The 72,089-nt window shown below is 37.0% G+C and overlaps 1 long non-coding RNA gene across 1 annotated transcript; it reads right to left on the bottom strand.

The window, feature by feature from the left end:
* Window positions 1–35,211: 35,211 nt before the first annotated feature.
* Window positions 35,212–58,715, bottom strand: LOC116556938. Its single transcript, XR_004271267.1, has 4 exons — window positions 58,582–58,715; window positions 47,694–47,698; window positions 40,982–40,987; window positions 35,212–35,222 (listed from the first exon to the last, which is right to left on the bottom strand). It is a non-coding gene; the product is annotated as an uncharacterized LOC116556938 (long non-coding RNA).
* Window positions 58,716–72,089: the final 13,374 nt, after the last annotated feature.

Below are 72,089 nucleotides of genomic sequence, written 5' to 3'. Positions count from 1 at the left end.
AACTGGACCCCTTCCTGACACCTTACACTAAAATTAACTCCAGATGGATTAAAGACTTAAACATAAGACCTAACACCATAAAAACCCTAGAAGAAAATCTAGGCAAAACCATTCAGGACATAGGTGTAGGCAAGGACTTCATGACCAAAACACCAAAAGCATTGACAACAAAAGCCAAAATAGACAAATGGGACCTAATCAAACTCCACAGCTTCTGCACAGAAAAAGAAACAGTCATTAGAGTGAATTGGCAACCAACAGAACGGGAAAAAATTTTTGCAGTTTACCCATCTGACAAAGGGCTGATATCCAGAATTTACAAAGAACTAAAACAGATTTACAAGAAAAAAACTAACAAGCCCATTCAAAAGTGGGCAAAGGATATGAACAGACACTTTACAAAAGAAGATGTACATGAGGCCAACAAACATATGAAAAAATGCTCATCATCACTGGTCATCAGAGAAATGCAAATCAAAACAACAGTGAGATACCATCTCACGCCAGTTAGAATGGCGATCATTAAAAAAACTGGAGACAACAGATGCTGGAGAGGATGTGGAGAAATAGGAACACGTTTACACTGTTGGTGGGGGTGTAAATTAGTTCAACCATTGTGGAAGACAGTGTGGCAATTCCTCAATGACCTAGAAATAGAAATTCCATTTGACCCAGCAATCCCGTTACTGGGTATATATCCAAAGGATTACAAATCATTCTACTATAAGGACACGTGCACACAAATGTTCATTGCAGCACTGTTTACAATAGCAAAGACCTGGAACCAACCCAAATGCCCATCGACGATAGACTGGATAGGGAAAATGTGGCATATATACACCATGGAATATTATGCAGCCATCAAAAACGATGAGTTTGTGTCCTTTGTAGGGATATGGATGAACCTGGAAACCATCATTCTCAGCAAACTGACAGAAGAGCAGAAGATCAAACACCGCATGTTCTCACTCATAGGTTGGTGTTGAACAATGAGAACACATGGACACAGGGAGGGGAGCACTACACACTGGGGTCAGTTCGGGGGAAATAGGGGAGGGACGGTGGGGGTGGGGAGCTGTGGAGAGATAGCAAGGGGAGAAATGCCAGATGTAGGTGATGGGGAGGAAGGCAGCAAATCACCCTGCCAAGTGTGTACCTATGCAACAATTTTGCATGTTCTTCACATGTACCCCAAAACCTAAAATGCAATAAAATAAATAAATGGGGAAAAAAATCTGATGGATGGTTTAAGATGAGTCTAAATAAAGCACCTCAGTAAATGGGATAGAAAGGAAGTAACTTTTTATAGGGTTATAAAAGGAGGTTGGGATGTGAAGGAGCTTGTTGGGCAGAGAACCAAGTTTATAATAATCTAGGAGAAAAAACCAGTAAGTAACCATTCAATTGTATAACAAAGCTCTGCCCTGTTTGAGATGGCTAACATTTAGGTTTAAACACTGGCAGAGGCACAGGATGAGGCTAAAATGTTGACTGGGACTGGGTTTTGAAGGGCAGTGCAATTAATGCTGCTGAGTCTGGCCTTCTTCTTGTATGTAACAACAGAGCAATAAAAATTTCTGGAGAGGAAAAAAAAAGATTTATTGAAATGAAGAAAACAGCCCAATTTCTATGGAATTTTTACTATTAAAAAATTGTCAAAAAAAAAAAAGATACAAATGGAGTGGGTTATGAGCCTCTGCAGGTGTTAGGGAATGATAAAGTGTCTCTTCAATAACCATGTATTTTTGAAACATGAAGTGTATTGAATAAACTCTAACTAACTTCCATCACTGCGGCATAAAACTATAGGAACTCAAAACACCACCATGTTATGGTTGAATTTCTAAGGTATTCTCTCCAACTTGCTTAATATTACTATTTTCTCTTACCAAGAGTTTTTAATTTTTCATTTTGTCTCTGGTTTAACCTTAAAAGTGAGAGAAATAAAACTGTAGTTAGGGAGGCAAAAAAAAAAAAAAAAAAAGAAAAGTTTCCGTCTATTTGTACCTACCTTGTTCCAAGTTTTTTTTTTGTTTTGTTTTGTTTTGTTTTTTTTTTTTTTTTTTGAGATGGATTCTAGCTCTGCCACGTAAGCTGGAGTGCAGTGGTGAGATCTCTGCTCACTGCAATCTCCCCCTCCTGAGTTCAAGCAATTCTCTTGCCTCAGCTTCCCTGAATAGCTGGGATTACAGGTACACACCACCATGTCCAGATAATTTTTGTATTTAGTAGACACGAGGTTTCACCATGTTGGTCAGGCTGGTCTTAAAGTCTTGACCTTGTGATCTGCCCATCTCGGCCTCCCAAAATGCTGGGATTACAGGTGTGAGCCACTGCACCTGGCTGGATTTCTCTTTTTATTATTTATGGTGATATGTAGAGATTTTCAAAGTGCAGTTCAATTAATTTTGACAAATACACATACCCATGTAACCCACAAAGCTATTAAGATACAGAATATTCACTCCAGAAGTTTTCTTGACCCCCAACAAAGTCAATCTCTACCATGCCACTTAGACCTTACCCCTACCTGTGCAGGCACATTCAGTATTATTACTTTGCTCTTCTTCACACTGAGCAGGATCTCATGTTTATTCATTCTTCTGTTGGTGGGTATTTGGATTGTTTCTAGCTTGGGGATTTTATGAATAGAACTGCTGTGAACATTTTGTACAAGTGTTTTTAGACATTTTTCCATTTCTATTGGACAACTGGGAGTAGGAGGGTTGGATCAGAGTGGGGGGGTGGGAGTTTAATTTTATAAAACATTTCCAGAGATTTTTAAAAGTGGTTTATACCATTTTATATTCCTGTTAGCAATGCATGAGAGTTCTGATTACTTCACATCCTCATCAACTCTTGGGATTGTCAGTCTTTTTAGTTTTATACCACTCTATGGGCTACCTCATTTGTATATCCCTGATTACTAATGATGGTGAGCTCTTTTTCATGTGCTTACTGTTCATCCTTTATGAAGGGTCTATTCAAATTTTTTGACTTAAAAAATGTTTTTTAATCTTTTTTTCTTTTTCTTATTACTGCATTTTAGGAGTGCATTATATTGCCTAGACACAGGTTCTTAGCAAGATATAAATAGTGCAATTATTTCTTCCCAGTATGTAGCTTGCCTATTTATTTCAATATTAATAAGAAGTTTAAAGTTTTTATAAACTCTATTTTTAATTATTTGGTTTTGTTGAGACTTGTTTTGTGACCAATCTTATGACTACTTAATGTGCACTTAAGGAGAATGTATATTCTGCTGTTGAGGTTTAGTGTTCCATGAATGTCCATCATACCAAACCAGTTGATAGTTGTTCATCTTCTCTAGACTTTGATTTTGCTTTTTGGTTGGCTTACTTATTGTATTTTTTTAATTGACTTTTTAAAATTTTTTATATTTTTTTAAATATATATTTTATTGCACTTTAGGTTCTGGGGTACATATGAAGAACATGCAGGATTGTTGCATAGGTACATACATAGCAAGCAAATACCCCATGTTCTCACTTATAGGTGGGTGTTGAACAGTGAGAACACATGGACACAGGGAGGGGAACATCACACACTGAGGTCTGTTGTGGGGGACTAGGGGAGGGACAGTGGAGGGTAGGGATTTGGGGAGGGATAACACGTGGAGAAATGCCAGATATAGGTGATGGGGATGGAGGCATCAAACCACTTATTGCATTAATAATGGAATGGTGACTAAAATCTTTATATGTATAAATTTGCCTATTTCTCTTTTTAGTTCCGTAAACTGTTGCTTTATATATTTTGAACATTGTTATTTGGTTCATTTCTTATTTAGGACTGTGCTATGGTCTAAATGTTTATGTTTTCCCAAAATTTGTATGTTTTAAGCCTACTCATCAAGGTGATGGTTTTAGAAAGTGGGGCTTCTGGGAGGTAATTAGTGTCTTTATAAAAGAAGCCCCAGAGAGCTGCCTTGTCTCTTCTACCATGTGTGAACACAGTGAAAAGTCACCATCTCTGAACCAGAAAGCAGGTCCTTGCCAGGCACCAAGTCTACCAGTGCCTTGATCATGGATAACGTCTCAGCTTCCAGAAGGATGAGAAATAAATAAGCTACCACATCTATCATATTTTCTTATAACAGTCTGCATGACAAAGAGAGGTTGTTATGTTTTCTTAATAAATTAACCACTTATAAGCAGAAAATGTCCCCTTTCTAATAATCCTTTTCTTGAAATCTATTTGCCTGATATTAATATATTTGCTCCACTTTTCTTATGATTCATACTTCCAAAGCATATATTTTAATTTTAATTAACTGTGTCTTTATATTTTAAGTAAAAGAAACATATTACTTTAACCAAGTTTGTTATTGATTCTGTTGTTTTTCTCATCTCTATTTCATTTACTTATTCTTTACTGTTATTTTCATTCCATTTGCTTTGGGATTCATTTTCCCTTTGTTTCAGGTTTCTTAAGGTGGAAGTTTAGGTTACTGACAAGACTTTTTCAATGTAGACATTTACAGATATATTTCTCTCAGAGCACTTCTTTTGTTGCTTCTCATAGGTTTGAGTGTGTTGTATTTTTATTTTGTTTACCTCAAAATATTATCTATTTCCCTTGTGGTTTCTTCTTTTCCCATTGGTTAACAGTGTATTGTTTAATTTCCACATATTTTTGAAATGTTAAATTTTCTTCTGTTTTGATTTCTAATTTTATTCCATTATTATTGGAAAATATACACTGTATTATTATTATTTTTTTAATTTATTGAGCTTGTTTTGTGGCCTAACGTGGTATTTTTGAAGAATGCTCTATATATAACTGAGAAAAATGTATATTCCACTGTTATTGGATGGAATGTTCTATAGATGTCTTTTCGGTCTATTTCCTTTATAGTGTTGTTCAAATCACCTACTTTTCTGATCTAATGTCTAATTGTTATCCATTATTGAAAATGGCCTCGTTAACTGTCTCTTGTTCTAGAACTCTCCATATGCATAGTATGGTATGTTTGATTGTGTGCTATAGGTCTCTTAAATGCTGTTTTTTTTTTGTTTTTGTTTTTGTTTTCATTTTTAACCTGTCCTGCAACTAGATAATCTCAACAGATTTATCTTCCAGTTCACTGATTCTTTTTATGCCTCTTCAAATATGCTTAGATATTCTAGTGAAATTATTAGGTTTTTTTTTAGTGTACTTTTGAACTATGATTTCCTTTTAGTTCTATTTTTATAATGTCTTTATTTTTATTAATATTATCTATTTGGTAAGACATTCTTCTCATATTTCATTAGTTCAATAGCATTGCTATAATCAAATACCTGACACTGAGTAATTTATAAACACAAATTTACTTCTTATCATTCTGGAGGCTGAGAAATCTAAAATCAAACTGCCAAAAGAATTTGTGTCTTGTGAGGGCAGCTCTCCGCTTCCAAGATGGTGCCTTGTTGTTGCATCCTTAGGAGGAGATTAAAAACTGTGCCCTCGTATGGCAATATGGATGGAAGGGCAAGAGAGCACTCCCTTCAACCTCCAGCCCTTCTAGAAGGTGGTAATCCCAACTCATGATGATGGAGCACTCATGACTTAATCACTTCCCAAAGGTCTTACCTCTTAAGATCACCGCAATGAAGATTAAGTTTCAGCATGGATTTTAGAGGGGACACACATTTAAACCATAGCAGTTCCACTTAGTCCTTTCAGAATGTTTAAAATAACTGATTTAAAGCCTCTTCCAAATAAGTTCAATGTTTGCTTTTCCTCAGTGACAGTTTCAATTGATTGCTTTTTTTCCTGTGTATGGGCCATACTTTTTGTTTCTTTGTATGCCTCATAAGTTTTTGTTAAAGCCTTGACGTTTTTAATATTACGACAACTCAGGAAGTCAGATTCTCTCCCCTCCCCAGAGTTTGCTATGGCAGCTTGTTGTAGTTATTTTTGCTTAGAGACTTTTCTATACGAATTTTATAAGTATGTATCCTTTGTTGATGTGGTCTTTGAAGTCTCTGTCATGTTAGCTTTGTGGTTAAATAAAGCTTGGACAGAGATTTCCTGGGACCAAGTGCCTGGAACCAAAATATCTCCCAGTGTTTGCAAAAGGGCTCTGTGAATATGTTGGACATGCCTTCACTACTTAGCCAGGTAGTTTATAGCTCTGTCTTAGCTTTCACTTTCTGCTTCTGAAGATCCAGAATTTCAAGCAGTGGTGAAAGTATAGAAACTTCTCAGGTCTTTCCTGAACTTGCACAGAGCCCTGCTCATGGTCTTCTAGTTTCTCAGCAGTATATTGGAGATTTTCAAAGCGTTACTCACAAAGCATCTTATTTCTACTCTCTCTTCCCAAGCTTTGATTAGCCTATTTGTTTACACTCCATTTGGCTCACAACTTCCCCAGAGTTGTTTACTGCCAGAGAAAATGTGAGGGGCCAGGAAGAAAACACCTATGGAGGATCCGTGAGTTGAATATCCAAACAAAAACTCAAGGGGACCCCTATGTATATTTCTGGAGTTGCTTCTTTATGTAACCATCTCCCCTCTGAGACTTTGGCTCACAAATTATACCTCCAAAACTTTATTTCTTTCCTTCCTCTAGTGATAATGCTGTTTTCTTTTTAGGATCTGCTCCTCTGTACTGCAGTTTGGAAAATGTTCCTAGTCAGAAATCCAGTGCAAATATGAAACTCACTTCCCTGTTTTGTCAGGTGCCCACTGAGACAATCAGTTGTTTTCTTTATTTTATCCACTTTTATAATTGTTTTGCCTCTACAAGAGAAGCCAGGCTAAGGAGAGCCTACATACAGAAGAGGGTATAACTGGAAAAATTGAAGAAATAGTCATAACCCTTAAGGAAATGTCAAAAAAGGAAAAATAAAAATATTCTTGGAAATAGTGAAACAAACATTTTAAGTCTCAAAGTTTATATCTTTCAAATACTAAATTCCTATGTAATTTTTACATAAGTGTTAATGTTTCTATTTACTTTTGCTTGAATTAGACTATCAAGTTATGAAATTATACAAAAACAATCTTTTAAAATAAAAATTTTTAACTTTTAAGTTCAGAGGTACATGTGCAGATTTGTTATATAGTTCAGCTTGTGTCATAAGGGTTTGTTGTACAGATTACTTCATTGTCCAAGTATTAGGCCTAGTATCCATTAGTTATTTTTCCTGATCTTCTCCCTTCTCCCGCTCCTCACCCTCTGATAGACCCCAGTGTCTCTTGTTCCCTTTTATATTTTCATTTTTCTCATCATTTAGTTCCCCTTTATAAGTGAGAATATGTGGTATTGGTTTTCTGTTCCTGTGTTAGTTTGCTAAGGATAGTAGCCTCCAGCTTCATCCATATCCCTGCAAAGGACGTGGTCTCATTCTTTTTTATGGCCGCACAGTATTCCATGGTATGTATGTACTACATTTTCCTTATCCATGCTGTCATTGATGGACATTTAGGTTGATTCCATGTCTTTGCTATTGTGAATAGTACTGCAATAAACATAATGTTCATTGCATATCATAATCATATATGATAGAATAATTTATATTCCTTTGAGTATGTACCCAGTAATGAAATTTCTGGGTTGAATGGCAGTTCTGATTTTAGGTCTTCGAGGAATTGCTACACTGTTTTCCACAATGAATGCACTAATTTACACTCCACCAACAGTGTATAAGCACTCCTTTTTCTCTGCAACCTGGCCAGCACCTGTTATTTTTTGACTTTTTTATAACAGCCATTCTGATTGGTGTGGAGAATTACTGTATTCCTGTATAGTAATAATGTTTTTTATTTGAAGCCCAATATCAAATTCTATATTCTCTGGTAACATTACTCTAAATTTCTTTTGTAATATTATTCATTTACCCCATCTCAGCCTTAGATTTGGGATAAAATTCACCCCCTTTAAATTGACCTCTCAAGTCAGCTTTATGATTGAACTCTGATGAGCTAAAGCCAGTTTGAACATACCATCACCTCAATGCAATGATCCAATCAGAAATAGACACATGGCCCAGGACAGTCAGAGCAAACAATATTTTTTACTGTTAATGTATGAAAACACTTTATTTCTTTTTGTTGAATTTGCTGATGTAAGGACATGAATCTTGGAATTTTTAGTTTTGATGCTGCCACTTTTGCAAACATGAGGAATAATCAACACACAGAGGAGTACCCAGTTGAAAAACCTATTAAGATACAGAATCAAAGCCCTGATGATACTGTGGAGCTATGAATCAAACAGCTCCTGAGTCTAGTTCAGCCTCTGAAATTTTTTTTTGAGCCAACATATTTCCCTTATGTAAAACCCAATTGTATTTGGATTTTCTTTCACTTTCAACCAAAATCTCCCAAATTTCTACCGTTATAAGTTTCTATGTTTGAAAAAAACCTCTATCATCAGGATAATTTTTTGGCAAGTTTTCACCTAATGGAAGCATCTCCCATGATATGGAAGCCTTAATTCAACTTCACAGAGCTAACCTATAGCCCAGTGTACATTATTCTCAGAATTATCACAATCCCTCTTCAAGACAAATTCATCAGGACTGTCACACAGAAAGACAGGATCTTGGACCAAGGCCAGCTCTTTCACATTCTTATCAAGCCCTGTAGTGACAGATTAATAATGACATAAACCTGAATATTAAGACACCATGGCAGAAGATCTTAAAAAATCACTCTGGCAATTTACGTTATTTGTATTTACTTTTGTTCTTTAGTAACAGAAGAATATCATTATTTTAAAAAATTTAAATGATACACATGTATAAAACAAAAAGTGAGAGTCATCTTTTATCAAGTAATTGTATTCAGCATCTTACCTTATCAACTTGCAGAGTTATGGATCTTCATAAAAACATATATACTTCTTGTAACAGGCTGCTTCTGAAATAGCCACCAATGCTCCTCATCTCCTGGTAGTCACATTCTCCCCCTGCCTGCAGGCTGGACTGAATACCTTGCTTCTAAAGAATAGAGTGTGGCAGAAATGCTGGGGATGCCTCTTCTGAGATTAGATTGTGAAAAGATCATAGCTTCCTTCTTGAGTGCAGTCTCATTCTCTCCTGGACCACTTGCTCTGGGGGGAACCAGCTGCAGGCTATGAGGCGGCCCTGTGGAAGGAGCTATGAGTGAGTCTCGAGCAGATCATCTGAGGCCAGCCAACAGCCAAGTGAGGGAGGTATGGTCATGGATCCTCCCCAAGTCAAATGTGAAATAGCTGCAACTCTGCCAACACTTTTATTACATTAGGAGGGACCCTGAGCCAAATCCACTAAGCTAAACTGCTCCCATATTCCTGACCTGGAGTCTGATCAGGATAAAAAACACTTGTTTTAAGCTGTTACATTTCCAAATAATTTGTTATGTACCAATAGATATCTGATATACTTTCTTAACATGCAGTTCTAATGTGGATATCTTCATATTTGGGTATTTGTTTTGATTAAAATATACTCTTCCATTTGCACCTTCCAAGTATGAATCCTACTTCTCCAAATCTTGATTCCAACACACTAAAATCTTGAGTTTTTGCTTCTTTGAATTAAAATATAAATTGTTCCTATTTATTGCCAAAATTTGCACTGTATATAAACTTCTAAGATTATATGTATTGTTTATGATCCTTTTCTTTATATTTGCTCTTAAAATTACACTATTTAAAATTTGTATTACGTCATACGTTTTACTACCTGAAAATATGGTCTTGCTTCTTATATATGGGCTTGTTTGGGCCAATGATATATGGATGAATTTAATGAACACATTTAAATACATCTAAGCAAATGCTTTAAAAGGCATCACAAGTTTCTTCCAGCACTCTTCTGCCAAACAATGTAATGTCCCAGATAGGAACTGCCCCTCTGCCTGGGTGCCAGAATAAGATGTTAAGTGGATCAGTGCTGCCACAGAGATGTAGCCATTCTTGTATTGCGGATTTTTTTATAGCACAAAATTCTTAAGTATAGCTGACCCGTGGACAATGAAGGAGTTAGGAGAACTGTACCTCCATGCAGTTCAAAATCCATTTATAACTTTTGACTCCCAAAAAACTTAACCTGAGAGGCAATATAGCAGCAGGCTGTATTACTAATAGCCGACTGTTGACTAGAACCCTTATTGAGAACATGAATAGTCAATTAACACATATTTTGTATGTTAATGTATTATACTCTATATTCTTACAATAAAGTAACCTAGAGAAAATAAAATGTTATTAAGGAAATCATAAGGAAGAGAAAATATATTTACTATTCATTAAGTGGAAGTATATTATAAAGGTCTTCTTCTTCTCATTGAGTAGGCCAAACAGGAGGAGGAGGAAGAATGGTTGGTCTTGCTGTCTCAGGTGTAGTAAAATATGGGGAAAAGTCTTCATGTAAGTGGACCTAGGCAGTTCATACCCATATTGTTTAAGGGTCAACTATATTAATAATCTGAATTCAGAAATATTAAAAAAGAATAAGTTATCATGGCCAAGTTAAGCTTATATGCATGGTTGGTTGAACATTCAAAAAAATCAATGTAATTTACTACATTAACAGATAATAGGATAATAAATGGACAAACATTATGTAATAAAATTTAACATCCATGCATGATTTTTTAAAAAAACTCTTTTCAAATATTCAAAAATCATGAAAAACAAATTTCTGGTAAATTATAAGATAGTTTTCATTAAAGCCAAGAAGAACGTGATTATCAAGATAGTCATAAAACTTACCAATAGGTTTTTAAAGTAAAAATTTTAGAGGGGGATGTATTAGATTTGCTGCAATAACAAATGAGCCCCAAAATCCCAAGGGCTTATGAGCACAGACCATGTCTTTTACTGCCAGTGTTTTTACTGAGGCTTTTGGAAAGTTTTTTTTGATAGCCTAGAGGCCATGTTCTAAATTCTGAATTTACAACTATATTCTAAAGGGTTGAGCTTTCAGAAATCTGGCTTTCAGATAAGTGTTGAGTCACAGAACTGTTTTACTGCCTAGGTATTTACCTAGGTGTATGCTTTATAATTATTCTCTAATTTTAATATACTATATACAATTTCTTTATTATACTATATGCAATTTATTATTATTATGCTAAATTTTAACTTTTAAAAAAATCAAAAAATGAGAATGAATAAGTTTACCTAGGATTTTAGAGTATCTAAGAAAAGAGGTCTTGGAGATGAATCTTATGAACTCTAATTAATATTTGAAGGTTGGCAGAAAATAAAATCTTGACAAAGCTAAAAAGAAGGAATTTTGGAAATCTAGGAGAGTGATGTATCACGGAGGTGAAAAAAAAAAGTGCTGCAATAAGGAGATATTGATCAACTTCTTCCAAAGTTAGGGAGAAGTTGTGAAAGATAACAACTTTTTATTTGAGCTCTAAAAGGAGGCTAGCAATGTTCTATTCCAATTATTCATTTTACAGATGATATTTCACAAAGGTCTAGAGAGTGGGACAGGACTTGTTCATGTCATGGAAAGGTAATCTGGGAGCCTAGAACTTTGAAGTCTTACATCAATGCTGCCTTACGTCTCTTCACTAAAGGGTACACTTGTGTGCCTCTTAGTTCAACTTCCTAGTCAGAAACTTAGAAGCAGGAGAGGTTTTGGTTTTGGGGTTTATTTTTGCCAGAGGGAGTGAGGTTGTTATATTTTGAGTTTACACATGTTTTCCATGTTATCTCTCATACTAGCTTCAGAATACCAACATTTAAAGTGTCAGTTTTATTTAAAGACAATATAATTTTCTAGCCTCTGCCTCTTATGCTTTGGAAACTATGTAATCTCCTAATTATTTCCTTAAGTTGGATGGCTGTACATTCAGAAAAACCCACATTCAATTGCTAAGGACAAAGCCTCAAACATATTAAATAATATAAAAATCTAATCTAAAAAAGATTTTTTTCTCTTTCTCTTCTGCATTTCAGTTTTCTATGTACCATTTTCTGCCTATTTAAATGTGTTCTAATTCCTGGTGTCCTTTTTGGATTATTTCTTCCATTGCAGTCTACTCATGATTCTTTCATCCTCTCTCCTAATATAAAGAGCAAAAATATCATACATTAACAAAATATAATTTGTCCACCAGCATTTCCCTCTGCTTCTAATATAACATTAGTTCTGTGACTCACCACTTATCTGAGAGCCAGGCATCTGCAAGTTTGATCCTTCAGAATACAGTTGTACATTCAGAATTTAGAACAAGACCTCTAGGCTATCAAAAGACCTTTCCAAAAACCTCAAGCTCTTTACTTCCCAGAGGAGCCACATGATTTACATTATTAATCATATAACACACAAAGCTCAAGAAAGCTTGTTACAGTGTTTACCTGATCTGAGAAAATTGGACATAGGAAATTCAAATGGAAGTAGAAGATGGTTCTGTCGATACAGACTTGTGTCATTTGTTTAGAAAGTGACATTTTATAGCAAAGGAAGAGATAGAAGAACCACACAAACTGCAGCATGCTACCAGCTCAGCAATGCAGGGCCATAAATGTAAGTCAAATGGAAAAGGTCAAATTCTGTGGTAACTGTTTAGAAATGCAGGAAAGTGTATAATACATTTCAGAAAGATTCCCTTCAAAATATTTTTTAGTGTTTATTTGCTTTTTAGCTTGAGTGCTTAAAAGATAAGTCTAGGTTTTATTAAGAACTCATCAGTACTCACCACTGTTATAATGAGGCATTACTGTCCACAGAAAATATCAATAGCCCCCAGGTTTTCATCAGTTTGATCAGCAGCATTTTTTTCTGATTATTTTTGTCTTATTTTCAAATGGGATATTGAATAACTACCTCTGTCTCTCGCCCAAACAAATACTAATATATCTAGTGTTTTTTCTTGTCCATACCTGTAAATCTGCTTATGTTCAGCACCATCTTGCATGAAATATGCACTATGAAAAGTAAAGTAATTTACTGAGTATATATCTGAATAGATGATAGGCCTGATATGGATAACAATTTGAGATGGTCCCTGATTTTTTTATATATAGAGTCAATATCTTTAATTACATTTTCAAAGTGGTAAAACTTGTTCTGATGTAAAATAATGTTAAAAATATTAAATAGAAAAAAATCTATGATCTCACCACTTTAAATAATACAATTTTGATTTTTTTATTTCTTTTGTCTTTTTCCATCTGTGTACATATGTCCTATAATTTCAATATAAATTGTAGCATAGCCACAATTTATACTGCAATATATGCTAATAAATATTGCTTCCATATTTTATAAGATTATTTTATTGTGATTAAATACACATAACACAAAATTTAAATTCTTATTTTAAAGTGTAAAATTTATAATATTTTTAAATATTCATTTTTAAAACTTTATAATTGTGCATCCAATAAATTTAATGCTACTTACTTACTATTGCATGATTGTTAGGTATTTAGGCCATTTTCATTTTTTTTTTTCAAAGCCTACATAACACGATGATGAGCAACTTTGTGTACATATTTGTAATGTTTTCTTCAAAATCACTTAAGGTAATTTCCCACAAATGAATCACTAATTTCAATTTGCCATGTCAATGGCAATTTATGGGCTTAACAATTTCAAAGCTAACTTTTTTTTCCCCCCATTTATTTATTTTATTGCATTTTAGGTTTGGGGGTACATGTGAAGAACATGCAAGTTTGTTGCCTAGGTACACACGTGGCAGTGTGATTTGCTGCCTTCCTCCCCATCACCTACATCTGGCATCTCTCCCCTTGCTATCTCTCCCCAGATCCCCATCCCCCACCGTCCCTCCCCTATTTCCGCCCAACTGACTCCAGTGTGTAGTGCTCCCCTCCCTGTGTCCATGTGTTCTCATTGTTCAACACCCTCCTATCAGTGAGAACATGCGGTGTTTGATCTTCTGCTCTTCTGTCAGTTTGCTGAGAATGATGGTTTCCAGATTCATCCATGTCCCTACAAAGGACCCAAACTCATCGTTTTTGATGGCTGCATAATATTCCATGCTGTACTTTTCCAGATCCAAGATGGCCGTTTAGGAACAGCTCAGGATTGCAGCTCCCCGTGAAAGCGCAGAGGGTGAGTGGACACTGCATTTTTATTGCCCACAGACTAGGAAATTCCCAGACAGAGGAGCTCCACGGTCGCCAGTGCGGCTGTTTCAGCCAGCGCGGCTGTGCCGGCCGGCGCTGTTGCTTTGCCCCGCACGGCTGCTTTATCAGCGCCCCAGAGCAGCTGTTCTCCGTACAAAATGCACTGGTCCAGGTGCCCTTTTGGCTGGTGATTGGAGCCATGGGAAGTCGCCCATTCGTCTGTTTAAAAAGGGGACTGAGCAGGGAACCAGGACAGTAGATTCCAGGACAAAAAAAAAAAAAAAAAAAAAAAAGCACCGCAAACCTCAGTGCTGCTGTTTAAGCCAGTGCAGTGAGTGGCTGCAGGGGAAAACAAACAGACCTCAGCGCCTCTTCAACAGGCGACTAGAACACCAACTTAAAAAAGGAGCTGAGGCAGGGAGCCAGGCTATCAGGCTCGGCTGGTCCCACCCCCACAAAAGAACAGCAACCAGAAACTCTGGATTGAGACTTTCACAGCAAGTGCAGCTGAACCCGGGACGGTCCAGCTCTCTGGGGGAGGGGCATCCGCCATTACCGAGGCAGCGCGCCAGGACGGAGGTAGTCGGCCAATGCTAAGGCAGCCCGCCATTGCCAAGGCAACCCACCACAGCAGAGAGACTCCATCTCAACAGAGGCAGGCCACCATCGCCAAAGCAGTTCTAACTACACCCATATAAACAGGACTGCAGAGAAGTTCACTCGGCAGTGGGGCAGAGCCCATAGCAGCTCAGCAAAGCCTCTATAGGCAGACAGTGACTAGGCTGCCTCCTTGCTGGGCAGGGCAGCTCTGAAGGAAAAAAAAAAAAGAAGGCGGCAGCATAACGGAAACTCATAAATAAAGCCCTAAATCCCTGGGACAGAGCACCTGGGAACAAAAAGCAATTTATGAGTTCTGCTGCAGCAGACCTAAAAGTACCTGCCCAGCAGCTCTGAATGAACAACAACAGAGCTCACAGCTCACTATTTGAGCTCTTATAAAGAGACCGCCGTCTCAAGCAGCTCCCTGACCACTATATATCCAAAGATACACCTCATAAAGGAGAGATCAGACTGACACTAGGCGGGTATCTTTGTGGGACAAAGATAGCAGAAGAAGAAAACTGGTAACAACACTTACTGTTCAGCAGCTGCTGCAGGTGAACCACAGGCAAGCAAGGCCTGGAGTGAACCTCAGCAGACCTACAGCAGAGGGGCCAGACTGTCAGAAGGAAAACCAAGAAACAGAAATAACCTCATCATCAACAAACAGAACATCAATCTGAAAGATTTGAGACCCAATCTGAAAGCCAGCAACTACAAAGTCGACAGGTGGATAAATCCTTAAAGATGGGAAGAAAGCAGGACAAAAAGGATGAAAACACCCGAAACCAGAACACCTCTCCTCCTACAAGGGATCACAACTCCTCACTAGCAAGGGAACAAGGTTGGAGGGAGAACGAATGTGATGAAATGACAGAATCAGACTTCGGAAGGTGGGTAGTAAGAAACTTCTGTGAACTTAAAGAACATGTTTTAACCAAATGCAAAGAAACTAAGAACGTTGAAAAAAGATTTGACGAAACGCTAACGAGAAAGGACAAATTAGAAAGGGATATAAGTGAATTGAGGGAGCTAAAAAACGCAACACGAGAACTTCGTGAAGCATGCACAAGTATCAACAGCTGAATTGACCAAGCAGAAGAAAAGATATCAGAGGTCGAATATCAACTCAATGAAATAAAATGGGAAGGCAAGACTGGAGAAAAAAGGGTAAAAAGGAATGAACAAAGTCTCCAAGAAATGTGGGACTATGTGAAAAGACCTAATCTATGTTTGATAGGCATACCTGAATGCGACAAAGAGAATGAATCCAAGCTGGAAAATACTCTTCAGGATATTATCCAGGAAAACTTCCCCAACCTAGCAAGGCAGGCAAACATTCAAGTCCAGGAAATACAGAGAACACCACAAAGATATTCGTCAAGAAGAGCAACCCCAAGGCACATAATCGTCAGATTCACCAGGGGTGAAATGAAGGAGAAAATACTAAGGGCAGCCAGAGAGAAAGGACGGGTTACCCATAAAGGGAAGCCCATCAGACTCACAGCAGATCTCTCAGCAGAAACCCTACAAGCCAGAAGAGAGTGGGGGCCAATATTCAACATCCTTAAAGAAAAGAACTTTCAACCCAGAATCTCCTATCCAGCCAAACTAAGCTTCATAAGTGAAGGAAAAATAACATCCTTTGTGAACATGCAAGTACTCAGAGATTTCATCACCACCAGGCCAGCTCTACCAGAGCTCCTGAAAGAGGCTCTACACATATAAAGGAACAACAAGTACCAGCTCAACTAAAGGGCAAAACACCCAGCTAGCACCAAAATGGCAGTATCAAATTTGCACATAACAATATTAACCCTAAATGTAAATGGACTAAATGCCCCAATCAAAAGACACAGACTGGCAAACTGGATAAAAAGCCAAAACCCATAGGTGTGCTGTATCCAGGAAACCCATCTCACATGCAAGGATACATAAAGGCTCAAAATAAAGGGATGGAGGAAGATTTACCATGCAAATGGAGAGCAAAAAAAAGCAGGACTTGCAATTCTCATCTCTGATAAATTACACTTTAAAGCAACAAAGTCATAAGAGACAAAGAGGGACATTACATAATGGTAAAAGGATCAATGCATCAAGAAGAGCTAACGATCTTAAATATATACGCACCCAATACAGGAGCACCCAGATACATAAGGCAAGTTCTTAATGACTTACAAAGAGACTTAGACTCCCACAAAATAATAGTGGGAGACTTTAACACCCCATTGTCAACATTAGACAGATCAACCAGACAGAAAATTAACAAGGATATCCAAGACTTGAACTCAGACCTAGACCAAGCAAACCTAATAGACATTTACAGAAATCTCCACCCCAAATCCACAGAATATACATTCTTCTCAGCACCACATCACACCTACTCTAAAATTGACCACATAATTGGGAGTAAATCACTCCTCAGCAAATGCAAAAGAACGGAAATCGTAACAAACCGTCTCTCAGACCACAGTGCAATCAAGTTAGAACTCAGAATTCAAAAACTAACCCAGAACCGCACAGCTTCATGGAAACTGAACAACTTGCTCTTGAATTTGACTGGATAAACAATGAAATGAAGACAGAAATAAAGATGTTCTTCGAAACCAACGAGAATGAAGACACAACATACCAGAATCTCTGGGATACATTTAAAGCAGTCTCTAGAGGAAAATATATAGCAATAAGTGCCCACATGAGAAGCAAGGAGAGATCCAAAATTGACACCCTATCATCAAAACTGAAAGAGCTAGAGGAGCAAGATCAAAAAACCTCAAAGTCTAGCAGAAGACAAGAAATAGCTAAGATCAGAGCAGAACTGAAGGAGATAGAGACACAAAAACCCTTCAAAAAATCAATAAATCCAGGAGCTGGTATTTTGAAAAGATGAACAAAATAGACAGAGCACTAGCCAGATTAATAAAAAGGAAAAGAGAGAATAACCAAATTGATGCAATAAAAAGCAATAAAGGGGATATCACCACAGATTCCACAGAAATTCAAACCATCATCAGAGATTATTACAAACAAATCTATGCACACAAACTAATAAACCTGGAAGAAATGGATAAATTCCTGGACACTTGCCTCCTCCCAAGCCTAAACCAGGAAGAAGCCGAAACCCTGAACAGACACATAGCAAGGTCTGAACTTGAGGCAGCAATTAAGAGCTTACCACCCAAAAAAAGCCCAGGTCCAGATGGGTTCACAGCTGAATTCTACCAGACATACAAAGAGGAGCTGGTACCATTCCTTCTGAAACTACTCCAAACAATACAAAAAGAGGGAATTCTTCCCAAATCATTTTATGAGACCAACATCATCCTGATTCCAAAACCCGGCAGAGACTCAACAAGAAAAAAAATCTTCAGGCCAATATCCATGATGAACATAGATGCAAAAATCTTCAATAAAATACTGACAAGTCAATTGCAACAGCACATCAAAAAGCTTATCCACCATGATCAAGTAGGCTTCATCCCGGGGATGCAAGGCTGGTTCAACATACACAAGTCTATAAACGTAATTCGCCACATAAACAGAACCAAAGACAAAAACCACATGATTATCTCAATTGATGCAGAGAAGGCCTTTGACAAAATTCAACAGCTCTTTATGCTAAAAACCCTCAATAAGCTTGGTACTGATGGAACGTATCTCAAAATAATAAAAGCTATTTATGACAAACCAACAGCCAATATCATACTGAATGGGCAAAAACTGGAAGCATTCCCCTTGAAATGTGGCACCAGACAAGGATGCCCTCTCTCACCACTGCTATTCAATATTGTATTAGAAGTTCTAGCCAGAGCAATCAGGCAAGAAAAAGAAATAAAGGGCATTCAAATAGGAAAGGAGGAAGTCAAATTGTCTCTATTTGCAGACGACATGATTGTATATCTAGAAGACCTCATCGTCTCAGGCCCAAACCTCCTGAAACTGATAAGCAAGTTCAGCAAAGTCTCAGGATACAAAATCAATGTGCAAAAATCACATGCATTCCTATACACCAATAACAGACTTAAAGAGAGCCAAATCAAGAACAAACTTCCATTCACAATTGCCACAAAGAGAATAAAATACCTAGGAATACAACTAAGAAGGAACGTAAAGGACCTCTTCAAGGAGAAATACAAGCCACTGCTCAATGAAATAAGAGAGTACACAAACAGATGGAGAAACATTCCATGTTCATGGTTAGGAAGAATCAATATCGTGAAAATGGCCATACTGCCCAAAGTAATTTACAGATTCAATGCTATCCCCATCAAGCTACCCATGACCTTCTTCGCAGAACTGGAAAAAACCACCTTAAACTTCATATGGAACCAAAAGAGAGCCCACATAGCCAAGTCAATTCTAAGCAAAAAGAACAAAGTGGGGGGCATCACACTACCAGTCTTCAAACTATACTACAAGGATACCATAATCAAAACAGCATGGTACTGGTACTAAAACAGAGATATAGACCAATGGAACAGAACAGAGGCCTTGGAGGCAACGCAACATATCTACAACCATCTGATCTTTGACAAACCAGACAAAAACAAGCAATGGGGAAAGGATTCCCTGTTCAATAAATGGTGTTGGGAAAGCTGGCTAGCCATGTGCAGGAAGCAGAAACTGTACCCCTTCCTGACACCTTACACTAAAATTAACTCCAGATGGATTAAAAACTTAAACATAAGACCTAACACCATAAAAACCCTAGAAGAAAATCTAGGCAAAACCATTCAGGACATAGGTGTAGGCAAGGACTTCATGACCAAAACACCAAAAGCATTGACAACAAAGCCAAAATAGACAAATGGGACCTAATCAAACTCCACAGCTTCTGCACAGCAAAAGAAACAATCATTAGAGTGAATTGGCAACCAACAGAATGGGAAAAAATTTTTGCAGTTTACCCATCTGACAAAGGGCTGATATCCAGAATTTACAAAGAACTAAAACAGATTTACAAGAAAAAACCTAACGAGCCCATTCAAAAGTGGGCAAAGGATATGAACAGACACTTTACAAAAGAAGATGTACATGAGGCCAACAAACATATGAAAAAATGCTCATCATCACTGGTCATCAGAGAAATGCAAATCAAAACAACAGTGAGATACCATCTCACGCCAGTTAGAATGGCAATCATTGAAAAATCTAGAGACAACAGATGCTGGAGAGGATGTGGAGAAATAGGAACACTTTTGCACTGTTGGTGAGAGTGTAAATTAGTTCAACCATTGTGGAAGACAGTGTGGCGATTCCTCAATGACCTAGAAATAGAAATTCCATTTGACCTAGCAATCCCATTGCTGGGTATATATCCAAAGGATTACAAATCGTTCTACTATAAGGACACGTGCACACAAATGTTCATTGCAGCACTGTTTACAATAGTAAAGACCTGGAACCAACCCAAATGCCCATAGATGATAGACTGGATAGGGAAAATGTGGCACATATACACCATGGAATATTATGCAGCCATCAAAAACGATGAGTTTGGGTCATTTGTAGGGACATGGATGAACCTGGAAACCATCATTCTCAGCAAGCTGACAGAAGAGCAGAAGATCAAACACCGCATGTTCTCACTCATAGGCAGGTGTTGAACAATGAGAACACATGGACACAGGGAGGGTAGCACTATACACTGGAGTCAGTTGGGGGAAAATAGGGGAGGGACGGTGGGGGGTGGGGAGCTGTGGAGAGATAGCGAGGGGAGAGATGCCAGATGCAGGTGATGGGGAGGAAGGCAGCAAATCACACTGCCAAGTGTGTACCTATGCAACAATTTTGCATGTTCTTCACATGTACCCCAAAACCTAAAATGCAATAAAATAAATAAATGGGGGAAAAAAATCCATGGTGTATACCTGCCACATTTTCCCTGTCCAGTCTATCGTCGATGGGCATTTGGGTTGGTTCCAGGCCTTTGCTATTGTAAACAGTGCTGCAATGAACATTCGTGTCCACGTGTCCTTATAGTAGAACGATTTATAATCCTTTTGATATATACCCAGCAATGGGATTGCTGGGTCAAATGGAAGTTCTATTTCTAGGTCCTTGAGGAATCACCACACTGTCTTCCACAACTAACTTTTAAAGACCTCTGTGATGAACCATTTTCATAATGCAAATACTTGTTCTGGGTTTATTAGATTAACTGATGCTTTATATTTCAGACTGTCTTAAATAAAGACATACATGAATGCTGAAAAATGAAAGTTCTCCAAGGTACAATCGATGTCATGGATAAAAAAAAAATACACTTCTATGACTTTCTAAGCGAATAAAGCATGAGCTGGGTGTGTTGGTTCACGCCTGTAATTACAGCACTTTAGGAGGCTGAGTTGGGTGGATCACTTTTGGCCCGGGGTTCAAGATAAGCCTGGCCAACACGGCAAAACCCCATCTCTACCAAAAAGACAAAAATTAGCTGAGCATGCCTGTAATCCCAGATACTGGGGAGGCTGAGGCAGGAGAATCCCTTGAACCAGGAGGTGGAGATCATGTCACTGCATTCCAGCCTGGGTAAGAGAGTGAAACTCCATCTCAAAAAGAAAACAAACACACACACACAGAGAGAGAGAGAGAGAGAGAGAGAGAAAATAAAGCATGATCTCTAATGCTTAATGGTTCCTATTTCTACTTTTCAAAAGAATTATTATGATATTATGATTTTTTTAATAACACAAAAGTCACAATATAGGATATAGGAATGCCTGTCAGTGATTAGAATGATGCTTTAAATGCAGTTGCAAATTTTCAGACTTGCCTTTAGCATTGGGTAAACAAGCAGATAGCCAATCATTTTAGAATTGTTTTTATGAAAGGAAACTGTAAATATGAATGTATACTAGTAAATAAATTACACAGATGTTTAGCAAAAATAACTGGAAATTCAATGCCAGTTGTCACATGATTTAAAACTGAATTCTAAATTTTCATCTATATGTGGCTGGCTATATATAAACCTATCAAATTTTGTATTGCACATGAGTAATTCACAGTAAATACATTCTGACAGAAAAAAAAATCAGCTGAAGTTAGTTCACCTTTTTTCAACATGTAGCTGTTCATGACAGCAATGATAAAATCTCCCCCATTTTTTTAGGCTTCTATCTTCATGCACACAAGAAAGCAGGGAACAAACCTGGCAGTATTTGCTGGGGAGAGTGGGCAACACGGAGAAGGGGACTTCTGGAGGGAAGTGAGTCACCAGAATATTCTAAAGGCATGTGGTTCATGAAGAAATCCCCAGTCAACAGATTAAACTCCTGTTTACAATCCTGAGGCTTAAAATACCCAGCATCAGCCTTTCATGCCACATGCCTGACTGGGTGCTCCGCTCCTTTTCTGGTTATGAGCTCTGTGACCATTCCAGTGTTTGCCCTCCTGGGTAGGAGAGCACAGCAAAAGCTGTGGGAAGTATCAAAAGTCCAATGAAGATGGTTTAGCAAACATTTTACTGGTGGCTAAAATTCCTTTAAAAGGAGATAGAATCCCTACTTTTATAATTCATTATGAAACCAAACATGTAAAATTAAAAAAATAAAACCTGTCATGGGGAAGTAATGAACTCTCTAAGGAGTAAACGGACACTCAACACTGCCTGTAAAACAGAATTACTCCTAAAATATTCTGATTCTAGGACGTAAAATATTCTGATTCTAGATCAACTGGATCAGAGTCTCTGGAGGAGGGACCCAGGGAGTGGTACTTTGGAAAGTTCTCCAAACTGTAAGGTCTAGTCAAGGTTTACAACCAGAGTTGTAAACCATTCTGTTTCTGTTGAATTTGTACAGCCTTGTACACTTTCCAAAATATCTTCCCATTTATTATCTCATTTGATCTTTATTAGCAACACAATGAATTATAGTTCAGAGACTGGTATCATTATTTTACAAAAAAAAAACTTGGAAATACTGAGAAGCTATGAAACCACCTCCAATAGCACAGTGTGTAGATTTTAAGATGAGAAAAAGGGAGCAGAATACGAGGTGGGTAAATGGGTAAACCTGAAGGGGTTTGACAACAGATACTCCCAGAACCTAGGAGGCCTGTGTAGAACAATGAGACTCATGTTACCAAAGACAAATTTTGTTTCCATTTCTGTTTCTACCATAATTGCAATGAAGCCAGAACCTATATGGTCCGTCACAGAATACTGATGAGGATGGACAGTTGGCAAACCGCAAGACATCACAATACACAAAGCACCTGCAAGTTGGGTTCCTTGAGAACCAGTTCTGGGTTGGCCTTTACTCCCCTACTATTCCTAGCTACTACCTAACAAATATATTTTTGAATGTCTGAATCAAAGGAAAAATTTAAATTACCCCCCCAAAATTATAGCTTTCCCAAACTGTAACTGTGATTCCTAAATTTTATCCTGTTCCTTGTTTGTCAATCAATTTTATTTCTTTTTTGCTTCAACCAAATTAAGTTCATTTACAGGTGGAATTTGCAGGCTGAGCAGAGAAGCAGCATCTAATCCTTACTAATTTCTAAAAATTGCCCTCATGTGAATCTGACAGGTATTTTTGACTATCTACTTCCCTTTCTGTTGTCCTTTGGCAAATGGTGTACCATAGTAATTCTATTCTGGACTCAAAAACAGAACCGTGTTCTCTTACTCACAGATATTTACTAATAGTGGTGGCATCTGATTATGAGTAATGGTCCAGTCTACCTTACCAATCATATGGACAGTACCCCCACTACCCCACCACCCCAATGCATGCCCAGAGACACCCAATCTACAACTTGAATCCACACAAAATTCATGTTGGATTTGGTAGGTTCTTCTGAAAATAGTGGCTTCTGAAAAGGCTTCTAGCATTGTATTTACTCCCAAATGTCTGAAGATTCTGGCCTATACATGCAATTTCCAAAGTGTCTTGATCACAATTCCTACAACAGCAGCAAATTGCTTGGAGTATTTAGTCTCAAGAGTATTAGAAAGAGGCCATGAATTCCTCTATCTATCCCCACCTTTGCCAAAAAAAATCTTGATAAAATTCAATATTTTTTCATGATAAAACCTCTCCATAAAGTAAGTATAAAAAGAATGTACCTCAACACAATAAAGGCCATATATGACAAACCCATAGCCAACATCATTATCAACTGTGAAAAATTAAAAGCTTTTTCCTCCAAGATCAGGACCAAGGCAAGGATGCCTACTCTTACCACTTCTATTCAACACAATACAAGAAATTCTAGCCACAGAAAATAGGCAAGAAAAAGAAAGAAAAGGCATTTAAACTGCAAAATAACTTAACTCTCTGCAGACAATATGACCTCATACATAGAAAACCATAAATATTCCATCCAAAAACTGTTATAATATATTCAACACATTGAATAAAGTGGCAGGATACAAAATCAACATACAAAAATAAGTAGTGTTTCTCTACACTAACAATAAACTTTCCAAAAAAAAGAAATAAGGGAAATTGTCTCATTTATAATAGCTAAACTAAATAATAATAATATACTTGTGAGTAAATTTTACCAAGGAGGTGAAAGACCTGTACACTAAAAAATGTAAGACATTGATGAAAAAAAAGGAATAAAATGCAAGTAAGTGGAAAGATATCCAGTGTTTATGAATTGCCAGAATTAATACTGTAAAAACGGCCATATTGCCCAAAAATGTTTACAGATTCAATGCAGTCCCTATGAAAATTCCAATGACATTTTTCAGAAATAGATAAAACGATTATAAAATTTTTATGGAACTATGAATGACACCAAATGACCAAAGCAATCTTCAGCAAGAACAAAACTGGAGGCATCATACTACCTGACTTCAAAATATAATACAAAGCCATGGTAACCAAAAAACATGGTATCAGCATTTTTAAAAAGACATACAAAGCAATGAAACAGAATAGACAGCCCAGAAATTCATGCATTTACAGTCAGTTGACTTTCTGCAAAGGAACCAAGAACACACATTTAAATCTAACAAAGGATAAGCTCTTCAATAAATGGTGTTGGAATAACTGAATATCTTTAGAGGAAGCAGAATAATCTCATACCATATATTTAAAAAAGACAATTCAGAATGAATTAAAGTCTCAGCTGTAAGATGTGAAGTTGTAAAACTACTATAAGAATACACAGGGGGAAATTTCCATTATGTTAGTCTGGATGATGACTTTTCTGCCTATGAACTCAAAAGCAAAAATAGACAAATGGGATTACATAAAACTAAAAAGCTTCTGCACAGCCAATCAAAAGAGTGAAGAGACAACTTATGAAATGTGAAAATAATATTTGCAAACCATATATCTGATAAGGGCTTAATATCTAAAATATACAAGGAAATCAAAACAATAGTAAAAAACAAAAACAAAACCCTCATTTAAAAATAGACAAAGAATCTGTATAGACATATCTCAAAAGAAGACACACAAATGGTTAATAAGTATGTGAAAAAATGTTCAATATCACAAGGAAATACAAATTAAAACCACAGTGAACTCACACCTGTTAGAATGGTTATTATCAAAATGACAAAAGATAACATGTTAATGAGGATGGGGAGAAAAGAGAGCTGTTGTACACTGTTGGTGGGAATGTAAATTAGTACCACTGTTATGAAAAACAGTATAGAAATGGCTCAATAAACTAAAAGTATAACATAACTGCCATATGATCCAGGAATACCATTACTGGGTTCATATCCAAAGAATGAGAAATTGATATGTCAAGGAAATATCTGTACTTCCATGTTCATTGAAGTCTTATTCATAATAGCCAAGATATAGAATCAACCTAAGCATTTATCAGCAAATTAACAGAAAAACAAAATATGATATACCACATACACACACACACACACACACACACACAGTGGAATACTATTCAACCTTATAAAAGAAGGAAATCCTGTCATTTGTGACAGCATGGATAAACCTGGAGGACATTACGTTAAGTAAAATAAGCTAGAAACAGAAACACAAAGACCACATAACCTCACTTATATGTGGACTTTTAGAACTCATAGAAGCAGAGAACTGGAGTGGTGGATGGGATGAAGAGATCTTGGTCCAAAGGATACAGTTTCATTTAGGCAGGAAAAAAAAGTTCAAGGGATCTACCTTACAAACACTATGACTAAAGTTAATAACAATGTACATATTGTATTCTTAAAAATTGCTAACAGAGTAGATTTTAACTCTTCTCACCACAAAAAGATAATAAACATGTAAGGTAATGTATACATTAGCTCGAATTAGCCATTTCACAATGTGTGTGTGTGTGTGTGTGTGTGTGTGTGTGTGTGCGCGCGCGCGTGTATACACGCGCCATACATCCCTGGCTAATTTATCCTCTTGTTAAGACAGGCTTTCATCATGTTGCCTAGGCTGATCTCAAACTTCTGGCCTGAAGCTATCTGCCCACCTTGGCTTCCCAAAATGCTGAGATTACAGGTGTGAGCCACCAGGCCCAGTCAGTACTCTTAATTTAATTAATTATCATAAGCTTGGTTATTTCAAAATTTTGTAATTAATATCAGTGTGATCATTATTTTAATTTTTCCAATAACCATCAATTCAAGTACAATATCTCTTTCTACCAATACCCTTCATTCATCTTTCCAAAATTGTTCTAAAGATTTGGGTAAATAATCTCTCTCAGCCGAGGTCTAGAGAGATGACTTAGAGAGCTATATTCCTAAGATATAAAATTATGTTCCATAACCTCCAAAAGAGTAGCTTTTAAAAATTGGTATCTATGTAGTCTTGATTCAAAGTAATGACATTGGTTTGAAGAACTGTCATCAGCAAATAAGAATTTTAAGAAAAACTCAAAATATTTGCTTACATAAAAAATGTTAAGGCTCCAAATACATAGTCCTTAGCAATACCCTTTGTTTTCCTGTCCATTTCTGTTAAACTCCAGATGCTTCAGACAGTCTCTTCACAAATATTTCCCTATACATCCAGCCCCCATATAAGTATTGTTTTTTCACCCTTCTGCAACTCCATCACTATATGCTATAGATTGACTCAACATCTCTCATGTCAATTAAAAACACTCTCTCTAAAGGAGTTGAGAGAGTCAGCAAAATTCGACTATCATAGGATTCTAGGAGAAGAAAGTGGGGAATCCACCCATGTTTATTCTTATTGCATCCAACTAGGGGAGTGCAAACTAAAGCACAATTTGAAGTACTGTTTCTTCTACTTACCTGTTCCTTAGTAACCAACCCACTTTACCTTCTTCATATAAAATCTCAGTAAAAGTAATTCGAGAACACATTAGTTGTTTCCTAACAGCTTGTGGAATGTGGCCCTCCCAAGCTCTAAAACAGCTGTGGAATCCAGGAATAGCTGTAGAAGATTGCCTCAATTGGAGACCTCCCGGTAGTAACTGTGGCTGTTCTCAGCACCACGGGATGATATTAGTGGGTGGATGGATAATGCAAATCTTGTGAAATTGTTAAGGATAAAATGAGAACAAAAGAAATAGTCTAATGCTGTAGGGACACTACCAGTGGGCAGACAGCCGAAATGCTACAAATATGGAAAAGAAAATGAACCATTCAGGTATAAACATTGAAAGGGGTTGAATGAAATTTGATTCAATGCCAATGGGCAACAATAGATCCTCCATTCGGCCCTCAAGATCTACTCCCTGCCTTTTCCCACCAAGCTCTGCTCCAAGGGCTGATCTGTATTGATTATGTCCACAAGCTCCCCTGCATTTTCGCTTCCCATTGGGTTTTCCAAAGAGAAGCAGGAATGGGAAATCACTGGCTGGTAAGAGAGAGAGACTGGCTAAAGTTTTTGTTTTTCCAGCTCTCTCCTGTCAGGTCCCTGTGATTCTGCTGCATCTTCTAAAAAGATAATGGGGCTGTCAGATAGCCTTGCCTGTAAAGTTTCTCATTCTGGTTTCTTCCTTGCCCGTTCTGGTCTGGGTTGACCAACAGTTCCTATTATTGCTAGCCCTTTAGTACTGCAATATCCCTTGTTAATTTCCCTATAAGTCCTACTTATTCTTTTATAAGTGGTTTCTTCATTAAATTCCCCTTGAGTATCTAGTTTGAGTGTGCTGTTTCCTGGGCACATCCTAGTTTAGAATTCTTTAAAGGAAACAAAAGATTACTATGCTCTGAAACAACATTGCAAACAATTTCTCAACAAAATTATTTTTCTTTTTCTTATCACATATCATCTTCCTACAATTTTCTCTCATCAATATTCCTTACATTATGACATATCCTCCTCTATACAGGCTAAAGGAAAAAATTTGGTCACATGAAATACAAAAGAAACCTTATTCAAAATTCTATTATTTGGATTTGGATTGCATTATATCTTTTGGTATGGAGTCGGGAATATGTTTGTCTTCAAAGATGTCTTAGGTTTGTGCTCTAAAATTGGCTTGCTTTTGAGGGTTGAGAGTAAAGTGGACAACCCAGAAAATCATTAGATTGTAAGAAAAAAAAATCTATTCTGATATGAAAATGTGACTCTAATTTTAATAAAGTATTGATCTTATCTTCTGGTAACATACTTATGAATACAGAAACATAATTATTTGAGAAATATCAGGGGAGCTTCCAACGATCCCAAATTGTCTCTCTCTTGCAAGTGCTAAACTGCTTGAAAGGTTATTAGTTATTCCATGGGTTTGGTTAAGCATTATCTCATCTTTCTGTCCTTTGTTCTTTTCTTTGCAGATACATTTTTCTGGATGGCAGAAATCATAAAAAGAATCACTAACAGCTTAAAGTGAGTTTTCTATTGGATACTTTCTTGTTATCATGAGTAAGGAATTTGGAGTGCCTAAGAGAATAGGGGTTTGTAAATGTGAGAAGCTGAACTAGAAACCAGAGAAGGCAAATATAACAATTGTTCATTAATTCTTGCTAACATTGAGTTCACTATGACATAGGAGATCACCACTCTTATAGTATTGGTCTGCACTTAGGTAACTGTAAGACCTAAAAATGTCTTTAAGAACTGAATTTTTAATAATGGAATATTGGTCCCAATGGCAGATGGTTTAAGCAGGAGGTGTCATGTGAGCTTCAGTCCTTGTCACGAAGGTGACCTGATAGTCTGTAGATATGTACATCTGCCTTTGAGTGTCAGTATGATCTGCATAGCTTCTCTGCACAATTACACACAATTTGTACACTTTCAACTCATGTTCCACAGTTAAACTCACAGACAGCCTAAGCATCAAGGAAGGAAAAAAAGTAATCAAATTTAGAAATAATAGGAGTGATAGATAAAGAAGAACCACAATAACAACAGAAGCAGTGATAACAAAACCTGGGTCCTGGCAGAAAGAAGGCATGCCTTTAATTCTCTGAGATAACCTGCTCATTTATATGAGTACATTCCAACTTTCTCCTAAATTACATGCTTAGAACCAGCCTAGTTTAGCTGCAAGAACTCCTTTATGCCCAGGTGTGTATTCTATTCTTGAATCATAACGTTTTCTCTCTCCATTGGATTTGTTGAATCATGCAGTTTGAAAGATTTTCCTAATTCAAACCTCTTTTCAGTTAGCACATTGTGACACCTTCATTCATAGAGACCTGCTCTTGCTGTCTACAAAAGGAATATTTAACTCTGCCCTAAACTCAGCATATCCATTATTGTTAGCCTCAGCAACTGCACTGGAACAATTTAGTCCTTTAGTGGAGTGCTGAATGACTGCCTATTATTTACTTTTTTTTTTCCAATTAGTATCATTCGTGAAACTGAAATTTTGCTTTCCAAATCAGTCAGCTCATCCTTACACATTGTACTAAAGTTAGTGCCTAAATGTTCACATTTATCATTTCAGAGACAGATATAATGGGCCACATTTCTAAATTTTTACTGCATGTCTCTATCTTGTCAATTCCTTAAGGGCGTATTTTTCTCCCTTCCTTTTGTGTGCTGAATACACAGTTAAAAGTCTTCCTTTCAAAACTACTCCGCAATTTTATGCCTCTTCCAGTTTTCTCTTTATAAACGTTCAGGTAATTTTTCAGATTTTCATATCTTAAATTATCCTCCGTGCTTCATAGTTGCAAATAGAAAAATGAAGATCTCCTTTGGGTTGACATTTAAGGGTTTGTTATTCTGTCTTTGATATATGAGCTTAATGCTCATTAACACTAAAACGAACCAGCTGAGAGAAGAAAAAAAGCAGCTGCCTTCAAAGATCCTGGAATAAATAATGTAACACAGTCTTTTCTTTTCTTCTTCACTAAAATGATATTAACAAATTCCACAATCCTTCAAAGTAAGCTTTTAAAAGTTTAATACTGTCTGCTTTCACTTTTCAAAGGTGTGCTAATGCCATCCTAGTCTGATTGCTTTGTTAGGAATTCTTTTTCCTCTAAGTAGATATAATATATCCTCTTCCATCCTATTTTGATATGTGTGCTTTAAGATTAATTTTAAAAGATTTCAAAGCACCAAGAATTTGAAATTAAATATAAAGCATGTGATCCTATGAGAAACATCATGATTGCTTGGTTTTCCTGTGATTTAGGGAGCTCCATTAGTAGGTAATTTTTTTTTTAAAGAAAAACACTTAACATGAGTATTAAATCAATGTTTTTTCTTAATAAAAAAAAATTTAGAATCCATTTCTGCTCTGTATCTTTACAAGTTTTATTTCCAGGTACATTAATTTTTCTTTTCTATCTGAAAATATGCTGTCTCTTCAAGAAACTAGTAGAAACAGTTTACTTATCTGGCCCTTTAAATCACACCCTTTCATTCCGCATCAGCCAGGAATATATCCTGCAACATGAGTATAATGGTAATTTCATTTAGCATTAACATATGTCATGTATGAATCACATACCAGAAGCAGTATAATAAATCTGCTGTTTTGTCTCCATTATGAACTTCTATTTACTAAAACAACTTTAAAAACTGGAATTTATGGACAATTGAAACAGTTGGACTTTCTGAAACAAATATTAAATTCATAAAAGGAATAAGAAAGTTGTCGATTTTGCAAGGTGGGTGCCAATTATCAGAAGTATTTTCTCAGTATCTTAAGCTCAGCAGTTAGCCTTACATTCACTATTACAGTTTTGGAAAAAGAAAACACTCTAGGAACGGGAGGTATAGGTACCTGTGTTGGTTGATAACTTCAGTTCACTCCTGGAATCCCCTTTCTAGAATTTTCCACTTACTCAAATTCACTTTCCTCAAGTTTCAGTTCTTAATGCTGATCAGGATTATTGCAGGGTTCAGTTTTGTGTAGCAGACTGAAGGCAGAGATAACAAGATAGCTAGAGTTTTCCTATCTGATGGGCCTCACTCCTGCAGTCTGGAGAGTGGAGTAGCATTTTCCATAAGCTTGTTGGACACACAGTCAAAGACTGAGTGGGTGCGGTAACGTAGCCTTTGACCCTTGCTATGCCAAACCTAGAAACGAGTATTCAGCTGACTTGATTCAGGGAAAATCAAAAGTCAAACGTATTAAGTCTCAACTGTTTCTACTTCCATCTGAGGAGACGTTTTATTAGCCTTCAACCTTGAGGTTTATACCAGTATGTCTGATCCTTCAGTGTGCCTTAACTCCCTGAGAATCTTCTTATGATGCGGATCCTGATCCAGCATGTCTGGAATTTGGCTCAAGATTCTGCATATCTCGCAGAGAAACTCCCAGGTGATGCTGGTGCTGGTAAGATGCTGGTCCATAGGTCACACTTTGAGTAGCAAGGGACTTCAGAGGCTTAGAAGCTCTTAAACTTTGGTGTGCAAAAGAATTCCCTGGGGAACTTACTTAAAATGCAGAATTCTAAACTCCATACCCAGAGGATCTGAGGTGGAGCACAGGATTCTATTTTTTTAAAGTACTCCAGGTGTTTACGTTTCACAGCATCATTGGTAGATTACTACTGAAGAAAGACAAGTTCAGGGTGTGCTGAATTAATCCAAGGTGCCAATTTGACTTTACAACATCCTAAGACTGTGATGTGAGATAAGCGATTTAACATCTCTTAGGCATCATCCCAAGATTATTAAATGGGGTTTATAATGTTTTCTGCACTGGTGTCCCAGCATTGCTGTGAGGTACTAATGATATCATGTATCCTTACAGGTGATACAAATGTAAGTTATCTGGCAACCCCGTGTAATCATCCTAGAGTCACTTGATATCAAGACTGTCACCACCTTCTTCCTGATATGATGCCAGCCCCACTTTTCCACCCTCTGAAATATTCAGAGAGGATGACGGTAATATGCTCTGAAGGACTCCTGGAACATCACCAGGAGAGTCCATCAAAGAAGCAGGCTTCACCTGTGTCTATTTAAAGTTGACTATGCTTCAGGTTAGGACAATTTGAGATGCAAATTTAAATCTACAAAGCCCCAGTTTCCTAAGAGATCACTTTTCTCTTCACAGTCCAATAAGATCTTTGTTCTTTTTTTGTTCTTGGAGTCTAAAGCTTTGGTTTAGAGACCTGTAACATACAGTGAAAAAACTTTTTTCTTTTTCTTCTCCAACTAGTAGAAAAAAAGGATGAGTGACAGTGTTTGCATCAGATGTGTCTCTGCGGCAAAAGGGTTGATGATGTTTTCGGTAAATTAAAAACAATGCAAGTGTCAAGTGATACCCTAGCTTTTCTATTTCTTCCATTTCATTGAACATCTATTCAATCCTGCAGTTCCATCCACCAACAGAAAATATCCTCTCATCTTTCCAAGGGCATCCTCCTCCAGCTCCAGCTCCCTCACATTCAACATCTGTTGTTTATTCAAGACGCAAGAAATTCCCTTTGGGGAAAGATCTTAATTCAAGGACACGTCAGTGTACAACCCCTTGGAAATAATGAGCTGAGCCAATGCAAAATTCAAATATCAATTTTAAATATAAAATAAGTAAACTCAATATGTAAAACTGTACTCCACGGTATCTGAATCCACATTCACACTAAGATTATGGATGCACACAAATGCACAACATTTTTTTTTAAATCCATTATAACTGAAAAGAATTTTTAATGCAAATCTTGCACTGAACTCAGCTGGTTGGTGAGTCTCTGTAAAACTTAAAGGAAGCAAGGTGACTCCTGGTAACCTGAGTAGTGAGAAGGACTTCAGCGAAGTTCCTCCCATCCCACACACTTGCCACTCACCTGCCTGCACCTAAACTCCAAATATCTTCCCCACCAGACTGATTTCCAGAACTAACATTAGTAAGTCTTTCCTTGGAGTTAAAAAAGAAAAAAATAGGCCAGGTGCAGTGGCTCATGCTTGTAATCCCAGCACTCTGGGAAGCCAAGGCAGATAGATTGCCCAGAAGTTGAAGACAAGCCGGGGAAACATGGTAAAACCTTGTCTCAAAAACAAACACACACACACACACACACACACACACACACACACACAAATTAGCTGGACAATGTGGTGCATGCCTGTAGTCCTAGCTACTTAGGAGGCTGAGGTGGAAGGATTGTTTGATCCTGCGAGGTAGAAGATTGCTTGAGCTCCAGAGGTCAAGACTGCAGTGAGCCATGGTTGCACCATTGCACTCCAGCCTAGATGACAGAGTGAGACCCTGTCACACACACACACAGCAACAACAACAACAAAACACACAAAAAAGGTAACATGTTAATCTTTGTCAGTTACTGGTCCCTCCATATGATTAAATCTACCATTTTTCAACAAGGATATCCATACTGGTTTCCTACTGCTACAATGATGAATTAGCACTAATTTAGCAGCTTAAAACACAGATTTCTCTTCTTACAGTTCTGGATATCAGAAGTCCAAAATGGGTTTGGCTGAGCTAAAATTAAGCTGTTGCAGGGCAGCATTTCTCCTGCAGACTCCAGGAGAAAACTGATTTTCTTGACTTGTCCAGTGTGTAGGGGCCACCTGCATCCCTTGGTCCCTTCCTACATCTTCCAATGCGGTAGTGTAGCATCTTCAAATCTCCCCCTCTCTCACACACGTGCATCCCTGCTTCCATATTCATATCTTCTCTGACTCTGCCTTCTTCTTTCATCTTTTAAGAACCCCTGTGATTACATTGAGCCAATCCAGATTGACTTGTATTATTATAAGGTAGTCTCTCAATCTTCAGGACTTTACTCATATCTACAAAGTGCATTTTGCCAAATGAAGTAACCTATTTACAGGTTTCAAGGATTAGGATATAGAAAACTTATCCACTATTCTGCCTACCACTGGATCCAGAAAGCAACCATATAAAAAGGGGTTGGTTTTGATAGTAAGTACAGGAAATAAAGAAGTTAGAAGTAAATACCAGAATGAAAATGGATGGGACACAAAATAAAGAAAGATATCAAGCACCTGGAAGAGAGGGTATGACCAAATTAGGGAAAAAAGCCTTAACAAAAAAACATAAACAGTGATGAAGATAAACTCCATCTGCTTCACCTAAGCTCCGCAACAAAATAAAAAATATGTAGGTGGGAAGCACAAATGTGCTGGTGATTACATATACATGTACATACACACACACACAGAAATATCTGATGTGAATTATGCCTTTTGATGGTGGTGTTATAGGTAACCTTTTTTTTCTTTCTGTAATTTTTGTTAATTCCACCTTCTAAATATTCTCCCCCACTTACTGTGAACTGCCCAAGCCCTGGTGCATTCCGTTTCCCTGGGATTACTAGAGTTGCCTCTGAAATCGTCTCTTTGCTTTCCAATTTGCTCCTTTAATTCCTTCTCCAAACATCATCCAAAAGTATCAATCTGATCTGCTGCCACTCTACTCCTAGCTGCTCCTGCAACCTCAGCTCTTTGACGGCTGTTCTCACACTCTGTGCCTGTCATACTGAACTTCTTCATAATCCTTGAAGCCAGACCTCCTGCCATGTTCTCCCATAGTAGCCTGAATGAATACTTTTCCTACTGTTTCACACTGTCTCGATTTTTTGTGAGACTGTATCTCCTTAAGGGCATTGTTATTATAAATCCAGCTTTTAACATGATTCCCAGCACATAAGAGTTCTTAGTAAATGTGTTGAATTAACAAATGCACTACTTCAAACTATAATTACAGACAAGATACCCTTTCTTCTTTTCTCAGCCAAGTTCATAGATGGCACTTTTGCCCTGTTGACCCCCTTGCCACCTACTGCCTCCAGGAGAGAAAATTGGAGGTGAAATAGCTAAATGGTTCATATCCTTTGGCCTACAGTGATGTGCTTCAGAAAACTACTCATTGGAGTGACATATAAATTACTAATGATGTATGAACTATGATTACATTCATTTGAAACACGGATAGAAGTGTAACCAAGCACCAGAAACACTTGTAGAAAAATCAAAGATAGTTTTGTTATGAACTGGCACTGTGGGTAGGGCATTTCCTTTTTTAAAATGCTTTTTGTTTCATACATCTCCTTTCCGGGAAAGTACTGCTACTATTCATAGTGAACTGGCTAGACAGAGCACTGCACATGCATGTGAAGACACATACAAAGACACACCCCCACCCAGTTAAATTCAGTCAAATGGTAGGTGTTTTCGCTTCATGTCGCCAGACAATTCATATTTGTATACACGTTTGAAAGTTTTAACACTATTTCTTGGTCCATAGGAAGTCATTTTTTTTCCTTTTTGAATATAAGTAGCCTGGCAGCAAATATCTAAAAATTATGCAATGGACGTAGTTTTTATTCCATCTGCCAAAAGCTCCAGAGCAGGAGGAGGGGTGATGCCTTTTGTTCCATCTCAAGAAGCAGGAGCCACCTTCCAGTTTTGAGTAACCCCTGGCCCAGCATGGTGGTGGGGATGAAAGCTGGGGAGGTGAAGCTCTAGCACTGACCAAAGGAAAGGAAAAGTTCACATATGAAATATTTTAAAGCTGGTGGTGTTGAAAATACTGTTATTGCTTTGTATTCTACTATGTGATACTAGGTTATGAGTAAAACAATGGATAAGTCATGGCCTCCAGCTCCCATGAATTAGTGATAAATGTTGATATCTTTTTTTTTAACCTAAAATTCAAGATGCAGCATATTATATGAACGTTGCTATAATAATAACAATAGCTTCTGGGCTGTTTTCTGAAATGATGCAGATGCTACATCATTCTGTAATTAGAACCCAACTCGCATCTCTTTTATCTTACCCTTACTATTTCTATCAAAATGCCTGATTAACAATCATGATTAGGACTAGTGGCCACAGTCAGTATTAGTGGATCTTTAAACCTCTGTCAAATCCACGGAGGTCAGCTTTGTTTATTTTTCGAGAAAACGCAAAGTTATTTTGGCTAAGACATTTAAAGAATCTCTAATAATCCAATAACAAAGACAAGGAAAATGTAAAACAATATCTAGATTTAGATCTGCTAAATTTCATAGTGAACAGTATAGAAAATAGCATTTTTCCTGTTACATTTACATAACTATATGATAATTAACTGCAACATCATTGGGTTGTATTTTCACAAATGGGTAACACTGAGTAGAACCAATACTGGATTTCTCTTACATAAAAATTTGTAGCACTGAAGTATGTCATTAGTTTTACTAAAGAAATTATTAAAACACTACTCCATGCAAGGTACAAAATGAGGCTTTTAAAGGACATAGGGGTTAATACATAGGAATTTTTAAAGAAAATGCCGTGGTCTTGTCCTCAATAGTTATTCTACAAAAATTACTGAACGTGGAAAAAAAGTTCTGTCACTTAAAGTTACAGAAGTGCACAATAAACAGAATAAGAAGATTGGTATTATTCATTATTAACAACACAGCAGGTACTTAATGACAGTTTAGTGATGATATATAATAAAGTGATTCTTACTCTGAGGCAACTTTTTTAATTGTAACAGCTTTTTGGTAATCAGTGCCACCAAAATTCTTTAATAAATTTCAGAGAGTAAATCACCTTTTAAAAATTAAATACCCACAAAAACCATATAGGGAATGGTTCTTGAACTTTAATTTCAAATAATGCTTTCTTTGTGAAACAGCCATACTCTAAGATCCTTTTGGTACTACAAACATCGCTGCCTGGATGAAGTTCAAGGCTAGCCTGTTTCATACCAAAATTCTTAGCTAAAAATAATATCAGTAATAAAAATAGCTAACAATTTTTGAGCAAAGCAATCTATTGAAAATCAGAAACACTAAGGTCCCTGTTTATTGATTTTGCATAGATAGTAAGGTGACTTTAGAGTTAAGAAAGGAATTATAAAAATGCAAGGATAGACATTTCTTTAAAAAGAAATTAATTTGCTAAAATACTTCAGAGGTGAAAACGAGCTTTGCAGAAGTAAGCAAGTGCCTTTGGCCAGAGAGCTAGTAAATGAGGTAGCCAGGATTTTGATCCATTGTATATCCTACTCCATTTTCATGCTTCTAACCATCATCCTGTATGGCCTCCCAATATAAGAAAACGTGAACACAGGATTCTTAGGTATTATTTTATTGCATTTGGTGGAGAGGTCCCACATGGCAGCTCATGGTTCTAAGTTGGACCCCAGAAATGTTTAAATTGGCCTGCAGTTTAGCTCCTTCCCACTGTATTCATCTGTCTGTCCCTGAAGTTACTTGAGATGCAACCTCTGAGATACTATGGTCTGTATTTCAAATGATTTTAAAAGTATCTTCTCAGATTGTATTCATTAGAGAGAATAAATCGAAAAGTTAACAAGAAATGTAGAGTTATTCCCATGAAAGTGGACCGATGCACAGAAATCCTAAATAATTCACCAAGATTGGCAGTAGAAAGTAATGAAAGGTCATTAGCTCTGTCTTAGATTTTTATTCAACTACTTTGGGATAAGTTGCTAAAACCATCTGAGCCTCAGTTTCATCATCTATAAAATGGGGCTCTTATTACTACTCCAAATAGATGTAGTGAGGCTTAAATTATACAGATAAACCCTTCAACCAAATGTCTATCGTATAGCAGATTCTCGATAAAAATTAATTTTTTCTATTATTAGTGATGGAGGACAAAGTTAATAGTGTATGAAGAAATTAGGTCATCGGATAAGATAATAAAGATCCCCTCTGCTCTCTCTCCAGGGTATGATCCAACCCACCATTGTGAATACAGATTAGAGGCTTAATTAAAGTTGAAGGGTAAAATCAATATAGTCTTGAGCTAAATGAAAAGAGAATCAATGTTTAACTAGAGTTTTAATTATAAAAATGAACATACACTTATGGTAAAAAGAAATCCAAAGAGTCATAGGAATAAAACTACAAGTAATGGGATGCAAAACTCCAGCAACACCCCAGAAATTATTACTGCTGGTTACAACTGTAATCCTAAAATTTTTATTCTAAGACTTTTTATAACATTCATGTATATAGATACTAATATTTTATGTGTAGCTATTTATATAAAATAAATTATAAGTATATAAATATAAATACAATAGTCCCTCATTATCCATGGGTGATGAATTTCAAGATCCCCATGAATGCCTGAAACCATAGACAGCACTGAACTCTATATTTACGAAGTTTTTTCCTATAAAAACATACCTATGATAAACTTTATGAATCAGGCACAGTAGGAAATGAACAATAATAGCTAATAATAAAATAGAACAATTATAACAATATGTCAACATCACTACTATTGCTCTTTGGAGTCATTATTTAATAAAATAAGGGTGACTTAGACACAAGCACTCCAACACTATGACAGTTGTTCTCAGCAAGATGGCTGCTAGGTGACTAACAGCAGAGACATACACAGAGTGAACAGGCTGAGCAAAGGGATGATTCATGTCCCAGGCAGGATAGAGTAGGACAGTGTGAGATTTCAGCAGGCCACTCAGAATGGTGTGCAACTTCAAAATTATAAATTGTTTATTTCTAGAATTTTAAATATATTTTCAGACCATGGTTTACCACAGGTAACTGAAGCAGTGGAAAGCAAAACAGTGGATAAGTCAGGACTACCATACACACATAAATGAAAACGTGTACTATACAGTGTATACATATCCATATATGTATGTATGGCAAACACACATATGGCATATTCTTTACAATATCTATGTACTACTCTATAATTCAGTTTCCATCATTTTTTAACAATTTTGAGCTATTACAAACATTACTGTGACAAGCAAATCTTTGCATATGTGTGAGGCTCTATCTCTAGGATCCATTCTAGAAGTAGAAGAGCTCAGAAATGTCAATTTTAAGTTGTGGTGGATTTTACCAACTATGCCACAGAAAGTAGCCCATCCCTCCAACAGTCTATGAGTGTCCATTCACTCACGACCTCTTCATTACTGTTTAATCTCTGACAATTTGAGGAGAGGCAAATGGAGTTGACATGGGAGGGGGACAGGGAAGTGCTGGGCAGAGAAAGGTGGGATCCCTGGCAAGGGCTCCACCCTCGGGCCTATGCCCATGGACCTAGGTGAGGACAGGCATTTCTGTTTTTACACCCAAATGTTGCAATTTCCAAAATAACTCTAGCTTGCCATGCCCCCATCCTGTGCTTTTAAAAACCCCAAGACTATAGCAGGCACAGACACAAGTGGCTGGATGTTGAGAGGAACATGCCAGAAGAACACACAGGCACCTGGACATTGAGAGGAGCAGAAGAGCACACTGACAGGCACCAACAAATGCAGGCCATTGACACCAAGATGATATGGAATTCAGCTGGGGGCAGTGGGAGAAGAGACTGGCAGGCTGCTGAGTGGCTCAACCCCAGGGGAAGACCACTTTCCCACTCCATTCCCCTTCTGGCTCCGCACCCATATCCTGAGAACTACTTCCACCAGTCATTAAAAACCCTTGCAATCATTCTCCAATCCCACATGTGATTCAATTTTTCTGGTACACTACTGCAAGAACCCTAGACACAAAAAGCCCTCTCTCCTTGTGATAAGACAGAGGGTCTAACAGAGCTGATTAACACAAGTGGCCTGCAGAGGGCAAAACAGAGAGTGGCACCGTAACACATGCCCACTGGAGCTTCGGAGGCTATAAACACTCAGCCCCAGAAGCTGCCATGGGTTGGCAATCACCATGATCTGTCCATCTGCATGCTTCCCTAGGAGTATGATCAGCTGAGCCCCAAAGAAATGAGCCATACACACTATTGCATGCCCTTGAGTGGGATTAGGGAACTTCTCCCATTTCAGAATCTGACTTCATTATTTGTGAAGTTGAAAATATTTTATCAGCCTTTGTTAATCTTTTTCTGTGAACTAACATTGGCTCATTTTCTTTTTAATTTGGGAGAGTTTTTTAAATAAGGAAATTATATTTTTTAAGTGTTGGCAAATAAATAAACTTTACCTTTTAAATTGTATGTTTTCTCATAGTCTGGATTTTGATTGCACTTATAAGTTTGTTTTCTTTTTTTTCTCAGCAGTTTTAAATCATTTTAAAACAAATTTTATCAGTCTTTATTCATAAATTCTGGATACTGGTTCATTTGTAGAAAGACTTTTTCCACTCAAGATTATTTATAAATTTACACAAACACTTATTTTCATGACTTACTTTCACTTTTTACATATAAGTATCATTTGCGTTTGTGATTCCATTTGGTGTAATGATATACAACTTGGTTGATATACCCAAAAATTATTATATGATTTTTGAAGCTTTTTCCATTATTTTGAAATTGTTCATATTCTGAAGGGCATGCACTGGTGTCTATTTTTTATCTCTCCATTCTGTTTCATTAAATTGCCTTTTTATTTCTAGACTTATGTAAAATACGTTAGCATGTAAATATATATCAAACAAATGTAATTGTTCACATTACTCCTCCTAAATTTTCTTAGCTAATCTCATATTCTAAATGAATTTTTGTTGAATACAAAATGAAATCTGACAATTTGGAGGGACAATATGGCATACTTAGGTTCTCTGGGTTATTAATAGCTGTGTGAACATAAGAAAGCCATTTAAACTTTCTGTGACTCTGTTGCTTCATCTATATAAAAAATCATAATAATTTCACTTTTTCATGAGTATTGTAAAGATTATGGAGAAACAAAAAAGTATAAATTTAACTCCATGCCTGGTAACAGATAAATACTATAAATGTTACTAATTCTATCATTAATGACTTAGGGAAAATTGCCACATTTACAATATAAAGCCTTCTACAGTTCAATGGGTTAGACTTTTCTATTATTTCAAGGCAGGGTTCTTATTTACATCATTTCCTAGCACTTTTAAAGTTTTGCTTATATAGTTACTGGATGTTTTGATAAGCCAATTTGACCATCTCTTTCTGCTATTAGTGATTGTATATTCTCACAATTTTTAATTGCCACATAAACATCCTACTGTTTGCAACAATTCTTAAATTTACTCTCTTGTGTTTCACTGGTGTAATCATAACATTTAATAATAATGTTAAGGTTCACTCTTTTCTTCTAGCTTGATATTTTTCTTGACTAATTGCATTGGCTAATAACTAAACATATCACTTAATCCCAATGATAATTTTACCTTTACTAAAATTCATACCTATTTTTCTTCTTGTCTAATTGCATTGGCTAGTATTTTTAAAAATTATAAATAATATAACTGCTGATGTTCTTCAATAACTCCCATCTTTAATAGCATTGCTTGTATTGTTTTGACATTCAGTATGATATGAACTGTTGAGAAACATTAAGTTTACCCTGCCCCCATGGCTCCTTTGTGGAGGATGCCGTATAGGTTGTGATTAGTGGTAGGTGGGTAACAGCTGCCTACTTGGTATATTCCTGAGTTATGTGTATATGTAGAACACCTGTGTGTTAATAAGAGTGTATATAGAACACCCGTGTATTAATAAGAATCACCTGTCAAAGAGCAAATAAATGTGTGGCTGAATCTCTGCTCAGAGCCTTCAGTCCTGAAGAGCTGCAAGCTCCGTAGGCTCTCAGGCTGTTGGTCCCCAGAGTAGATCCACTCTGTTGGCTATCTGGGTGTCCACCTCTTACTGCCTTGTAACACCTTCAGACCACCTGGGTGGGAGTCTCCTGACTGAGCTGCTCTTGGCAATGGATTTTCAATTTGCAGTATATATTCTGTACTATTAATAATACATCCAACACTTACTAATTTAATAAGAGCTTTTTTATATGAATAAATGTCAATTTATAAAATACATCTTACATATTGTTGTGTAAATATTAACATTTTCTTCTACTCTGACCTGTTAATGCCTATATTTAGGTAGCAGTTTCAATAATATTGAACATTCACAATTTAATTCTACATAATTTCATTTTCTTTGGTGTGGGAAAATCAGAAGGAACATGAAAGAGGTAAAGAAGATGTAATGATAAAGAAGAGGATGTAAATGTAGGTATGTATATGTATACATATGATATGGTTTAGCTCTGTGTCACTACCCAAATATCACCTTGATTATAATAATCACCACAAGTCAAGGGTGGGACAAGGTAGAGGTCATTGGATCATGGGGGCAGTTTCTCCCATGCTGTTCTTGTGATAATGAGTGAGTCTCATGATCTGATGGTTTTATAAGTGTCTGGTATTTCCCCTGCTTGCATTCATTCTCTCTCCTGCTTCCCTGTGAAGAGGTGCCTCCAAGATGATTTTAAGTTTCCTAAGGTATCCCCTTAGGGAGAATTGGAATTGTGAGTCGATTAAATCTCCAAGTGGAATTGTGAGTCGATTAAATCTCCTTTATAAATTACCCAGTCTTTGATATTTCTTCATAGCAAGATGAGAACAGTCTTATACAACATATTTGTACATATGTATATATAAGAACACAAAAAAATGTGTTTATTATTTAACAATTAACCTTTTTTTGCCCAAGAGGGCAGATTAGAAGCCTTAGTGTATCTTAGTCACTTGGAAATAGATCAGTTCTGAGAGCTTTAATTTAGGAAGGAAAGTAGGAATCCATTCATGGAATTATGAAGGACACCATAGACCCCAGAAAGGATAATTTAGGCAAGCATCCCTCATGACAGCATCCAGCTAATAAAAGTGAGTGATTCCCCAGTGCATGAGAGAGTCCAAGAGTCTTCCTCTGTGACTCACCTTTCCACTGGGGAGCCAAGCAATCCAGGCTGATGAAGGACACTTTTTTTCCCTCAAGCCCTAAAGTTAACTTGGAGAGAAGTTTAGAAACACTGTGATGGATAAAAGACACCAGGAAAAGCTTCAAGAATTTTTCCAGAATGAGGACAAAGATTGGGATGCCATTTTAATCTGAGTGCATATAAAATAAAGACAGCCCTTCTTTAGTGACCCGGCAACATGATCATGCAGGCATTTTTGTCTCAGTCCAGAGGTTGAGGTCCCTGCTCTGGAGTAAGATCTGCTCTGGGGAAAACCACAGCCAGAATTGTGGAAAGTGCCTCAGCAGTAGATGCTGAAATTGTGCATTCCCAAACTGCAGGCCTGTAGCAGGAAGCTATCTGCTACAGCTGCAGTTTCTCCAGTTTCTCCTGGGCAGCAAGAGCTACAGCCAGGACCAGCTTGGCAACGTAGAACAAATCTGTGTGTGTTTCTGGGTGCTCCAGTCAGCTTCCCTGAGATTGTGGTGTAGTAGGGCTCTCTTCCTTTCACCCCCAGGCAAAACTCCAGGCATTCAAATCACTGATTTTCTGAACCAGCATCCTGAGCTGCCCTGCCATCCCTGGGCATAAATCATGATGCATCAGGGCCCTCTCAGCTCCACACTCAGGCAGATCTCCAGGTATTTAGAGCATTTACTCATCTGGTTTAGCAGCTTGAGCCACCCCAGCCTTCATGAGTATAAATTGTGGTGCAATGGAGTCCTCTCAGTGCTACACCCAGGCTGCAGCAGGGGCTCTCTCCACTTCACACCCAGTTACATTTCAAAGTATTTAGAGTACCCAATTTCCCTGATAAGCAGACAGAATTGCCTTACCCTTCCTGTTCAGAGACTGTGGTAAATTGGGCCCTCTTTGCTCCATGCCCAAGCAGATCTCCAGGCATGCGGAACATCTGCTTGCCTGATTGAGCAGCTGGAGCTAGCCCATCCTTCCTGTGAAGAGATAGTGGTAAAGTGGGGCCCTCTCCACTCCATGCCCAGGCAGATCTCCAGGCATTTGGAGAACTCACTAACTTGAATCAGCAGCCTGAGCCAAATCACTCTTCCAGTGCAGAGATCATGGTTAAGGGGGAAGGGGCTCTTCAACATATGACCAGGCATATCCCATTCACTTAGATTAGCATCTTAAACTGCCCCATCCTTTCTGTGCATATTACAGTACAGCAGGGTCCCCTGCACTCTGTGTTAAGGCAGATCTCCAGGTATCTGGTACATTCACTCTCCTGGATTAGGCATGTAGGCTGTGCCCCTCCCCATGCAAAGAGCTTGGGCAGAGGAGATTTCTCAGCTCTATAACTAGGCAGAGCTCTTGGCACTTGGTGGCTGCCCACGGAAGTCTCCCTTACTTGCTAGTGCCTGCCATCAGGGAAACTGTAGATGGGCCAGCCCTGTATGACCCCACTCATCTCTTTACTGTCCCCCTGGGGCTGAGCAGAGAGCTCAGACCACTGAGCCTTCCATTAATTACCCCATTTTCTGAGGAAACAGAGAGGTCTTAGTAAACAATAATGAAGTATATGTTCACTTGCATTGACTGAAGCTAGCACTTACCCATAAGTGTCATCTACTGGCTTATAGGTTGGACCATACAGCCCAATATAAAACCTATTGACAGAAGTGCATAGGGCTATAGGAGCAAGGCCAAAAGATTCTGCTCAATATCCTCTATAGTCACACCATCTAGGGAGGGAATGAAAGGGAATGGAAAAGAAAAAGAAACAATAATATTACAGGAAAAGAAAAAACCCTACTTGTATGAAAATAACTACAAAAATTAGAAGTGCCAGTGTCCTCAGATGAGAAGAAACCAATGCAAGAATCAGGCACTGTGAAATGTCTGGAGACTGGGTGCAGTGGCTTATGCCTGTAATTCTAACAGTTTGGGAAGCGGAGGTAGGCAAATTGCTTAAGGCCAAGAGTTTCATCCACCCTAGGCAACATGGTGAAACCCCAACTCAACAAAAAATATAAAAATTAGCCAGCTGTGATGGCATGCACCTGTGGTCCCAGGTACTTGAGAGGCTGAAGTGGGAAGATCACCTGAGTCCAGGGAGGTCAAGGCTGCAGTAAGTTGTGATCACACCACTGCACTCCAACCTGGGTGATAGAGTGAGAGCCTGTCCTAAAGAAAAAAAAAAAATCTGAATGCAGTGACAACACCAAAGGATCAAACTAGCTCTCCAGCAATTATCCCTAACCAAAACAGAAACTCAGAAATGACAGATAAAGGATGCAAACCATGAATTGCAAGCAAGTGCAATGATTTCAAGACAACATTGAAAGTCAGCACAAAGAAGCTTCTAAAACAATTCAGGAAATGAAGAAAGAGATAAATGTCTTAAAAAGAAATTAATTAGAGTATTTGCAATTGAAAACTCACTTAAGAAATTTCAAAATACAATCAAAACCTTATCAATAGACTGGACCATGCAGAAGAAAGAATTTCAAACCCAGTCAGAAAAAAATTTTAAAAATTTTTTAAATGAAGAAATTACTTGAGAAACATAGGATTATGTAAAATGACTAAACTAAATGGCAGAATCACTGCCATTCACATGAAAGAAGGAGACAAAGTAAGCAACCTAGAAAACACATTTGAAGGAATAAATCAAGAAAATTTTTCTAATCTTGCTAGTCAAGTAAATATCTATATATCACCTAACCTGTGTTAAACTATATGAAATGAAGATTACCAAGACATATAGTCACCAGACTGTCCAAGGTCAAACCTAAAGAAAAAGTCTTAAAAGTAGCTAGAGAAAAATGTCAGATCACATACAAAGGGAACTCTGTCAGGCTAACAATAGACTCTCAGCAGAAACCCTACAAGACAGGAAAGATTGGAGACATATTTTCAGCGTTCTTAAAAAAGAGAAATCTCGACTAAGAATTTTATATCTCACTAGATTAAGCTTCATAACTGAAGGAGAAATAAAATCTCTTCTAGACTTGCAAGGACTAAGGGAATTTGTTATCAGTAGACCAGCCTTACGAGAGAGCATTAAGAGACTGCTATATCTGAAAATGAAAGAACAATATGTACTGCCCCAGAAACATATGTAGTCCATAGCCCAAGATCCTATACAGCAACCACACATTTGAAACTACTACGCAACCAGCTAACAGCTTCATGATAGTATCAAAACCTCACATATCATTACTAAATATAAATGGTATAAATGCCACCACTTAAAAGGCACAGAACTTCAAATTGGTTTTAAAAAACTACACAAGGCCAATTTATCTGCTGTCTTTAAGAGACTCATCTCACATACAACAACACCTATAGGAACAAAGTAAAGGATTAGAGAAAGATCCATCATTCAAACAGAAAAAAAAGAAAGAAAAGAAAAGATAAAGACCAGGAGTCACTATTCTTATATCACATACAACAGACTTTAAACCACTAACAGTGCAAAAGAACAAAGAAAGAAATAATATAGTGACTGAGGGTTCAATTAAACAAGAAAACCTAGCTATTCTAATGCATAGGCACCCAACATTGGAGCACCCACATCCATAAAACAAATACTTCTAGTCCTATGAAAAGACATAGACAGCCACACAATAATAGTGGGGGACTTCAACAACCCACTTACAGCATTACACCAGTCATCCAGACAGAAAACTAACAAGGAAATTGTGGACTTAAACTTCACACTTGACCAATTGGACCTAATAGACATCTACAGAATATTCCACACATTAACCACAGAATATAAATTCTTCTCATCTGCTCATGGAACATACTATGAGTGACCACATGTTTGGCTATAAAACAAGCCTCAAAAACTCAAAAAAAAAAAATCATACCAACTATATTCTTGGTCCACAGTGAGATAAAAATAGAAACCATTGCTAAATAAATCACTTAAAGTAAAACAATTGCATGAAAATTAAACAGCTTACTTATGAGTGGCTTTTGGGTGAACAACAAAATTAAGGCAAAAATTTAAAAACATATTTGAAATAAATAAAAACAAATGAATAAAAACATGTCATACCAAAATCTCTGGGATACAGCAAAAGTAGTGTTAAAGGAAAGTTTGCAGTGCTAAACAACTACCTAAAAAAGTTAGAAAGATTTCAAATTAACTATCTAACAGCACAGTTAGAGTAACTAGAAAAACTAAAACAAACTAACCCTAAGGTTAGCAGAAAAAGAGAAATAACTAAAACTAAACCAGAACTAAATGAATTTGAGACCCAAAAGTCTATACAAAGAATAAATGACTAAAAAGTTGGTTTTTAGAAATCATAAAGAAAAATCTATAAATCACTAGCTAGATAAGCAAAAGCCAAAGTAGACAAATGGGATCTACTTAAACTTAAGAGCTTCTGCACAATGAAAGAAACTATCATTAGACAACCAACAGAATGGGAAAAAACTTTTGCAATCTACCCATCTGACAAAGGGCTAATATCCAGAATCTACAAAGAACTTAAACAAATTTACAAGAATAAACAACCCCATCAAAAAGTGGGTGAAGTATATGAACAAACACTTTTCAAAAGAATACATTTATGCAGCCAACAAACATGAAAAAAATGCTCATCATCACTGGTCATTAGAGAAATGCAAATCAAAACCACATTGAGATACCGTCTCACGCCAGTTAGAATGGTGATCATTAAAAAATATGGAGACAACAGATGCTGGAGAGGATGTGGAGAAAAAGGAAAGCTTTTACACTGTTTGTGGGAGTGCAAATTAGTTCAACTATTGCGGAAGACAGTGTGGCAATTCCTCAAGGATCTAGAAATAGGAATACCATTTGACCCAGCAATCCCATTACTGGGTATATACCCAAAGAATTATAAATCATTCTATTATAAAGATACATGGACACTTATGTTAATTGTGGCACTGTTTATCAGTGATAGACTGGATAAAGAAAATGTGGTACATATAAGCCGTGGAATACTATGCAGCCATAAAAAAGGATGAGTTCATGTCCTTTGCAGAAATATGGATGAAGTTGGAAACCATCATTCTCAGCAAACTGATAGAAGAGCAGAAAACCAAACACCACATGTTCTCACTCATAAGTGAGTATTGAACAATGAGAACACATGGACACAGGGAGGGGAACATCACATACCAGGGCCTGTTGGGGGGGTGGGGGAGCTAGGGGAGGGATAGCAGGGGGTGGGAGGATTGAGGAGGGATAACATTAGGAGAAATATCTAATGTAGATGCAGGAGAATAGATGCAGCAAACCACCATGGCATGTGTACACCTATGTAAAAATCCTGCACGATCTGCACATGTACTCCAGAACTTAAAGTATAACAAAAAAAAAAAAAAAAGAAAAGAAAAAAGAGAGAAGATCCACATAAGTACAATTAGAAACAACAAAGGTGATATTACAACCAATTCCACAGAAATACAAAGGATGTTCAGAGACTATCATATAAATGTCTATGCACACAACCTAGAAAACCTGGAGGAAATGGATACATTCCTGGAAGCACATAACCTCCCAAGATTGAATCAGGAATAAACTGAAATCCTATATAGACCCCAACTTCAAGTTCCAGTATTAAATCTGTAATAAAAAAAAACTACCAAGAAATAAAATTCCCAGACTAGATGGATTCATAGCCAAATTCTATTATATGTACAAAGAAGAGCTAATATTAATTTTCCTGAAACTATTGCAAAAATTTGAGCAGGAAGGACGCCTTCCTAAATCATTCTACGGAGCGAGTATTACCCTGACACCAAACTGGCAAAGACACAATGAAAAAAAAAAAAAAAATTACAGGCTAATATTCCTGATGAACATAGATGCAAAAATTCTCAATCAAATGCTTGCAAATTGAATCCAGTAGCAGATCAAGAAGTAAACTAACCAAGAGCAAGTAGGCTTTATTCCTGGGGTGCAAGTTGGTTCAATTGATGAAAATCCATAAATATAATTCATCACGTAAACTAAAATAAAAAATTACATGACTCTCTTAATAAACACATAAAAAGCCTTCAATAAAACCCAACATTTCTTCATGATAAAAGCCCTCAATGAACTAGGCATTGATGGAACATGCCTCAAAATAATAAGTGCCATCTATGACAAAACTAGAGACAACCTGAAAACATTCCTTTGAGAACTGAAACAAGACAAGAATGCCCATTTTCACCAATCCTATTCAACATAGTACAGGACCAAGTTCTATCCAGAACAGTCAAGTAACAGAAGTAAATATAAGGAATCCAAATAGAAAAAGAAGAGTGAAACTATCTATCGTTTCTGATGATATGGTTCTATACCTAGAATTCCAAAGACTCCTCTAAAAGCCCCCTGGAACTGATAAACAACTTTAGTAAAGATGCAGGATACAAAATCAGTGTACGAAAATCAGTAACATTTCTAAACACCAATAATATTCAAGATGAGATCCAAGTCAATAATGCAGCCCCATTTGCAATAGCCACAAATAATAAAAATATTTAGGTTTACATCTAACCAAAAAGGTACATGATCTCTCCAAGTAAAACTACAAAATGCTAATGAAAGAAATCATAGATAACCCAAACACATGGTAAAACATTCCATGCTAGTAGATTAGAATTACTATCATTAAAATGGCCATATTGCCCAAAGCAACCTACAGATTCAATACTATTTCTATCAAACTACAAACATCATTTTTCACAGAACTAAAAAAAAGAGCTATAATAACCTGTATTGGTGGAGATGCAGGTAATTGGTATTCTTCTAAACTCTTTGTGGGAATATAGTCAATACATTGATAATTTCACCGTATCAATTTCAATTGGCAGGATCAATCAATTTTTTTTTTCTGTACTTCAATCTCAAGCTTTACTTCCTGGAATCTGCCATGAAAAAAGCTGTTCTAAAATTCATACGGAACCAGAAAGGAGCCAGAATAGTCAAAGCATTCCTAAGCAAAAAGAACAAAGCCAGATACATCACATTACCTGACTTCAAACTGTGATGGAAGCTGCAGTAAACAACAAAACATGATACTGGTAAAAAAACAGACACATAGACCCATGGAACATAACAAAAACCCCAGAAATATAGCTGTACACCTATAGCCATCTGATTTTGACAATGTTGACAAGAATAAGCAATGGAACAAAGAATCCCTATTCAATAAGTGGGCCAGGTTAGCTGGTTGACCGCAAGCAGAAGAATAAAACTGGATGACTACCTTTTACCACATACAAAAATTAACTGCAAATGGATGCAAAATTTAATGTAATAACTCAAGCAATAAGAGTCCTAGAAGAAACCTGGGAAACACCTCTCTGGACACTGGCCTTAGAAAATAATTTATTTAACTAAGTCCTCAAAAGTAATTGCAGCAAAACCAAAAATGGACAAATGGGGCCTAATTAAACAGCTTCTGTATAGCAAAAAAAATAGCAGAGTAAACAGAACCTACAGAATGATAGAAAATTTTTCCAAACTATGCATCTGACAGAGGTTTAACATCCAGAAACTTTAAGAAACGTAAACAATCAAACAAGCAAAAAACAAATAACCTCATTTAAATATGGGCAAAAGAAATGAACAGATACTTCTCAAAAGAAGACATACAAGTAATCAAAAACAAGAAAAAATGCTGAACATCACTAGTCATCAAAGATATGAAAATCAAAACCACAATGAGATACTATCTCATGTGAGTCAGAATGGCTATTACTAAAAACTCAAGAAACAACAGGTGCTGGTGAGTCTGCTGAGGAAAGAAAATCTTTATACAATGTTGGTGAGAATGTAAATTAATTCTGCCACTGTGGAAAGCAGCTTAGATAGTTCCCAAAGACCTTAAAACAAAACTACCATTTGATCCAGCACCCCATTACTGGATATAGAATTACAAAAGTAAATAAATTATTCTACCAAAAAATGCATTTGTAAGTTTATTGCAGCACTATTCAAAATAGCAAAGACATGGAATCAATTTAAGTGCCTATCAATGGTGCATTGGATAACCAAAACGTCATACATATATACCACAGAATACTACCCAGCCAGAAAAGAGAATGAAATAATGTCCTTTGCAACAAAATGGATAAAATTGGAGGCCGATATCCTAAGCAAATGAACGCAGGAAGAGAAAACCAAATACCGCATGTTCTCATTTATAAGTGGAAGCTATTGGATAGTCATGCACATAAAAATGAGAGCAACAGACACTGGCAACTACTAGAGGGGGAATGTAGGAAAAGGCAAGGATTAAAAAACTGCCTTTGGGGTACTATGCTCACTAACTGGGTGATGGGATCAATTGTATCTCAAGCATTACCATCGCTCAATATACCCAGGTACAATACGTGCACATGTACTTCTTGAATCTAAAATGAAAGTTAAAATTACTTTTAAAATGATCTTATCTGATTATTATTACATAATAACAAGATAAATATTTAAATATATAAAAGAAAAACAATGCAAGAATATTCATGTCTGGAAAAATAAACTAATTTTTTAAATAGAATACAAAAAGAAATGACAAAACACTGATTAATTGAAATACATTAAAATTAAGGAATTCTTTTTATTTTCAAAAATGTGCACTAGAAGCCAAGCTACAGAGTTATACAAAATATTTCCTGTATATATAGCTCACAAAGAAACCAAATCTAGAATACATAAATAACTCACTTCAATCAATAATAATAAGACAAAGAAGACAATTTAAAATAGGCAAAAGATCCAATAAAAAGGGAGATAGATATTCAAATGACCAATGGACGTAAGAGAAGGTGCTCAATTTAGTAATCAGAAACTACAAATTAAATGTGCAATGTGTCTTTTAGAGATTTGGGGCTATATTAACAGAACAAGAAAACATGATAAAATATTGTATTTTTACATGGGCATTTTATTTAGGAAAATGGGTATTTTAAATTATTTGCAAAAGTAGAGGTGATTCAATATATGGTTTATGGAAATACTGGCTATTAATCTAGAAAACATATAGTTAGATCACTATCTCATATCATACAAAAATAAATAGATTTATTAAGCATAAGTTTAAAGCTAAAATTATTAAAAGTAAATATAGAATTTATGTGTTTTTAAGAGGATAGTTTTTCTATATAAAATGAAAAACTCAAGAATTATAAAAGAGGCCGGGCGCGGTGGCTCACGCCTGTAATCCCAGCACTTTGGGAGGCCGAGGCGGGTGGATCACGAGGTCAAGAGATAGAGACCATCCTGGTCAACATGGTGAAACCCCGTCTCTACTAAAAATACAAAAAATTAGCTGGGCATGGTGGCACATGCCTGTAATCCCAGCTACTCAGGAGGCTGAGGCAGGAGAATTGCCTGAACCCAGGAGGCGGAGGTTGTGGTGAGCCGAGATCGCGCCATTGCCCTCCAGCCTGGGTAACAAGAGCGAAACTCCGACTCAAAAAAAAAAAAGAATTATAAAAGAACAAACTGATAAATTTAGTAAATGAAAGTATAAACCTTTTCTAAATAATATAACAAAGTATAAAGGTAAGTGAAAAGCATGAAAGAAAAGCATAATATGTAATAGACAAAGCAATAATATTCACAATACTAAAACATGTTTTATATAATACATTTGATAGTATGCATAAGAGAAGCAGTCTCATGCAAAAGTAGGCAAATACCAGGAATAAACAGAAATGAAATGCAAATGGCCGTTACAAATATAAAAAATGCTTAACTTCATTAATAGTTCAGAGGTGCAAATTTAAATAAAAATGAAATGTAATTTATCAATCATTTTGGCAAAATTTAAAAAATAATAACCTGTGTTGGTGGTGATGCATGCAATTGGTACTCTCCTAAACTCTTCATGAGAATATAGTTAATACATTGATAATTACATTGTATCAATTTCAATTGGCAGGATCAATCAAATTCTTTTTTCTGCACTTTATCCTCAAGCTCTGCTTCCTGGAATCTGCCATGGAAAAATGCTGACACTTGTATATAAAACTATGTTATTGTAATGACAAAAACTAGAACAAACACTCACCAATAAAGTATTAATAAACCATCACATAGCCTTATTATGGAATGCTTTACATCCATTAAAAAGAATGAGTAGCCGTATATAGTGAATCATATGAGAGAGAAAGAGAAAGACATTATCTTAGTCCTTTTTGTGCTGCTATAACAGAATACCTGAGACTGGATAATTTAGAAAAAACAGAAATTTATTTTTCATAGTTCTGGAAGCTGAGAGGTCTGAGATGAAGGAATTAGCATCTGGTGAGGGCCTTCTTGCTGCATCCTCTCATGGTAAAAGACAGTAGGGCAAAAAGGGATGAACTCCCTTCATCAAGCCTCTTTATGGGGGGACATAATCCTGTTTACAAGGAAGTAGCTCTTGTTGCCTAATCACCTTTAAGACCATTCTTCTTAATACCATAACCAGAACTTTGAAGGAGACACATTCAAACCATAGCAGACATAAAGTAGTCTCTAAAATATATTTTTAAAATTAAAAAGAAAACAGTTGATTATGTTATTTGTGAAATTTTTTTAAAACACACTAAACTCAATGTGTGTTTCTATATTACAAAAATCTGAAAAATATACACCAAACTATTAACAGGCATTATTTTTGAAGAATTGAGGTTGGAGAAGTGGGGAGTACAGAGAAATGTTGATTTTTAAATTATTCATTATTTGACTTGTTCACATCTAACAGGTATTCACATATTATAATTTTTTAAAAAGAAAAAAGGACTTATTTGTAGTTGATAATTTAAAATTTATCAAATGAAAAATAATAGAAGAGTATACTAACATGCTAAGCCTAATTGACCACAATGTAGCACCCACAGGACGTGTAAAGAAAGGCCACATTTGTGAGACAGTCTTCATAATCAGTACCCTAGCTCTTCAAAATGAATTGCCCTGAAGGTAACAAGATGTGGAAATGGGTTAAGAGATTGAAAACAACTAGAAGTAGGTGATCTATTAGTATTTAAAAACCTGATTTCAAATAATAAGAAAATTACAGAAAAGAATACATTTCCACATAGAAAACCAGGAGCTTTTGACAGAAGGAGAGACTCCAAATGCAGAGTCTGCTACACACAGAAATTTTGACTCACCGAAGAGCCATTTTGTATTCACAGTTACAAGATATGGAGAAGTCAGTACATACAGCAGTGTCAACTGACTTCAGGTACTGAGGTCCCAGCCTGGGACCCTTTTCAGCCATATTCCTCTTTTTTTCTGCAGTTCTCTGCAGAACTCCCTCCTAAAAGTCTCCTTCTCCTTTGTAGTTACTCACTCTGTTTCATTCTGCCTGTTTGAAGCAAAATGAGGTTGGCTACCAGAAAATACTGTGGTACAAGAGAGCAAGAAGGACAAAGGAAGGGTGGAACCCATTTCTAGATTTTCACTACCACAACCACAGAGGCCCTGACCTAGTATGAGTCCTTATAGACTGACACAAATTCCTGGCAGGCAGGCACTAATGGAAAGCTATAAATTATTTGAACAACATCTATGTCAATTACCAGAGACACCTCTGCTGAACTTTCCTAAGGAGTCTCCCTGGAATGCTTGCGATGATAAACAAAAAAAAAAAATTGTGCTAAAAAGGAAAATATTTCTGACATTTATTTCAGCAACTAATTAGAAACACAAAAGGATCAATTTTAGTTTCAAATATTTTACAAAGTTAAGAAGCTGAAAAACATATAGAAATGCACATATAAACTATTATTTAGCCAAAGATATGACATTTTATTGTTCTCCAGTGGAAACAACGAAATGAAAAATTCACCCTCTTGTGACAGTCATTGAAAATCAGCAGTAGCTTAATATAATCCTCCACGCAATTCCTTCATGAGTCAGGCCATTTTAATTCCCAAAGTTTATCTTGAACAATATATAAATATTTCCCCGCACATCATGACTCTTCAGACACATTTTAATTATTATATTTAATTATATTATCTATGACCACCATTTATATTACCTTCTATAAATGGCAATTTAAACTGATAACAAATCCAGCCATCATTAAAGGCCGTTCTCTGTAATCCTGTCAAGTTATAAGTACTGGGTAAGGAGCATTATTCTGAAGACAGGTTAATTAAAGCCGTAAAGATGATTCTAGACAAAGGACAAAGAAGCAGAATTCAGTACCATACTTTTTGCCTACTGGCCTTCAAATCAGTTACTTTCACCTCATATGATCTAATTTCTCTTTTCCTTTACATTTTGCAGTGTTTTGTTTTTTGTTTTTTGTTTTTAAGTTATACTTCTAGTTCTGGGATACATGTGTGGAATGTGCATGTTCGTTACATAGGTATACACGTACCATGGTGGTTTGCTGCACCCATCGACCCATCATTTACATTAGGTATTTCTCCTAATGCTATCCCTCACTTGCCCCTCAATCCCTGACAGGCCCTGGTGATGTTCCCCTCCCTGTGTCCAGATGTTCTCTTTGTTCAACTTCCACTTATAAGTGAGAACATGTAGTGTTTGGTTTTCTGTTCCTGTGTTAGTTTGCTGAGAATGATGGTTTCCAGTTTCATCCATGTCCCTGCAAAGGACATGAACTCATCCTTTTTTTTTATGGCTGCATAGTATTCCATGGTGTATTTGTGCCACATTTTCTTTATTCAGTCTATCACTGATGGGCACCTGGGTTGATTGCAAGTCTTTGCTATTGTGAATAGTGTTGCAATAAACATACGTGTGCATATGTCTTTAGAGTAGAATGATTTATAATCCTTTGGGTATATACCCAGAAATGGGATTGCTGTGTCAAATGGTATTTCTGGGTCTAGATCCTTGAGGAATCACCACACTGTTTTCCACAATGGTTGAACTAATTTACACTCCCAGCAATAGGGTAAAAGCATTCCTATTTCTCTATATCCTCTCCAGCATCTGTTGTTTCCTGACTTTTTAATGATTGCGTTTCTAACTGGTGTGAGATGGTATCTCAATATGGTTTTGATTTGCATTTCTATAATGACCAGTGATGATGAGCTTTTTTCATGTTTGTTGGCCACATAAATGTCTTCTTTTGAGAAATGTCTGTTGATACCCTTTGCCCACCTTGTGATGGGGTTGGTTGTTTTTCCTTGTAAATTTGTTTAAGTTCTTTAAGATTCTGGATATTAGCCCTTTGTCAGATGGATAGATTGCAAAAATTTTCTCCCATTCTGTAGGTTGTCTGATCACTCTGAGATAGTTTATTTTCCTGGGCAGAAGCTCAGCAAAATTGTTTTAATTAAGTCCCATTTGTCAATTTTGACTTTTTGTTTGTTTGTTTGTTTGTTTTTAGCCATTACTTTTGGTGTTTTCGTTATGAAGTTTTTGCCCATGCCTAGGTCCTGAATAGTATTACTTAGGTTTTCTTCTAGGGTTTTTATGGTTTTAGGTCTTATGTTTAAGTCTTTATCTTGAGTTAATTTTCATATAAGGTGTAAGGACAGGGTCCAGTTTCAGTTTTCTGCATATGGCTAGCCAGTTTTCCCATCACCATTTATTAAATAGGGACTCCTTTCCCCATTGCTAGTTTTTGTCAGGTTTGTCGAAGATTAGATGGTTGTAGATGTGTGGCATTATTTCTGAGGCCTCTTTTCTGTTCCATTGGTCTATATATCTGATTTGGTACCAGTACCATGCTGTTTTGGTTGCTGTAGCTTTGTAGTATAGTTTGAAGTCAGGTAGCGTGATGCCTCCAACTTGCTTTTTTTTTTTTTTTTTGCTGTTGTTGTTGTTGTTTTCTTAGCATTTTCTTGGCTAAACTGGATAGTTTTTGGTTTCATATGAAATTTAAAGTAGATTTTTCTAACTCTGTGAAGAAAGTCAATGGTGGCTTGATGGAGATAGCATTAAATCTATAAATTACTTTGAGCAGTATGGCCATTTTCACAATATTGATTCTTCCTATCCATGAACATGGAATGATTTTCTATTTGTTTTTGTCCTCTTTTGTCTCCTTCAGCAGTGGTTTGTAGGTATCTTTGAAGAGATTCTTCACATCCTTTGTAGATTGTATTCCTAGGTATTTTTTTCTTTGTAGCAATTTTGAATGGGAATTCACTCATAATTTGGCTCTCTGTTTTTCCATTATTGGTGTGTAGGAATGCTTTTGATTTCTGCACACTGAGTTTGTATCCTGAGACTTTGCTGAAGTTGCTTATTAGCTTAGGGAGATTTGGGGCTGAGATGATGGGGTTTTGTAAATATGCAATCATGTCATCTGCAAACAAAGACAATTTAACTTCCTATTTGAATACCCTTTATTTTTTTCTCTTACCTGATTGCCCTGGCCAGAACTTCCAATACTATGTTCAGTAGGAGTGGTGAGAAAGGGCATCCTTGTCTTGTGATGGTTTTCAAGGGAATGGTTCCAGCTTTTGCCCATTCAGTATGATATTGGCTGTGGGTCTGTCATAAATAGCTCTTATTATTTTGAGATACATTCCATCAATACCTAGTTTATTGAGAGGGTTAGCATGAAGAAGTCTTGAATTTTATTGAAGGCTTTTTCTGCATCTAATGAGGTAGTCATGTAGTTTTTGTCATTGGTTCTGTTTATGTGATGGATTACATTTATTGATTTGTGTATGTTGAACCAGCCTTGCATTCTAGGAATGAAGCCAACTTAATCATGGTGGATAAGGTTTTTGATGTGCTGCTTTTTAACAATCACACTGCATGTTTCTGTTTTTGTTTTTTTATTGAGACAGGGTCTCACCATATCACATAAGCTGGAGTGCAGTGGCACTGTCTCAGCTCACTGCAGCCTCAACCTCCCAAGTTCAAGTGATCTTCTCACCTCAGTCTCACAAGTAGCTGGGACTACAAGGTGTATGCCATCCTGCCTGGATAATTTATGTATTTCTTATAGAGACAGGGTTTTGCCATGTTGCCCAGGCTTGTGTCAAACTCTTGGTCTCAGGCAATTCACCCACCTTGGTCTCATAAAGTGTTGAGACTACAGGCATGGGCCACAACTATATGTTTTTACAGCTTAAATTGCATTTGGAGCCAAAACGAAAAAAAGCTTTGTCTAAGAGGTAGACACTACATATAGGAGATGAGCATCTTGGCACTGAAGTCATGCTGCCTATGTTTAATCTGACCTCTATCACTTGCAGTTTGCATAATCTTAGACAAGTTGCTAAAACTCTAACAGACATCTAAGACAAATAATTGATCCTGAAACTAAATGAGCTAGTGCATTAAGAAAACTCAATCTAGCGTCTAGCAGTGGACAGCTCACACATGGAGCAGTTTTGTCTTCCTCGCCATGAACTCTTTAATACCTAAAATGTCTGACACAGAGTACATGCTCAGAAAGTATGTTGCATATTGGAACATTTATTTGGAAACCTAGTAAGAGAAGGTATGCAGATTACTACAGTTTACCTGCATCAGGAGTTAGAAATTTGTCCCAAACTAAATTCTACATCTTAGAAAATGGATCTTTGGAAACCATCTTGTTAATAAATAAGGTTCTTCTTTAGAGACACACATTGCAGTTTAACTAGTTTAAGTCTTCTTATAAAGGACTGATATGGTTTCACTCTGCATCCCTACCCAAATATCATCTTGAATTGTAATCTACATGTGTCAAGGGAGGGATCTGGTTATAGGTGGTTGGATTATGGGGCAGTTGCCCCATACTGTTCTTATGATAGTGATAGTGAGTTCTCAAGAAATCTGATGGTTTAAAGGTGGCTCTTCCCTCTTCACTGTCTGTCTTTCCTGCCACCTTGTAAAGAAGGTAAGTGCTTCTCCTTCACCTTCCACCATAATTGGACATTTACTCAGGCCTCCTGAGCCATGAAGGACTGTGAGTCAATTAAAATCCTTTTGCTTATAAATTACCCAATCTCAGGTAGTATCTTAATAGCAGTGTGAAAATGGACTAATACAGAGAATTGGTACTGGCAGAGTAGAGTACTATTACAAATATAACCTGAAAATGTGGAAGCAACTTTGAAACTGGTAACACGCAGAGGTTGGAACAGGTTGGAGGGCTCAGAAGAAGACAGGAGGACGTGGGAAAGTTTAGACTTTCCTAGAGATTTGTTGAATGGTTTTGACCAAAAAGTTGATAGTAATAAGGACAATGAAGTCCAGATTGAGGTGGTCTCAGATGAAGATCAGGTCATGCTATGCTGTCTCTTGGCAACTTTTAGCAGTGGTTGGAGCTGGAGTGGTTGGGACCCAAGGCACCATGTCCTGAGGTAGTACAGAGTAGCAGGGCCATAAGCTAGACACATGAAATCATTTATTCTTTCTAGACCTCTGTACCTGTGATGGGAGAGGCTGCCCTGAAGATTGTGGTGGCTTTCAGGTGGTATTGGGCCTGCAGGTGCACAGAAGACAAGAGTTGACCTTTGAGAACCTCCACCTAGATTTCAGAGGATGTATGAAAACATCTGTATGTGCTGATTTTTTTTTTTAATTATTGAGACAGGGTCTCACCCTATCACCTAAGCTGGAGTGCAGTGGCACTATCTCACCTCACTGAGATATACAGATGTATAAAAACATCTGTATATCCAAGCATCTGTATATCTAGAATATTACATAAACTTAATTGGTAAAATGGCAGTATGATTTGAGAGGATTGACTTCAGGGGTGGAGCCCTCATAGAGAACCTGTACCAGGACAATGCAGAAAGGAAACGTGAGATTGGAGCCATGACACAGGTCCCCACTTAGTGGAGCTATGAAAAGAAAGCCACTGTCCTCCAGATCCCAGAATAGTACATTCACTGACAGCTTGCACCATGTGCCTGGAAAAACCTCAGGCACTCAATACCAGCCCCTCAGAAAGCAGTCAGGAAGTGGGCTGTACCCTGCAAGGCCATAGGGGTGGAGCTTCCCAAAAGCATGGGAGCCCACTTCTTGCATCAGCTTGGCCTGGATGTGAGACATGAAGTCAAAGGAGATCATTTTGGAGCTTTAAGGTTTGATGTCTTCCTTAATGGATTTCTGATATGTATTGGGCCTGTAGCCCTTTTGATTTGGTCAATTTCTCCAATTTGGAATGAGTGTATTTACTAAATGTCTGTAGCTCCCCCCCAAATGGTATCTAGAAAGTAACTAATTTGCTTTTGATTTTACAGGCTTATAGGTAGAAGAAACTTGCTTTGTCTCAGAGGGGACTTTGGACTTGGACTTTCAGGCTAGTGCTGGAATGAGTTAAGACTTCGGGTGACTGTTAGGAAGGACATGAATATGTGTTGAAATGTGAGAACATGATATTTGGGAAGGGTCAGCAGTGGAATGGTATGGTTTGAAGGATGGGACCAGGTGGAGATAATTAATTCATGGGAGTATTTTTCCACATGCTGTTCTTGTGAGAGATAATCTGAAATTGGAACTCATGTTTAAAAGAGAAGCAAGACTAAAAGCTTGGAAAATTTGCAGCCTTATGATGCAATACAAAAAAAAAAAAAAAGAATTTCTGGGGAGAAATTCAAGCCTGCTGCAGAAATTTTCATAAGTAATGAGGAGTTGAATGTTAATAGCCAAGACAAGGAAAAAGTGTCTCCAGGGTATATCAGAGATCTTCACAGCAGTCCCTCCCATCACAGGTCCAGAGACCTAGGAGGAAAAAATGGTTTCAGGCATCTGGATCATGGTCCCACTGCTCTGTGCACCCTCAGGACTTGGTGCCTTGGGTTCCAGTCACTCCAGCTCCAGCTATGGCTAAAGGGGTCCAAGATACAGCTTGGGCTATTGCTTCAGAGGGTACAAGCCCCAATCCTTGGTCGCTTCCAGGTGGTGTTGGGCCTGCAGGTGCTCAGAAGACAAGAGTTGAACTTTGGAAGCCTCCACCAAGATTTCAGAGGATGTATGGAAACACCTGTATGTCCAGGCAGAAGTCTGCTGCAAGGGTGGAGCCTTTATAGAAAACCTCTACTAGAGCAATGCAGAGAGAAAATGTGGGGTTGGAACCCCCACACAGAGTCCCCACTCATATCCAGAGTCTTCTGGAAAAGCCAAAGTAACTCAACACCCACCAGCCTGTGAAAGCAGCTTCAGTGGCTGTACCCTGCAAAGCCACAGGTGCAAAGCTGCTAAAGCCATGGGATCCCACCTCTTGTATCCATACAACCTAGATGTGACACATGGAGTCAAACCAGATTTTGAAGCTTTAATATTTAGTGACTGCCCCACTTAGTTTCAAACTTGCATGGGGCCTATGGCCCCTTAGTTCCAGCCAATTTCTCCCATTTGGAATGAGAAAATTTACCCCATGCCTGAACTCCCATTGTATCTTAGAAGTATTTAACTTGCATTTGATTTTAACAGGCTTATAGGCAGAAGGGACTTGCCTTGTCTTAGATGAGACTTTGGACTTGGACTTTTGGGTTAATGCTGGAATGAGTTAAGGCTTGGGGGACTGTTGGGAAGGCATGATTGGTTTTGAAATGCAAAAATGACATGAGATTTGGGAGGGACCAGCAGGGAATAATATGGTTTAGCTCTGTGTCCCAACCAAATCTCATTTCAAATTACAGTCCCTATAATCCCCACGTGTCAAGTGAGGGCCCTACTTTAATATGATTGGATCATGGGGACAATTGTCCCCATGCTGTTCTCGTGATAATGAGTGAGTTCTCATGAGATCTGATGGCTTAAAATTGGCACTTCTCCCTTTGATTTCTCTCTCTCTCTTTCCTGCCACCTTGTGAAGAAGTTACTTGTTTCTCCTCTGCCTCCCACTATGATTTTAAGTTTTCGGAAGCCTCTTCAGCCATGCAAAACTCAGTCAGTTAAATCTTTTGTCCTTATAAATTACCCAGTCTCAGGTAGTATCCTTATAGCATTGTGAAAACGAACTAATACAAAAACCCTTTCTCTCCAATTCAAATTTACATTTGAATTCGGTCTTGGGATACAGTAAAATCAATTCTAAGAAGAAAGTTTATAGCAATAAATACCTGCATCAAAACAGAAAAACTTCAAATAAACAACCTGATGGTGCATATTAAAGAACTAAAAAAGCAAGAGAAAATCAAATGCAAAACTTGTAGAAGAAAAGCTAAAATAAAGATAAAAGCTAAAATAAATAAAATTAAAATAAAAAATACCAAAGATCAAAAAGATGAAAAGTTGGGCTTTGTTTTGTTTGGTTTTGTTTTCAAGAGACCAGAGCTTTATTATTACTCAAATCAGTCCCCCGATAATTTGTGGATCAGAGTTTTTAAGGACAGTTTGGGGGGTTGGGGGAAGCCAGTGAGCTTGGAGTGCTGACTGGTCAGGTTAAGAGATGAAATCATAAGAAGTCAAAGCTGTCTTTTTGCATTGAGTCAGTTCCTGAGTGGAGATCACAAGATCAGATGAGCCAGTTTATAGATCTGGGTGGTGCTAGTTAATCAATCAAGTGCAGGGTCTGCAAAATATCTCAAGCACTGGTCTTAGGCTTTACAATAGGGAGGTTATCCCCAGGAGCAATCTGGGGATGGTCAGAATCTTGTAGCCTCCAGCTGCATGATTCCCAAACCATAATTTCTAATCTTTTGGCTAATTTGTTAGTCCTACAGAGGCAATCTAGTCCCCAGGAAAGAAGGGGGTTTGTCTTGAGAAAGGCCTGTTATCATATTTTTTTTTAACTACAAACTATAAAATTCCTCCCAAAATTAGTTTAGCCTGTGCCCAGGAATGAACAAGGACAGGCTGGAAGCTAGAAGCAAGATGGAGTTACTTAGGTCAGATCTCTTTCATTGTCTCAGTTATAATTTTGCAGTGGCAGTTTCAATACCTCCCTTTGGGATTTATAATGTCTTAATCTTAAGGTGTGGGCTAAAGAAGATTTAAAAAGGGCAAACAACACTCTAACTCTTTCCTGCTGACCAGGGGCATAGTGGGGGTATGTGTTGAGCTCAAGGTGAGAGGAATGGAACTGCCCTGCAACTGTCTGAGTGTACTTATGCAGGACTGGCTGGGGTTCCAAGGCTTGCATGGCAAAGGCATTAGTATTGTCATCAACAGTTTTAGTACTGCATTTAATGGAACAGAACAGTGTACTATATGGTAAATAACGAGTACTAGGGTAAGGAGAACAATTCCAATTTTTAAAAGTAAAGATTTGAAAGCACTAGTTTGGGGGCTTGTAGCCCACAAATAATTTAGAATTTAGTCCAAACTGCAGAAAAAATAAAACCCAAAAGCAGCTAACTACATGTGTATTATAGTTTTTTGAAACATAATTTTTCTCTCTCTACTCACCATTTTTATTAATACTTAATTATGATAGGACTGATTTGTTTGCAAAATAAACTTTAGTATTATTACATTTTGACTGATTATTTGCATAAAGCACAATAATTATTTTTTACATAGGCTTTTTAAATTGGCTTTGATGAAACTTTGTTCCATAAGGAATCTCAGATAGGACTTTTAAAAATTATTATATATATATATATTTTTTGAGACAGAGTCTCACTGTCACCAGGCTGGAGTGCACTGTCATGATCTCAGCTCAATGCAACCTGCATCTCCCGGGTTCAAGCAATTCTCCTGCATCAGCCTCCTGAGTAGCTTGGACTACAGGCATGCACCAGCATGCCCAGCTAATTTTTGTATTTTTAGTAGAGACAGGGTTTCACTATGTTAGCCAGGATTGTCTTGATCTCTTCTCCTCGCGATCCACTTGCTTCAGCCTCCCAAAGTGCTGGGATTGCAGGCATAAGCCAACGAGCCTGGCTGACATTTTAAAGCTGAGTCCACCCATGGGTTTTTACTCTCAAATACCTATAAGTTGGGACAATTCTCTTCTTGAGGTCCCAAGATAATTTGGGGCTCCTGGGCCTGTTAGAAAGTAACATTCTTTACTTACCACAGGTCAGGAACCTGGTACAGAGACTCTGTAGACAAGGTATGAGACCAGTTTTCCCAAGGGACTTTTATTGGCTGTATAAGTCAAGTTTGATTTGATTCCTTAAAGAAAAGCACACCATTTCAGTCAAAGCCTTTGTAAAATAACCATTTTCTCCAATTTGGTCCCATTGCAAAAGAAAATATTTTATTGCACTTGTCTAAATAACTCTATTGCCACAAGTTAAGAATACTCACAAATAGTTTCCAAATTATAGAGAAAACAGGTAAAGAAAAATAAATATGCTCCAAATTTTGCTCATAGTTGTATGAGCAACTCACTCAATTGTGAAAAGCTGCAAATAGCTCCAAAAAGCTTTCTTGGCTCTGATAAACAAAAAACGATCAGCAACCTGTTCAGTGAAAAGTCAGAAAAGATTATTTCAGTCTTCTATTTGAAAATTGTTCTCTATTCTAATGTCACAATCTCCAGAAAGAGTTCCATAGTTGATTATAAAACCATCGGTTGAAGAGGAACAAAACAAGACAATTGTCTATGGACAACAAAGAGTCTTAGGGCAATCACAGATAAAGACACAATTGACAAGGAAATTAGTTACCTCTGTAGCACACAAAATTTAACATAACCATTATAATTATTATTGTTAACATATATCAAGTCATTAGAATTATAGGAGTTTCCCATAATTTTGTAACATACACCAGTAACACATTTACGTAAATACAGCCCACAGAAAGTCAAACACCATTTCATATTTGGCAATGTATTCTGTATGATTTTTATATCAAATAAGCCAATGTCATTTTGGACTTTAGAGGACCTAATATCTAAAAGCATGGGTTATAAAGAAACTTTATTTATTTATTTAATTTTACTATAAGTTTTGGGATACATGTGCGGAATGCGTAGGTTTGTTACATAGGGATACATGTTCCATGGTTGTTTGCTGCACCCACCTACCCATTGTCTAGGTTTTAAGCCTTTCAAGCATTAGGTATTTGTTCTATTGCTCTTCAACCCTTTGCTCCCCACCCCCTGGCAGGCCCTGCTGTGTAATCCCTTGTAAGTTGTATTCCTAGGTATTTTATTTTCTTTGTAGCAATTGTGAATGGGAGTTCACTCATAATTTGGCTCTCTGTTTGTCTATTATTGGTGAGGAATGCTTATAGTTTTTATACATTGATTTTATATTCCGAGACTTTGCTAATGTTGCTTATCAGCTTAAGGAGCTTTTGGGCTGAGATGTTGGGGTTTTCTGGAAATAGAATTATGTCATCTGCAATCAGAGACTATTTAACTTTCTCTGTTCCTATTTGAATACCATTTATTTCTTTCTCTTGCCTGATTTCCCCGGCTAGAAACTCCATACTATGTTGAATAGGAGTGGTGAGAAAGGGCATTCTTTTCTTGTGCAAGTTTTCAAGGGGAATGCTTCCAGATTTTGCCCATTCTGTATAATATTTATTCTCGGTGTGTCATAAATGGCTCTTAATATTTTGAGGTATGTTTCTTCATTACCTAGTTTATTGAGCATTTTTAACATAAAGGGATGTTGAATTTTATCTCAGGCTTTTTCTGCATCTGTTAAAATAATCATGTGGTTTTTGTCCTTTTTTCTGATAATATATGATAAAATATATTTATTAATTTGTATATGTTAAACCAGTCTTGCATCCCAGTGATAAAGCCAAGTTGACCATGAGGGATAGGTTTTTTGATGTGCTGCTGGATTCATTTTGCCAGTATTTTATTGAGGATTTTCACATTGATGTTCATCGGGGATATTGGACTGAAATTTTCTTTTCCTGTTGTGTCTCTGCCATGTTTTGGAATCAGGATGATGCTGGCCTCACGAAATGAGTTAGGGAGGAGTCCTTTTTCTATTGTTTAGAATAGTTCCAGAAGTAATGGTACCAGATCCTCTTTGTACCTCTGATAGAATTTTGCTGTGAATCCATCTGGTTCTGGTCTCGCTTTGGTTAGTAGGCTATTAATTACTGCCTCCATTTTAGAACTTAGTATTGGTCTATTCAGGAATTCAACTTATTCTGGCTTAGTTTTTGGAGGGTGAATTGTGTCCAGGAATTTATCCATTTCTTCTAGATTTTCTAGTTTAGTTGTGTAGAGTTGTTTATAGTATTCTCTGATGCTTGTTTGTATTTCTTTGAGGTCAGTGATAATATCTCCTTTATCATTTCTATTGTATCTATTTGATTCTTCTCTTTTTTCCTCTTTATTAGTCTAGCCACTGGTCTATCTATTTTGTTAAATTTTTCAAAAAAAACATGCTCCTGGATTCATTGATTTTTTTTTTGAAACATTTTTTGTGTCTCTATCTCCTTCATTTCTGCTCTGATCTTAGTCATTTTTTTGCCTTCTGCTAGCTTTTGAGTGTGTTTGTTCCGGCTTCTCTGGCTATATTAATGTGATGTTAGGGTATCTATTCGAGGTCTTTCTAGCTTCTGATATGGGCATTCAGTGCTATAAGTTTCCCTCTTAATGCTGATTTAGCTGCGTCCCAGAGATTTTGATATGTTATTTGTTTGTTCTCATTGGTTCAAAGAACTTCTTGATTTCTGCCTTAATTTTGTATTTATCCAGGAGGCATTCAGCAGCAGGTTGCTCAATTTCCATGTAGTTGTGCAGTTTTGAGTGAGTTTCTTAATCCTGAGTTCTAATTTGATTGCACTGTGGTCTGAGGGACTGTTAGTTATGATTTCCATTCTTTTTCATTTGCTGAGGAATGTTTTACTTCCAATTATATGGTAGATTTTAGAGTAACTGCCATATGGCACTGAGAACAATGTATACTCTGTTGATTTGAGGTGGATAGTTCTGTAGGTGTCTATTAGATGAACTTGATCCAGAATTGAGTTCAAGTCCTGAAAAAATCTTTGTTAATTTTCTGCTTTGTTTATCTGCCTAATGTTAACAGTGGGGTGTTAAAGTTTTCCACTATTATTGTATGAGAGTCTAAGTCTCTTTGTAAGTCTCTAAGAACTTTTTTTTTTATGAATCTGGATGCTTCTTTATTGGGTGCATATTATTTAAGATAGTTAGCTCTTCTTGTTGCATTGATCCCTTTACCATTATGTAATGCCCTTCTTTGTCCTTTTTGATCTTTGTTGATTTAAAGCCTATTTTATCAGAGACTAGGATTGTAACCCTGCATTTTTTTCTTTCTATTTGCTTGGTAAATATTTTCCCATCCCTTTATTTTGAGCTTACGTGTGTCTTTGCACATGAGATGCACTTGACTCTATCCAATTTTGCACTTGACTCTTTCGAATTGGCTAGTCTGTGCCTTTTAATTTGGGCAGTTAGCCCATTTGCACATAAGGTTAACATTGTTATGTGTGAATTTGATCTTGTCATCATGATGTTAGCTGGTTATTTTGCACATTAGCTGATGCAGTTTCTTTATAGTCATTGGTCTTTATATTTTGGTGTGTTTTTTTCAGTGGCTGGTACAGGTTTTCCTTTTCATATTTATTGCTTCTTTCAGGAGCTCTTGTGAGGCAGGCCTGGTGGTCACAAAATTGCTCAGCATTTACTTGTTTGTAAAGTGTTTTATTTCTCCTTCACTTTTGAAGCTTAGTTTGACTAGATATAAAATTCTGGGTTGAAAATTCTTTTCTTTAACAATGTTGAATATTGACACCACTCTTTTCTCACTTGTGGGGTTTCTGCAGAGAGATCTGCTGTTAGTCTGATTGACTTCCTTTGTAGGTGAGCTGACTTTTCTCTCTGGCTATGTTTAAAATTTTGTTGTTTTTTCCACCTTTGCAGAGTCTGATGACTAAGTGTCTTGGGGTTGATCTCTTTGAGGAGTATCTTAGTAGTATTCTCTGTTTTTCCTGAATTTGAATGTTGTACTGTTTTGCAAGGTTGGGGAAGTTCTCTTAGATAATATTCTGAAGTGTGTTTTCCAACTTTGTTCCATTCTCCTGGTCACTTTCAGGTATACCAATCAATTGTAGGTTTGGTATTTTCACATAGTCCCATATTTCTTGGAGGCTTTTATCTTTCTTCTTTTTTTAATTCTTTTTTCTCTAATCTTGTCTTCACACCTCATTTCAGCAGCGTGATCACCAATCTCTGATATCCTTTCTTGTGTTTGATCGATTCAGCTATTGATACTTGTGTATGCTTCACAAAGTTCTTGTTCTGTGTTTTTCAGCTCCATCAGGTCATTTATGTTTCTCTCTAAACTGGTTATTCTAGTTGGCAGTTCCTGTAACCTTTTGTCAAGGTTCTTAGCCTCCTTGCATTGGGTTAGAACATGCTCTTTTAACTCTTAAGAGTTTGTTATTACCCACCTTCTGAAGCCTACTTCTGACAATTCATCAGTCTCGTTCTCCACCCAGTTTTGTGCCCTTACTAGAGAGGAGTTGTGCTCATTTGGATGAGAAGAGGCATTCTTATTTGGGGGATTTTCAGCATTTTTGCACTGGTTTTTCCTCATCTTCATGGATTTATCTACCTTTTTTCGTTGAGGCTGATAAGCCTTGGATAGTGTTTTTGTGTGTGGAGGGGTCTTATTTGTTGATATTGTTGTTGTTGCATTCTGTTTGTTAGTTTTTCTTCTAACAGGCCCCTTTGCTTCAGGTCTGCTGTATTTTGCTGGAGGTCCACTCCAGACCCCATTCTGGATATCACCAGTGGAGGCTGCAGAACAGCAAACATTGCTGCCTGCTTCTTCCTCTAAGAGCTTTGTGCCAGAGGGGCACCAGCCTGATGCCAGTCAGAGCTTTCCTGTATGAAATATCTGTTGACTCCTTTTGGGAGGCCTCTCCCAGTTAGCAGGCATGGTGGTCAGGGACCCATTTGAGGAGCAGTCTGTCCCTTAGCAAAGCTGGTGTGCTGTGCTGGGAGAATCCCCCTTGTCAGGATCAGCTGCTCTCTTCAGAGCCAGCAGGCAGGAAAAATTAAGTCCATGGAAGCTGTGCCCACAGCTACTCTTTTCCCCAGGTTCTCTGTCCCAGGGAGATGAGAGCTTTATCTGTATGCCCCTTCATCCATACTCTTCTCATGGCTGTCTTTGTTCAAACTCAGGCCTGTTCTGCAGCTAGTGCTTCCCTCCTGAGCTGGGCTTCAGGGTAAAGACCCAAATGCATGGAATGCAACCCCTTCTCAAATCAAGCAAACAAAATCATGCTATGTAATGCTACATAAAGAGAAGCCAATTTAATCAATGATATCAAAGCAGAGGTTTGTTGAATTCTCAAATTCAATGAACTCTTTTTAAAATAAAAGTGTTTATTTCCCAAAATCATGGTTTAAATTAAGTGACTTTTAAATTGCACTAATATAAAATTAGTTATAAGCTTCTTTTATGCATCTTTGTAACTATTCTTAAATATCCATAGAACCCAACTAAATGTATAAGTTAAATAGAAACTACATGCAAATATAATTCTAGTTAGCAAAATTAATATAATATGACAGTAAATGTTGCTTTGCTGGAAATAAATTTCTGCCCTCAATGTGAACATGGCATTGACTGCTTCTGGGCAGGTGTTCCTAGGACCTGCTACAAACCTAATGTCATGTGATAATTCATTTCTGCCATCTTCTCTTTCAGATTAAGTTAGTTATGAAGCCTCGTGCAGAGACTATTATATAGCATTTGGCCTCCATTTAATGTAAATATATTATTTACAGGCAGGTCTGTCTGTGTTCTTTTTACATTGGCTCATATATAAAAAGGAGTTTAGGAATTAAAGTAGTTCAGGAATAGTAGGTTTATATTAAAGGCATAATTCACATAATGTCATAGATGGATAAGTAGATACTATTGAACTAAAAGCAGATTTTTTAAAAAAATTTAAGGTCTCATTATACTGAAAATAGCTCCAAGGACATGAATGGGTCCACAGGCTGACAGGCTATGAACTATCCTCTAGAAAAATAGAGTTTTAGGCAGAAGTTCCACATAGATGTGGATGTCTATAGAAATAAAAACTATTAACACAAGTAGAATCCTAAGAAGTATGGGATTTGTAGAAGACTGGAGAGAATATGACCTGTGTAAAGGAAGCAATTCACCAGTGAAATATGGTGACCATGTAGGAACCATGCCATCCTCTGATTTTGCAAGGATTTTTATTTTTCAAGGAAGGGAAAATGATTTTAGATTTTAAGGTTTTAATGTAGAAGCTTCTAACTTTTAAATCTTGTAAACTAATTCAAAAATATTTCACACTTTATAAGCCAAACAAAAATGTATTTGCAGGCCAGATATAGTGAGAGCCATGGTTTCTGATTTCTGATTAGTGCTGACTGTGCACTATCCAGAAACTATTCTGCAGGTTAAGGGATACAGGTGACCTGTTGGAGTCACAAAGGAAAGGATTTTATACACATCTTCTTCAAAAAGACATAGTAGATGTGAGCAGCCCTGGGATCCCAACTGGTAAAAGAGACCACTGTGAACTACAGCACTAAGCTGGTGAGAACTTGAGAAGAGTCTCCTGGAGCCACTGGTTCAGAATGAGCCTCCTCAACATAGGGTAGCTGGCCAGTGCTGCCAGGAAATACAATGTTCTGTTGGTGTAGCAGATTAAGAGCGTTTAGTGGGGGAGCCACATTCCAAATATTGAGAACCTGCCAGCCAATCCTCTCATATATTACCTTCAGATCTATCTCCAGCATCTCAGAATGAGTCACCAGTGAGCTGAGGACTATGAGCATTGTCACTTTTCCAATATACAACTCACTGCAGAGATCAATGAATTTCCTTACAGGAGAGTGGATAGATTAATATTCTCTGAAATTATAGTAAGGTCTTAAATTATAACTAGACTTTCACTGTACTGAGTGTGTTCTAAGAGAAGAGGGCTATAAATAAAAAAGCAAACTCACGTTATTAGCATTTCTACCCAGGTAATGACAGAAATGAAACACTTTCACCTAGAAGGTACCACGTGACAATGACAATTAACCTCTCTCTCAGCAAGCTCCAAGGATTTATAAAATATCAGAGAATATATTGTTTTTAAATAGCTTGCTTTATGCAAATGTGAATTTAAGGTTTAGGTTTTGTGACCTTGCAACACATTCTCAGTGCTATGAATGATGGATATCATTTTCTATGTCTTTACCACAGATTATTTTATTAAAATCTATTCATTCCTGAACACATCAAAGTACTCATTTGTGTTGCACAGAAATTGATTTGAAAACAAAACAGAAACAAAACAGGTGCTCAACTTGGAAAGAAAGGTTAATGTTATTTTGAAATCCTTCCTGAGCCTTGACAAGGGTCAGTGCACATTTGACATTTCTTTTTCCAGCAGTTGAAAACTGCCACTCAGCACCACAAAAAATAGCAGGGCGTATGCAATCAGGAGATGAGAACGTCTCCAGGGGTCAGGCCCTCAAGGATTACAAGTACAAATGTTGAAACCAATCTAATTTGACCACTAAATTAAAAAATCTCCTTCATGGTGGGACGTTTGCATAAAGAAGAGGTAAATTTTCTTTTATCCCCATCTAGGAAAAATATACTATTTTGAAATTTAAGAAAATTATAACCAAAGAAAAATGGCTATATTTAAATTGCTAAAGAATCCTAGTTATGAACCAACTCTGTGGTTCCTTCGATAAGAGAAGAATTTAAATAAGAAAAAATAATAAAAGTAACAGCTGACAAATTATGGGTTTGTGTTATTTCACAAGACAACTTTTGAAAACCCTATTCTGTTAACTGAAGGATATCTATGCTATTATGAGTGTATATATTTATTATAAAATAATAGTCTACTCGGATGTCTATTAAACTTTCTATAAATTGTATTAAACTTTAAAATTTTACTCTTAAGAATAAAATGCAAAGGCAGTGCAAAATCTTTAAACAACATGACTTTGATTGTGTTTAAATAAGAATTCTGTTCCATACTGACATCAGTAGCATATCACTTTACCATCTGTAAACTCTCCCCATGAAAGGACAGATATGAGAAAACAAGAAAGATGCAAACTCTCTATACTCTACAGCTAATTTGGCTCTATTGTTTAAACTGAGTTCAAATTTCAGAATTCTCATTTGAAAACTCAAGACAATTGGTTTGGGGTGAGAGAAGAAACCTAATGCATCTGCTGGCACCATTCCAGCGTCTATGTAATCAGCCTGCATTCCTGGGAGTATCTCCATTAGCTAGAGGTGAAAAAGCTAAAACACAATTAAAACCGAAGAAGGAGCTTAGAGAGGAAGAAAAACACCCAACATGCAAAATAGTGGAGGAGCATTAATCAATATTTCCAGTCAGCCATTGGTTAAGACAATCAAGAAAAGCATCCTAAGTTACCATTTCCAGATCTAAAAGAAATTTGGATTAGTAGTCAAGAAGATTTAAAAAGCTGGGGCTCTCCTCAGATAATTTCATAAGGTCTGTAGCTTATCTTGTGGATTTCATGGTAATCACAAGGAATATTTGTGACGTCTCCAAATTTAATTCCTGAAATAACAAAAGCCTACATTCTTCCTTTCTAAGGCCAGTGTCAAAAGGTAGAATAGAAGGAGAAAATAAAGAGGACATAAAGTAGTCAGTAAATTTGCTAAGAGGATAAAAGATAGAGATTCTTAATTTTCAAAACTATTTCTAGATGTGCTCATATATATTTAA

This window comes from Sapajus apella, unplaced genomic scaffold (assembly GCF_009761245.1).
Source record: "Sapajus apella isolate SASKATOON/1434 unplaced genomic scaffold, GSC_monkey_1.0 scaffold18, whole genome shotgun sequence".
Taxonomy (NCBI): domain Eukaryota; kingdom Metazoa; phylum Chordata; class Mammalia; order Primates; family Cebidae; genus Sapajus; species Sapajus apella.
The sequence above is the reverse complement of the archived record's forward strand: the minus strand, read 5'-3'. Positions and strand labels throughout refer to the sequence as shown.